Here is a 72,089-nt window from a genome sequence, read left to right as displayed (position 1 = left end):
TGATACATGAAGAGGGTATGACAAATTTTTTTTCATTGCTCCAATCTTATGAGTGGAGCCACCTGGAAAATATTCCAGACATCAATGAGAAATACTCTGTTTTTATATCTCATTTTATGACCCTGTACGATGAGTGCTTTCCTATAAGGAAACTTGATTAAAAAAAATATGAGAAAAAACAAACTTGGTTTAACAGCCATCTGAAGAAGTTGTGTAAAAAGAAATACATTTTGTACCGTAAATACATCAAGAATCCTACAATGTACAGAAAAGAGATTTACGTCAAATATAGAAATTTTGTGAATAATGAAATACGACGTGTTAAGCGGGAATATTATCATGGTATTTTTGATAGAGTAAAAAACGACCAAAAAGGTACATGGAAGGCGATTAATGAAGTCTTGAATACATCGAAGTCTAAAACTACATGTGCAAGTATTATGAAAGAAGGTGTTCTGATTGAGGATAAAGAAAACATTGTGAATTTATTCAATGATTATTTTAGTAATATTGGTTCTGAGTTGGTTAGAAATATGCCCCGTGTTCTATGAATAATGATTTTTCAGAGTATTTAAGACCGAGAGTATTACATACTATGTTTTTTAACCCCATTTCTGAATCTGATTTGATTACAGCTGTATTAAGTATAAAGGATAATAAGAGTTCAGGGCATGATGGCATAGAAGCATTTATTGTCAAAAAATGCATTCATTTGATTGCATCCCCATTATGCCATATTTTCAATACTTCAATTGAAAAAGGTGTTTTCCCAAGTGATATGAAGATCGCAAAAGTTATCCCAATCTTTAAATCTGGGGATAATCGTCTTTGTTCTAATTATAGACCAATTTCTATTTTGTCCATTTTTTCAAAGGTTTTCGAAAAGTTGGTACACAAACAATTGATCTCATTCTTGGAAAAAAATGCAATCCTGTATCAAGGGCAATTTGGTTTCAGACAAGGATATAGCACATTTATGGCCCTTTTAGAATTTGTTAATAATGCTACTTTGGCTTTTGAAGAAAAAAACATTGTTATTGGATTATTCTTAGACTTATCAAAAGCCTTTGATACTATTGATCACAAAATTCTGATAAGTAAAATGTATCATTATGGAATTAGAGGCAATGTGTTAAACTGGTTTGAAAGTTATTTGTTAAACAGAAAACAATATGTGTCTATTGATAATTATACTTCACAATTTCAACATATCAATGTTGGTGTCCCGCAAGGATCAGTGTTAGGTCCATTACTCTTTTTGCTTTATGTTAATGACCTGGCTTTTGTAAGTGATGTTTTAAAGCCCATTATATTTGCTGATGACACAAACATCTTTCTGTCAGGCAAGGATATCCATGATATGAATGTTGTATTCAATGCAGAATTTGAAAAGGTGTATTCCTGGTTTTTATCCAACAAACTCACTATTAATTTTGAAAAAACAAATTTTATGATATATATATATTTTTTTTTTTTTAATGATAGAATATTATATGCTCAAACCATATATATATTTCTTAAATTGCATTCAATGATAATTTTTGCCCATTTTTGTCCCACCCTTCTTATGGTTGTTTTTTGGTATGTCGTGGTTCCTTCCTTTTGGATGTGTTTTTTTTTTTTCTTCTTCTTCTTGCCCCTATTTATTGCAAATCCAGTTCTTTTTTATGCGACTCATGATTTATGTAACAGTGTATAACGACATACAGTTTTAATATTGTATATTTGCTCAGGGGATCAGCCTCGAAAGGCCAATGGCCTACTGCTGATCTCCTCCACCATTTATTTTAATTGTTATGTCAATCTGGAACACATACTTTTTAACTTTTAACTGTGATTATGTATTTATCCAAAATAATTTTTGGTTTGTATATGTATGTGTCAGAACTGATTGATTGTGTATTTATATGTTTTTACCTGAACTGTGGAAAATAAACTGAAACTGAACTGAAAAACTGAACTTTTGTCTTTGACCCGATGTGAGAATGCGTTCCCGTGAAGGGGGGGATGTTTCAGTCATCGAAACAGCTTCTAAAGATTGTTTTCTGAACTGTACAATCTACGGTCTATCAATTATAATAAGTAATTTACAGGTAATTGCTTTGAGAAAAGAATACCCCACAAAACTTTATGAATATCCATACACACAAGGTATAAAAAATCTTAAATAGATATATAAGGTATAATCTAGACAACACTTCATTAATAAAGAAAATTTGTTCCACCCAAGACCTACATCAACGCTTTGTAACACGACTGCGCGTGCGTCTCGTTGTTGGAAAACAGTGCAACTTTGGAATATATTACTGAGTATTATTATTATGGTGTAAGCTATTCTTTATCTATTCATCTATAGATATTTTTAACAATGTTTTTTACAGGGGACAAATAACTTTTCGATCCCCGAAATAACACCCCCTTCTCTGTTCTTTCCCTCTGTGTTGTTGTTGTTGCTGTGTTTACTCTGGCGCATGACTGAATAGAATACACGAACCATGAACCATGACCGACAACCTCTTTTGGGGAAAAAAAATCTACAAGAGCCACAAGAAAATAAATTAATGCGGTAGTGAAGGAAACAAGACATCGTCAAGCATGCCCTGGGAACATGGTTTGGTTCCCACAAGGCATAATACATGCTTCTGTCGCTTTTCGCTGCCAAATAATCTATAAAAACGTGCGAAAAAGATCATAATAATGCTGTGAGCAATATCCACAACTAGATACGGCAGCCTCGGTGAGAAACTGTGAAAACGAGATATCAATTATGAATAATATTGTGACCTTGTAGACAGACAATAATGAGAGATATTGCCTACAAACTGAGGAAATTGGCAAGTTTTTGACTCACGCAGCAAAACAACCACTGTGAAATTACACAGATTAAAATATATACAAGAGTTTGATGGATCTTTATGTGTCAGAACCACTAACACCTTGTTTACCAACAAAGCAACAATTTCTCGTTGGAAGCTCATGTATGTTGTTGCTCATGTGTGTGTGTTTGTGTGTGTGTCGTGTGTGTGATAGAGAAAGAGAAAGAGTTTGTATGTCATAGTGTGTGCGTATGCGTATGCGTATGCGTGCGTTTGTCTAAATGTTACAATTAAATGGGGGTAATCACAAAAATCGTTATACAATAATCCTGTAGATTAAAGAAAATATACATAAATACTAACAATGTTATTCAATGTTTTAACAACAAAGATGTTCATGTAGAAGTATTCTGACTTTGTTGCCTTGGTTAAAACATAACTCATTTATCAACTGTTTGCAGTTTGTGGTCATTCTACTAAATACCATATGTATACTATATGAGAACGAAATAGCTCGTCTTTCATTACGACAAATCAAATCAAATATATCTATGTATATATATATATATATATATATATATATATATATATATATATATTCCTAACAAAAAGATATGATGCTTCAAAGTTTGGGTAACAACTATTATACATTCTTTTTAGACATCTTTTAATACCAGTTCATTTTCTTTCTATTTATAAAACTATGTTTTCTGTTCAACATCAGGATGACACACAACAATGACTGCCATAACGTTAAATTGAGCGTAGAGTACAAAACTTAAAAGGTTTGTGTGCCCATCAATTACAACAACAGCACCAAACAACAAACACCTAACTTAAGATATGTTTATTCGTATTGATGCACAGTGATAAAAATGAGTCTTATGAATATCCGTTACTCGCTGGTAAAATGTTTTCTCGGAGAAATATTGAAGTCTTACAATTCTATTGACAGTATTTAGACTTTTGTGTTGCAGTACGTGAGAAAGAAAGAAAGATAGATAGATAGAAAGATAGATAGATAGATAGATAGATAGATAGATAGATAGATAGATAGATAGAGATAGATAGGTAATACATAGATAGATAGATAGGTAGACAGACAGACAGACAGATATATAGATAGATAGATAGATAGATAGATAGATAGATAGATAGGTAATAGATAGATAGATAGATAGACAGACAGACAGACAGACAGACAGACAGACAAATAGATAGATAGATAGATAGATAGGTAATAGATAGATAGATAGATAGATAGATAGACAGACAGACAGACAGACAGACAGACAAATAGATAGATCATAGATATATATAGGTAAATAGGTAGATAGATAGTGTGCGTGTGTGTGTGTGTATGTGTGTGTGTGTGTATGTGTGCGTGTGTGTGTGTGAGAGAGAGAGAGAGAGAGAGGGTGGTGGCGGGGGGGGGGGGGGAGATAACCAACGAAGGAACATCCGGTATAAAATCATTATAATCCATGAAAGATTAAACGACTATACTTTATCACAAAAGCGACTACGTATAAGAGTTTCTTGCAATTTTCATAAGCGGAGTCATGTTCAATCTGTCACACAATATATTTGGCATCAGAAGTATAAGGCAGAAGAACCTACAAATATTTGTACGGCTTCTTTATCATCAAGGTTGTCATGGCAACCACTAAAACTAATCAACTGAGTATGAAGATGCGTAAATCATGCTATCTATTTATCTGTAGTGGGAGGCTAGCATTTGTTACTGTAGAGGTCAGCAAACGCGGCAGCTGTTTTGTATTCTTTAAGTGAAGGAATCAAAAGTACTTATTTCCCTGGGCTATTTCTTTTTCAACAAAAAGTAAATGTTTTTCGAAAACCCAGCATGCGCCGCCGGTTTGTTAATCCGAAAAAAAAAAATCGTTATTTCGAAGATTCGTTAACCCGAAAACGAAACAAGGTTCGTAATTTTCGGAGGTTAATTTGTACACACGTTTTCTTTTGTTTTGCTGTTTCATTTTCTGATCAGAGAACCTTTGTAATTAACATTCTATTTCAAACGAAAATTCGGAATAACGCCGCAAGTATATTCAAATTAACGAGCCACACTTTGGTAGTTCTCTTTCATTTTCGGATTAACGAACGTCTAGGTATTATAATACGGAATTTGCGTGTTCTGGAATAACGAACCTTCGGAATAACTTACACCACCCGAAGAGGGTTTCTATACATACTGCGTGAAAGGGGTGTTATCGTTTCCTACGACACAAGTAAACAATCCGTCTACCATGTTTGTTGTCGAAAGGAGCAAGTGTAATGGAAATGTATTTTTCTGGTATATAAAAAAAAACAATGAATAGGAGAGCATGGTCCTCAGTGTAAACAAAAATAAAAGAAGCGAAACAGTTTAAACTGGCTACGAAGCTTTTATTCATATGAAAGTGTAAAAATTGGAAAATTAGCTGGTTGGTAAAGGAACAATATACCTGCGGTATTTCCATCAACTTAAATTCGTCATCATATCAACAAAATTACTTTTTCTTTAAGAAACAGTTGAATTTCCATTGCAGGTCTGGATATTCAACTCGTTATTCGTAACACTTCATTTGACGAAATCACGTTGTATACTAGTATTACATACTGACTTCTCTGAATTCAAGTTTTGAGTTACTCAGAATGATTTCACATACATGCCTAAGTACATTGTATAGAAATTCAGCTGTATGTTGTGTATGATAACACATTCTCAGACACAAATCTGAGCTATATTCAACATTCTCTTGTTTCATGGTGTGCTACCTCATGCACTCAGGTACTCAGCCTATATTTATCATTTCAACCTATATAGAAAGTCCCCGTTTTATTGTCTATTCTCGAAAACATTTATTCTCATTCATTTGAAAAGGGAGATAATGAAATGACCGAAATAGTGAAATAAAATGCCGGCATACCCTTGCATTTGCCAAGTCCTGCATGGAAATATTCAAGGCCTAAATACGATGGGATCGATAAGGTACCAATGAGAAGTGTGTTTTTAGTGACTTTGAAGTAAAGCCAACAAAATCAAACAAATTGCAGATATCAAACTAACCGGAGGCATCTTACGTTCTGAACCTGGCTCATGTAAACATGGTGAGAACTCAGGTAGAAGCCGTAGTATTGACACCTCTGCAATGGTATTATTCTGATGCTCCCTGTTCGGAGCATCTTGGCTTTTCTTTTGCGCGGTTGCACATACACGGCGGGTAATAACATCGAGGTTTCCTAGCCAGCTTAAGTTATGATGTTGATCTTTCCCATTCTATCTTGTTAATCATTTCTTTTGTTGAAACGACGATGGGGGACCATTTCAATTAGGAGGCTATTGTAGAGCTGCAAGGACACCGTAATGGTATTATGATGCATTATGCGATCATGGCGGAATGACACACGAGACGAGGCATGAAGCGAACTGCATGGTCTCTGGTGCTTTGGTGGTGATGATGTTTTAACTTTAGCCCCCCGTGTACATTAATCTCATGACTCCTTTGTACTCCTAAACAAGCGCAGTGATTATACTCCAATACCAACAAACCATGACATTAATGTCTGCAATCCACTTTGCAAAACATACAAAGTCTTCCGACACAATCATCTTTTTGGGGGGTTCGGGATCATAAACCTATTTACCAGCACCTCGAGTGAGAAGACCCACACTTTGTGAGGGTATACAGAGGCATCCTTGAAACAGATGCACCGACAAAGCCTAAGCCTACTTCTTGTTAGGCCATACTGATTTTCACAAGGTATTCCTCACAATGGGTATATGCACAAACATTATTTCGTTGTTTCGATCTTTCTCTTTGATTGTTATTGTGGCTTTCACCACCTAATAGGTGCAGGTACTCACGTGTATTTCATATGTTCCCGTGGTCGATGAACCAGCTCTAGTTTGAGATGTATAAACATGATAAAAGTATGGCGGGCTCATCAGTTTATCCAGGGAGGTGGTTTTTCATCCTCCCTGATTTATCTGAGAAATAAGACTGATGTGGTAATCTTTTTCAAGCAAAATGAACACGGAGCACAGATCTGCATGTTCTACAAGTGTAAAATTCACACTGGCACCCATTGTTTCTGTCTCTGTTACAACTTGCGATCTAACAATTATTACATTAGATTAAATCTAATTACAAACGTATTTATGAAGGGCAACATTAAAGGGATGGTATAGGTTCGGCTAAGATACATAGGGCTTCAGGTTTCCAACGTTTTTTGGTGAGGACTTTTTTTAAAGATAATCAGAAACCTATTATGAAATATGAAAGAACATAATAATTCTAAAAGGATTTCACAGTTTATTTGATGAAAATGGGTTTTGGAATGGCTGAGATATCTCAAACAAAGAGATCTTTATAAAATGTGGGACCCACCTTTTATTAGAATTGTTTTGCTTTACTTTGTTTTTGTCAAAACCATCTTTTATAAAATAAAATTTGAATTCCTCTTAGAATTGTATGCTCTTTAACATTCCATAGAGTGGTTTTAAGTATCTCGCAAAAAAGAAAAGAAAAGAAGCTGAATCCTCACCTCAACCAATACCATATCGATCCTTTAAGACGACAATGAAGAAGTTCTGGTAGTGAATGAAAATCTTTAAAGCAATTTTCTTCGAATTCACCTTTTGGTTGGCTTATCAAATGATTTATCTGTTCAACTTTACTGCAATACTGCAAGTTAAAGTGCTGGGATTATGTATAAACTGTAAATTGAACAAGTTGAGCGTTGAAGAATGATTTAAGAGGACACCACCACTATAAGCATTCGTTTTATGAGAGTGAAAAAGGAGAGAAATTCCCTTTATGCTTTGGTGGATTTTCCCACGTTTTTGCTTTGCCACCCCCCCCCCCCCCCCCCCCCCCCGCTTATCAAACAACAACAACAACAACTTTGCTACAAACGTGACGACGCGCTTGTCACGATTTCATCGATGCCGATGAACCTGGGAATAACTACAATAACCGATGCACATTGTTTAATAGATTTATTACGCGGCCCTGTGGTTTGCGACACGTTCAGATTGTTCTGGAAACGTTGATTCAGACGCGCACGCGAGCAACTATACAGCAATGACACAGAAGGTTAAATACACGCCATAATCAATCATCTCCTGAATGAAAAATATATGTTTGTAGAAAAAAAAAAAGGACTACAAACACTATTTATATGCGGGTATAGATACTAAAAAAGGGTGTTGATCATAACAAAATATCCGCCAGCCACAGTAAGACTACTAACGTGAAAGGATATCCGAAGATAGATGTCCCTTTGCGTTATGTAGAGGATAATCAACAGGAACAGGGCAACAATAGCAAAACATCTAAGTGCGTGGCAAGGTTCAGGATGAGGAAGGACGTAAACAAAGTGAACAGTTTTATTCAAATGAAGAGGAAAAAAGACCACAAACATAAAAACCAATAGCCATGACGAAGGTTACTCAGATAATCCACAGAGAGAGAGAGAGAGAGAGAGAGAGAGAGAGAGAGAGAGAGATAATAGATAGATAGATAGATAGATAGTAAGATAGATAGATAGATAGATAGATAGATAAATAGATAAATAGATAGATAAATAGATAGATAGATAGATTAGATAGATAGATAGATAGATAAGATAGATAGGTATATAGATAGATAGATAGATAGATATAGATAGATAGATAGATAGATAGATAGATAGATAGATAGATAGATAGATAGATTAGATAGATAGATTAGATAGATAGATAGATAGATAGATAGATAGATAGATAGATAGATGGACCGAGAGACAGACAGACAGACAGACAGAGAGGGAGAGAGAGTGGGGGGGGGGGGGGCAGCGACGTAACAGTGAGGTTCTGTAAAACGAGGAATGTTCGCGTGCATTTTAAGATTCGTGAAATTAAAATGCACGCGAAAGTTCTTGTCTACACTATATGCATTGAATGTTAGAGGTAACTCGCGAAGATTTCATGCCTTGAGAAAGGCCGTCGGCTCCAATTCGCGAAAATTTCATTCCGCGAAAATATTGTGTTTTACAGTACGCTATCAGTGACGAAGTGACGGAAATAAAGCGGCTACGGTGGCTTAAAATGAGACAATCTCCCTCACGTTCAAAGTTAAGTCGAGATAATGTGATCAATAAAAGAGAATCAAACGAATGGAACAAGACGAGTTTCATTAAGATCTGAGATAGCATGAGAGAGTTATAAAACGGGAAAGTTTCACATGTAAAAATGTCAGAGGGAATACGTTTTCATCCTTGATATCATAAACTAGCAAATGTCTGAATCTATAAGTTATGCAAATTAAAAAAAAATGTTGTGATCTTCGCATCACAACTTCTATTGTCCGTATGACCTTAAAGCAAGTAGTCGCAAAATGTTCGCTGTATGAAATGACATCAAAAGGTATACAATATTGTATCCATTGCATCAAATGACTGCAGAGTCGATATGATGGATTTCAAGTGGGAAGGAGTTGCAGTTGTACCAATATCGATCAACAATAAAAAGTTCTTGGAATCATATTTCTGTGTACAAATCAGCATTACAAAAGCATATGAGGTGATAATATTACGATCCCGTCCTTCATTCAATTTGCGCGTGTACTTTGACGTGATTTATTGTATTATTGTTTCTTTACACAATTACAAAGTTTCTTTATACAGGACAGAGAGTAGTAACAATCAAACTTGGAAAAGAATCATCGTTATTTTGCCTAAATGACATAAGATGGCTCCATCTATGTTCAGAATGTGTTTCAGTACAGAACTAAATTTAGTTTGCAGGAAACGCGCGCTGTACCGGACTATGCTTTGATGTAGCTTTTCCTATTATTACATCCTGAAACCTCCATCATTGAGCGACATCATAAACGAAATTATTTGAAATAAGAGGAATGAAACACATAAAAAGAGAAATCATTGTACTGTTTAATTCAAGATTTTAGAATGGTATGATATGGGCACGATATTTTGTTTTGCGCATGGATTTTGCATAGGCTATGAAGAATATTAATCATGGAATCAAAATTTCTGATGACAACGTTCAAATGCACTGGCCACACGTTTTATTCCTGGTAAAACAGGTTAAAGCTGCCATGCAATCAAGATTGAAATAGTTCAACAGGGAAAGTTGACAAAAAAAAAAAAGAAGAAAAAATAGGGTGAACAGTCGAATTCAAAACGATTGCCAAAAAATAAAAGCATTGTAAAAAATATATATATAACTCCATGATTAATATTTGGTAAGAATGAACTGAAATAAGACAAATTTCTGTCCTGTTTCTATATTTTGATTGACGTAAAATTAACGACACCTTTATCCTTTAAAAATAACGTACTTGTGCACTTTAGCAGACTTAGCAGAGGGATTTTTTTTTGGTTCATAAAGGTAGGATTTATGCCTTTTGAGCTAGAAGTAAAAATGGCGGAACACAACAAAGGTAATTTCAGAGTGACAAGACTAAGACACTATCATTTCATAAAAGTTTACAGTTCGATGTTTACGACCGGAAAATGATTTTAACACGCCTCCAACGATCAAGATAAATGAAACTTAGAATGGACGAACATTTTTATATTCTCCGCGCTGTCGGAAGTCCATTCAACTTCAAAGTAGAACAGGTTGTTTTTATGTTGATTGACACCTTCACATGAATATGTGTGGACACTGGAATAGTTTGTGAAAATATAGGTTTATCACCGCTCCAGCGATTTCCGGTCGAGTCTATAAAACTGGATGATAAACCGCACATCGAGTGTCACCTCTATGGGATAACAGTGACTTGGATTTCGTGTTGTAATGGGAGGATTTGCTTTACGTTGTAACTGGCTTCTCTTTCTTTTACTGCTCTTAATACCCTCTTCCTCTCTTTTTCTCTCTCTCATCAATCAAAGTCACGTGATCAGCAAAATAAAGAATAAGAATAAACCGCATAATGGGCTACGCGCCATTCTTAAACATTTTAGAGTAAGTTCGTCATCAGAGAGAAATAAAACCTTTCCAGTGATTTCTCACTTGCAACATAACAAGGAATATTTTCGAAGGTCTAATAAATGATTAAAAATATCAAATTTTTCAGATTTCTTCGTTTTCAACAACTTTAATCGTAAATATGGAGTTAGCTCGTTTTGCAATAAAACTCTTCAAATATTGTTTTGCACACGTGGGTCAAGAGGAACGCCTTTTGTCCTCCGACGAAAGTACCAAGCACGTATAGAACCAAGAAATTCTGGTCTAAGAGTCTAGAGCACTCTCCACTAGGTTGCACTATTCCAACGGTCAATTCATTTTCGGCGCTCATCAGAGAACTGTTGTCACTTGTCTTTCTGAAAGATCGCTGTTTTAACCATAGTTGGTAGAAAGAGGGAGCCCTTCATACACGTAGCTGAGCGCTGTGTCACCGGATATCAAGAAAAGTCTATACCAGTAGATAGACTCCATAGACACATGTGCTAAACATTATACAAATGTAAAATAAAGAATCAACAAAACATTTAAGATACACGAAAGATTCATTGTCTTTTGTGTTTCACGTCTAATTAGACCAACTTATCTATAACTCCAGTCCTGAAGTTTGCAAAAGAGCATTCTCTGCTGAACTTCCGCTCAGAGGTCCCTAAAGAAAAAAAAAAATGCTTTTATGACTTGATATTTCATGCGTTTTGTGAATCTACGCTGAAAGAAATTTAATCATCCTAAATTTAAAAAGAAAGTATGTCCAACCTCCTTATAATGAGGTTTATTTTGCAGGATTTGCCCTCAATAACCAACACCCCATTATTTTTGTAACAGGCTTCTATGGCTTATTTTCATTTTTTTTCTAAGCCCCCACCCCGATTCATTTTAGTATCTTTGGTACCAAAAAGTGATGGGGCTCGGACTAGTCCATTCTCACTTTCATTTACAGGTGTGACGTGTGAGACCTATAGCATGCTAACATGGGAGCAGGTAAAAGACTTTTCCACTTCCCTGGTAAAACAGCTAGAGGACAGTGCACTTGATCCGAGGGCAAGTCTGTACATGAGGGAATTGTTGACATGTTTAGACAGTGACCCTTTTAAAATTAAACAGAGAAATTGGATGACGATAAAAAATATTGCAGCTACTGATTTGAACTCCACGATTTACTGGAGCATTATCATTACCTTTAAGTTTATCCTCACTAAAATTTTGTGCAGTTTTCCTTCAATTGCTCCACTGGATCATAATTGTATTACATGTATCATAAATGGTGGTAAAATTGTACACCTTGCGTAGTTTGTGTGTGTGTGTGTGTGTGTGTGTGTGTGTAGCTGTTTTAGTGTATGTGTGCTGGAATCAAGTTTGTTGTTGATTCCATTGACAAACATTCTAATTGTTTTCACAGCTCCTTTTCAACAATGACGAAGAAAAACTAACATACCGATGCATGCAGATCAGATTAACACATACACAAATTTAAAGGCATGCATTTGAAAACATACACACATGCACACAGATACATATGACTAATATTCATATACCACAAGAGAAAGGCTATTGCTGTGGCTAGTTTTCCACATCAACCAAGGTACTCAGTATAACAGTATATATTAGAGATGAGAACCTAGAATACGGGTTCACACCCATCAGTACCGTGACCCCACCACTAACCACTTCAGGGCCCCATGTCATCAAAAGATAAAATCGATTGTAGATATCCTTACCACACAGGCTGCCATAGACTTATGATAAAAATCAACTATATAATCAATAATAACTCTTCATAAAACAGGGCCCTGATACCCCCATCCCCATACCACTTAACCAAAATGTCTTGGGGCACACTAGCTGTCACTCTCTCTTGATGTGTATGCATCTACGAACCTTTTTCAGGACCACTTTAATAGAATCAAATTGATCCTCAGCGGAAGCTCACAATGTCGATTAGCCGTTGACTAGTCACGTGACACTCAAAAGTTTTGAAAAATTCCGAAACATAAAAAATATGCACATCCCCCTTCCCCCACCATATACACACACATCCACAGGCACACACAAAACACAAAGAAGGAGCAGCAGAAACCAAGACAACCATTCTACAGCACACAATGCAGAGCAAGATTTAAAACATAAAAAAAAAAAAAAAAACATGGTGAGCAGCCATATTTCAATCACCAAATACTGTAAAAGTGGAAATTTTCATCCGTTTCATGTGACCAGAAACTGGCATGAAAATAAAAGCATGCAAATATTTTTGCTTGTTATATGCAACATTGCTCAATGTTTTGATTACGTGGAATGTTAAATTCTCGTTACCCAGCTGAGCACGGATAATCACTTGCGCTAAAATTTCCACTTTTGTTACAGTATCTGAAATGGTAATTGAGACAGGAACGAAGAGACAACAAAATGACTGAATTGACAAAATAGTATCTTTTTTTTTTCTTTCTTCGATAATCTTTAATTCGAGGGAAAAAAAAAGAAGAAGAGTTCCTGACATGCACCTTAATGGTGTACAGTGTACACACCAGAATAGCATGAAGAGCACTTTGTGAATTCCAGTGGAAATTACGTCATATGAATTAACGTGAAAGTAATGTATTTACAGATTAAAACTCATTCCTCACATGGGAGAGGCTTCTCCAGCAACAACAGACATCACATTTTCCCTCTAAATCGGCAACAATCGAGTCCGATCGGAACATGATGTGTGATCCAGGCCAATATGCACTAGTGACCTTTAACCTCTGACGCAACATCAAAATTCATCGACTATGATATGTTTCGTTTGTAATACCATACAGGGTACGAGTACGGCTTGCTCTGTAGTTAGGGCGTTTTGTAAGTTTGTGCACATCAGTTACAAGCACATTGATACTGTCTTATAGAAACTGGGTATAAGAACATAGTTTCACGTAAAATGTGCTATAAGATTACAGCTTACACTTTTTGTAGTGGGTATATTTTACTTTGGTACATGTTTATATTAGACAACATTTTTGGCTGTGCAAAGATCTTGTTACTAATATCCACGTCTTCACCAAAGATTTTGGAATTCGGCTTGAGGCCCTATTAGTCGAAGATTTAGAGAATTTTTTTTTCCCCCCATGGTTACCATGCATTCGTTATCTGAGATTTCTCATCGATGCGGTAGAATGACGCAAAAGCAATTATTTATGTAGCATTATGTTAGATATTATATTGCATTGTGCAGCAACAGCATTTGCCCTCAAACTGAAATCTCACATGCGTAAGGTTACATAGTAACACTGGCATTATGTCTGCATTGCTCCTTTGCAGATAGTAAAGCAGAAGGTCATAAGTGACATATATATTCTGGAATGAATTTTGACAATCATAATTAAAAGACTGTATAAAATATGTCCACAGTGATTTAATTCCCTCATTCAAAATTTGGTACATGTAAAATTTGCAAGATTCAGGAAACACCTTAAAAATGAGTACATTTACAAAATTGAATATGAGAATATGAAAAATTTAATAAGTTAATTTATCCTCAGCTCCTGCTAAAATATGACCACGTCACATGTTACAGATTCCCATACAACACACACATATGTGAGGATTTCTAAAAGTACCATTACATGCAGATGAAGCATGTTCACTATTCATTCTTATCATTTGAATAGGATCTGAATATTTTTCGATAATGATGCATCAGCGAAGTTCAGTTGTAAACAACCACACAATTTGAGCCATTTGCATTCGTATAATCCCAGAGTAGGACACAGAAAAAAAAAAAGAGAAGAAGATATCAGAATAATCTACATGCTCACTGTCTTGATTACTGGGTTTAAAATATGGTTTAAATGTGAACGCCAGTTCATACTATACATACTTTTGCGATACAGCAATGCAGGACAGTCATAAGAGTTAGCAATGGAATAGTAATGGTATTAGGTGCCTCGGAATAATCTATTACCAGTTTATTAGACTTCGAGCTTTCTCCCTCACACTCGAAAAGGATACCATGCCAAGCACAATGTCCTCTCACAATACTCAACACACAAAGTCTTTACTTTAAGTGTACATGTCTGGCACTGCACTAGCAGCATAGCGTTCCACTGATGGAATTATATGCAGCTCAAAGAGAGTTCATTTGCATAAATATTAGTGAAAAACACCGACATGACGCGCCATATTACAGCTGAGGCTGTCAGTATATCATAAAGTATTCCTCGCACGTACCGATTGACTATTCATGTATGATCATAAGGCATATGGAAATACTAGTGAAATTTCTGTCTTGACCATTGTGATATTACAAAGATAAGAGGCTGAAATTGAGAAAAAACGTATCTAGAAATATTGCAGGAGCTTGAATACAGACGCTAACAAATCATTCTTTAAAAACGCTGCAAAACGTAATCACTGTGCGTGTATAAAAAACAAATACAAAATATGTATCAACATCACGTTCACTGGGACTTCTTGACTCTAAGATGTCTGCCCGGCTGACGGCATTTCACCTGTCTGAGCAATCACACTGAATCAATTAACTATCTGAGAACTTTCTTAAAACAAAGCTCAATACAAAACAAAAACACACCTTTGTCATTGCACCACATGGACCTTTTAAGTGATCCCTTAAGATGTTGGAATTACAACACCAGAGGGCAGTATTCCCTACATACACACACAAACATCCAATGCAAAGCAGTTACATGTACAGATGTACCTCCAAACTGTCAGCTTTGTTTTTCTTTCAAAAGCCATGAGGAAGCATACGCTCGTATGTATGCATCTTGGAGGTTTAACAACTGACAGCTAAAATGGACACCTTATCCCTCTCAACGTCACAGCCTGCTATAGAGACTGTTTGGTATACCAAATGAAGATTAAACTAGTCTGAGAGTATACTTGGGCAGGCGTCTATGGGAAATGCGGGCTGTGGCAAAACCAGCTCATCCTCAGTGGGTTTAAAATGACTGATACCAGTCCATGAACTCTTGTGAGTCTTTTGATGCTTTGAACAAATCACAGCATTTGAATAAGGCTCATGTTTTGCCATGTAAAATATGGCTCAAAATAATTTCCACTGTAGAGATATCTGGGGGCTTGAAACCACGAATGACACATTATACATGGTAGCGTTAAATTCAGTCTTGTCGCAACACTGGGTCACGCACTGCCTCAACCACATTTTGCAACACCGTCCTGGTATTGCTACATGCATCGGTATGCATCTCACATACAGAATTACTTGAGAAATGTTTACGTTACAGCCAGAGAAATGAATAGTGTAAGAGCCTAGGTTTCAGTACGCCGTTTCTTTACTGAAGGCATTTCCATAACCGTACCTAAATATCCGCTTTCCATTCAAACTATCTGTGTTCCCTGCCTTGCTCAGAAAGACATCAAAAGAAATGAAAGGCAATGCAATCAGTCATTAATCTTGGGACATCTCACGGACATTGAAACCTGATTGTTATTTGGACAATGGCACCAGTTTATCCTGTAATACAATGACAAAGACTAGTCAGCCAACAATGTATTTAAAGTCTTTGTCCATGTTTCCCTTAAAAAAAAGAAAAAGATTGCTCAATATTTCATTGATACATTGGAACTGTGCAAATAATGCATGGCAGAAAGTGAAAGTGGAATTAACGGTCAGATTTTTTCTTTTTGTTTCTTTTTCAATAAAGTTGTCTGGCACAAGTCTGTGAAAACCACTCTCATTAACGGTAATGAGATATCTGATACAACTCATGTGTCCGCCAGTAATTGAAATGCATCGTTTTGTCCTGCAGTATATTACTTCCTTGTTTTTCTTCAATATCGGTTGTAGGATTCTAAACTCTCTGTGCCAAACAATTTAGAAGTGTCTCAGTTTGTGTGAAAGTGCCCTAGACCAATATTAAAGATGAGATCATTTTGATGTGGATGTAAACAAGGTCATGTAAACCAGCGTTGATTTACATCTTACTTGCACGGTATAAACTGGGCCATGTGGGAAGTAGAGCTTGGAAAAAAGTAAGCAGGCTTATGACTCTGCCTACAGATTCACTTTCATACACGACAGCATCTCCGCACTCGTGATAACGCTAATGTTAATTTTAATCTAATACACTTTTGTAGTTACATTCACACTGCTTTCAATAAGTATTGATAATAACAAACATGTGACATGGCAAGTTTGAAAAGAAGAAATTTTTCTAATCTGGGTGTCAGTCGATACTTCAGGCAGTGTACCCCACAAAGTGCAGTAGTGTAACATGTAGACTCAGTCCATTTCTGTCCTTGATATCACTGTACATGGTTGGAGACTGCTGAATTTGTTCTGACTTGGAAATAACTCCAAAGGCGGATACATAATTTAGAATCGATAGTTGACTGACATGATTGGATTGGTGATAGACTTTTTGAAATACCGCATCACACGACACTTTTCGGCACTGTTAAATTTGGCGTGCTGTGCAATATACCCATTCAGGTTGGTTTTATCCACAGGAAGCCAATCAGATTCCTCGCTCACATATTGATCAATAGCATGTGAATACAGCAAATGATTGTTACAGAGGGGAAAACACATCTAGATATCATTTCATAAAGCATTTCTTTCAATGCTTTTGCATCTCATCACAAGCAGAATTATATTTTGAAGTTTAAATATGCTCAACAACACCATTAGCCCAAGGTTTACATGGAAAGATCTTGTTTGGGTTTTTAAAAAAGAGTGGAATGCAGAACTTAAAGTTTTGTCATAGCTTAAAGTCTTGATAATCATATCCTACAACTGCTCACCTAGCCTACTAAGGGGATGTTGCAGACCTTGACAAAATGGGCATTGATGCTATCCAGGCAGAACTACACTTACACAAGAGGCCTGTCTTTCACAACTACTCTGTCATGAAATTCTGTATTCTGGGTCTTTACATTTGGGGAGGAACAAAGGTGTACTTTGAAGTTTGGAATTTGCTGAAATTCTTGAGGATCTTTAGCTGCTTCTCTTAGGCTTTAACAAGAAGGAGTTCATCAAGGGTATAGCATATAGCAAATAATTCAAGCCATATGTGATGAAGAAAGCCCATGAGTGCAGCTAAATGCGGAAAACAAGACTCATGTCTTCCACTGTCTCACACTTGTGGAGTGATAGAGTGGGATGATGCCTCTCAGAGTAAACTTATTACTGAATACTGGTAATCATCAAACAACATTTATACATCGTACACGATTCATTTCGAGGTTAGATATGATAATAAATATAAAAGGTCTCCAACCCAAAATGTTTATACATTGACAGCTAGGCAATTATTTTCTCTCTCTCCCTCTCGCTCACTCTCTCTCACTGACATGCATGAATGCAATTGTTCCGTTATTGCAGAATCTGACAACAGTTGAGATCATTTCACATTGACCACTTGTCTCGCTGGTAGACAGCCCCAATCCTCGGTGATACAAAAGGTCCCATGGAAGCCAAACACAAGTGCAGAAGCCGCTGTCATCCTCTCCTTACATACGACAAGAAATGTTCAACTACGCGTGTTTCCGACGTAGAACTCTTGCTATTATAAAGGTTGCTTGCTCCAATACATGGCTCTTGAATTATTACGACTGTTGTTGCTCGTTGTTGAAAAGTTCGGCGACATGATCTGTGACTAAAAAAAAAAGGAAAGAATATCACGATGATCACGCGTCTGGAAGGATGACTATTTTGTCATCTTCGTTGGGGGAGGGTGCTACAGTCTGGAGTGGTCCAGTACAGTTTGGCACATGCGCTTGTACTCCCACGTGTCGCCCTTGAGCCGCTTCCGTCGGATGCCGACCATGTCCATCTGGGGCAATCGACACACCTCCATGTCGAAGGAGAGTATGGTCTTTCCCTTGGAGTCTTGCTTCTTGCATCGCAGTGTGTAGCTGTGGAGGACAAAAAATAAAAATATACACGAATTAATGGTCGATGTCATTGATAATGATATGAATGATGATGATGATGATGATGATGATGATAATGATTATGATGATGATGATAATGATAATGATAATAATGCTTATTACTTTTACGCTGTACTGATTCTATTACCTACATGGTATTTATATTGATACTCATTCAATTAAATTAAATTCAAATTTTATTTCATACTAGTGTTAACACTATCGATATCAATAAAAATAAAAATACAAATAATGACAATAACAACAACAACAACAACAGTAATAATGATAATAACACTAACGATGAAATGAACACTAGCTTAAAACAAAGAGTTTGGGCTTTCTTCATATTTTTTTGTTTGTTGTTGTTTCGTTTGCATGTGCCATCTGGCCTGTATATTTTTTTGAATGTTACATATTTTCCCTTGCTTACTTGCGGGGGGCCCATGAAAACCAAACCCTCATGTCCACATCAGGACTGCCTTCTGTGGGGCCAGCTCGGTTCTCTTGGCCAAAACACTCACCCTTTCTGCTTGTAGGAATCTATGTTGCTGTACATGACTCCCTCTTTTAACCGCTCCAGCACGACGTCGGCCGGGAGCGTTGATGTCGTCGCTACGTTGTACAGCGCCTGGAAAGCGAGAGAGAGAGAAAGTTTGAGAGTTTTTTTTTTTCTTTTTTTTTTTTCAAATGTCTTCACGGGATCAGCAACTGAAGAGTTCCTTTCCAAATGAAACATTTCCACAGCTCATCATCAGGCAATAAGTGGGTCATCTGCACAGCTACACAGCAAGGAAAGCTAGCTAACCTGGCCTTACTCTGGGTTCAAAGTGCAGTCAAGCATGCACATGGGTTTCTAACTGCAGCTGGATTTAATATCTTCTGGAACAAAACTCATTTTTCATTGCCTGATTTCACCTTTTTCTCACAAGAAATTCAGCACTCCGAAGAGTTTACTGTTTGGGACTACTGGATATGAATACATATTTTGCAAATAAAAAAGACCAATGTGATGAAAAATGGATCTAGCACCTTGTGGAAAGGAATTCTTTCAATTGTGAGGGGAAAATTGCAGGGCCAGAGGTCAATTTATTTATTGGCATCACAAACACTCAACACACCTACAGCATCAGTCCAATCCTGGTAGTGGATGACAAGAAAGTGGCTGATTTTTCTTGTGTTCTGATGAGAAATATCACATCCAGCAGGCCTTGTTCAAGCAATAGTGTGAAAGGCAATTATACTCTCCCCGCACTGTTTGATTATGATAAAGAATGGGATGAATATACTGGATGGTCGGATTATCATCCCTCCCGATGAAGTAATTGAAAGAAGATTCACATCGAGCAACTCAGGGTTTTCTGCGCTAGGGCGTGCATCTTTTTGTGCACAAACGATACGGGAAAAAAAAGTAAACATACACAAAAAAGTTGCATGTTAAAGCCGGAAGGTAGTCAGAAATCCCAATCGAGCACTTACCTTCACTTTCCTCGGTTCGTCGATGCCCGCGATGGAGCGTTTCCTTGGCGACAGGAGGTCCATCATCTTGTCGATGCCCTTCTCGAAGCTGCCGAAGATCTTCTTGGCCGAGCTGCTCAGGCCGGTCTTCTTCATCTCCCCGTCTTCGATCATGATTCGATCCAGAGAATCCTCCATGGATACGGCTCTGTCACGGACACAGACACGGAAATAAATTGTTTTTCTCATGATTTTTTTCATTTTTTCATTCAGTTTTCATTTTCGCAAATTTTGCGAGTCAGGTGCTATTCACGAATGTAGAGACACATGAAAATATTGACTCTGATCCCGACATGAATGTAGAGTTTACGAATACATTTTCTCCATGCAATACTGTACTCCACGATCGCGAATTTAACCACTCACGAAGTTGTCGGGAAGTTGCAATTTGCCTATAATCAGACTCACTTAATATATGGCCTTTGCAGTAATGTATGTACCACATTATATTCCGCAAGTTTGATACAATGTATTTCACAAGTTGGGACTTGAAAGACAATTTTTGCGAGTGATCAAATTGCACTCGAGATCCACACTGACGGAATTGAGAAAGAACTCTCGTCTCACTTTTGTGAGTAACATTGCTCTGTGGGATGACTTTAACAGATATTGATACATTTGAATTTGTGATTTTGATATTTCAAACTGAGATCTTTACCATGATGTTGCCACTGGAAGTGGAGGATTGGAAAAAACAATAATAAAGGTCTGGAATGTCCACTGACTGTAAAGAGTTACTGACAACTCACTTTTTGATATCAAAGGCACCACTTCCGCCAGCATTGTCTACTGACAGTCGATTGAGTTCGCCATCCATGGACCGCGAGGGAGTTACGACAGGAGGTAGCGATAACGTGGGCACCACTGGCTGCTTGGCGCTGGCCACTGCCCTGTCCTTCTGGGAGAGTTTCTCCTTGGCATCGCTCTTGCTCCGCTTCCGTACCGGCGTCTTGAGCGGGATGCCAACAGGCTTGACGAAGCCGTCACTGTCCAGACGGTTCTCCTTCCCGCTGCCGAGCGGCGTGGACATCATGTACGCGTCCTCGTCACCCAGGCCGCCGCCGCCGCCGTACGTGCCCTCAAAGTGGTGGCTGACGGGCCGGTCGCGCGCCCCGGTTGGCGGAACCCCGCGTCCGCCGCCTGTCTGCCGAGTGCCGCCTCTCCGAGGACACCCGCCGGTGCGGCGAGGAGATGACGTACGACTCTTCATCCTCGAGGCCATCCTCCATGGAGCTGAACATGTACGGGGAGCTGGTGGGCGGTTCCAGGTTGTCGTGGTGATTGTGAAGAGGCTGGTAGTGCTGATTTATCCTTATTGCACCGTCGGTATCATTCTGTAAACCAGAAATGGAATGACAGCGTTATGGGAAATGCTTTTCATTCTTCCTGTCCTTGATTACAAAGGTGTTTTTTTTTTTTTTTTTATATAGCATACCCATGAAACCCTAAAATTCAGTGAATAGAAATAACTGGGAGAAAATAATTAAAAAATAGGAATTTTCACTTATCTCCCATACATCTCTATCTGCTGGTAATGACAAAATCGGATCACAAGCTTGAATGAAGCTTTTTCTTTCCTGAAAAATAGGAATGTTCCTATTACATGGGAATGGTTGGCAGGTATGGTATAATACCTAATACAAATGATCTCGAAAATGCAAATGGATCCAAAACACATATGAAATGGATGGAGTATTCAATAATTAACTTCACAACCTTGCACTAGGTGGAATGGTCGATAGTTTGGGTTGTCATGAAGTAACATCCACGACTTTTACAGACATACATTGTATATGAGAACTTCAACTTTGTGAAGCAAGGGGCAGAGTGCGACCTTTCAAGGACTCAAGAGGGCAGCATGACATTTATATCTTAAACACCTCACCTTTTCTGACAGAGGCTTGGTATGTATGGGCAGCCTCACCGTCTTCCCCCTGTACTTGTTGGCCAAGAGAATGAAGTACGTAGCCGTCAGCTGGTCGTACCGCCACTGGAAGATTGGAAGAAATCCAGGATTTAAATAGACAGAGACTTCTCGTTAATTTCTCGTTGAAAATCATAATTCACAATTTCGATCTACTGGAATGTATCCACTGAATAAAACTTTGGTTGAGGAAAACAAAAAAGAAGAAGAGACATGACTCTACCAGATACCTGTAAGGAATGTTGTGATGATAAATAATGTGCCGCTCTCCCCAGTTAGGGATAGAATATGAATATGCCATCGTCAAGTGTGTTTGAATATTCACCTTCGTTTAGTGTGCTGCAGTTGAACTACGAATGCATCAGCTCTGGTAAAGTGTATTCAGCTGAAAGCAATGTACATTTCTTCTTCTGTGATATTGGAAATTTTTTTACTCGTGATGAATGTTGAGACACCTTTTCAAAACATTTACCACTGTTCTGCATTTGCCGCTGTAAAGGTCGCATCTGCGTATAGGCCGCATCCTAACTACAGCACCCAATTCAGGACAAAAAAAAAAAGAAAAAAAAGAAAAAAGGGAAGAAGAATGGGTGCAACTACGAAGCGGAATATTAATATCAATGGTGCCTTTATTTTGTATCGCTTGGATCACTGAGAAATACAATTAAAAGTGTCCAAAATTAGCTTCCCTTTTGATGTGTTGTTAATACTCATCATCTAAACTGAAGTGTTCATTAGTCTGTTGTTGTAGTTGGGACTATTTCTTCAAGACTTGGTGGGGGGGGGGGAGGGGGAGGAAGGGTGGGGGACAAAATTGGTTACTTGGGCTGCTCTAAGTGCAGTGACAGATGACATACAGAGCGCAATCATGACACAAACCTGTTTCAGTTGTGAGGTCACTTCCTTCTTTGACTTCCCATAATGCATTGCCATTTCGGTGACACAATCGACATTCAGCTGGTTCTTCTGTGGAGAGAGGCAGGCAGAAATGGAGGGAAAAATCAACAAACAAAACTCGACAGGACGTTGCAAATGCCGTAGGAAATCCATCATCATTTGCACATATTTGTACCAGTCTCGCTTATGCAACTTGTACATCACTCTTCATTTCTCTATAAATCGTAATTTTATTGCAAAATGGTAAATTTTATCATTTGACTTTTAAAGGACTTTAGGGAATTACCGCCGAAGAGGCGACATTGATTGCTTTATCATGACATGCATTATTGCATCAAGTTTGATGACATAGCGAAGGACTCAAAGATTACTGGATATTCTGTTAAAATTGAAGCGTATGATCGTTCATGACCCAATAAAGCCTAAATCAAATCTCTCGGCAAGACGCAAAGGTGGGCACACCAGGCTTTATGGGAGAACCTCAGGTCGTAACTTGTTCTTGGGGTTGCAGAAAAGTGATGGAGCATGAGAGAACAGAAAACCTGACAGTAATATTGTGTTTCCAGCACTCTGGTGTGACAAAGGCCTTTAAGAAAAAAATCAAGAAAACAAGATCAACAACAATAATGACAACTATACAAGGACAGAGAGAGTCCCACTTTAATAAAGGGCTACAATTCCACCTCATCAGACTCTTACCTCACACTTGCTCTCCCAGTCGACGGGAGTGTGGAAGCTCTTCATGACCCACGGATGATCGATGAGCTCCTTCATCTTTATCCTCTTCTGTGGGTTCACCTGCAGGTTGGTTGGATTCATGGGTTGAAGGAAAAGAAAAGAAAAAAAAATCAAATCAGAATTCCACATCATATCTACAGACAAGCTACTGGTGATGTTCATTTCTCTTTTCTCATATGGTTTAGCGTTAAGTGCATGACCTTGGTGAACAGATATTTGACAAAAACACACACACACACAAACCTTTGCCACGTAATAAACTTTGTTTTTTTCAAGTTTACTGTCAATTTTGGTTTACAAATGAATTCCAGCCTAAACCAAAAACCAAACAAACAAAGGTCTGACCCATTACAAATCCTGAGGGCGTTCCACCACATTACACACCAGTTGTCCCACAGCACTCTGACCTAATTTCCGTCACCTCCACACAACATGGAAAAAGGCTGGGATAGGTTGTCATGGCTGCTGTTTTCTAGGTCATCCCGTTATAATGGCGGCGCCGGGAGAAGGCTCATGAAAATGTAAAAGAGTGGAAGTTGTTCATGCATGTAGGTCACGACCAGTGTATTGTAGTGTGACGGACTTTAGCGTGGTTTGCTTCCAATGCGTGACTCCGCAAGGATAACTGGGTCAATGACATTCCGCGTCTAGGTAATGTACAAAGCTCAGGGTTGACCTTATTGTTGCTTCAAAAAAAAAAGGAAAATTATTGCACACTACACAACCTTCATGCATCATGTCACATCTTCATCGCAAACGTTCTCTTTCCTCCCCAACCCCCTCCCCCCACTTCCCATCCATAAAGGTGGACTGCTGTATTCCCTAAGCCACCGGAGCGAGTGTTGATGGCTGGCGTTCATTCGCCAGCCCGCTACAACCCTCGTATTTAATTGCTGTAATGACCAACCCACTCACTTGAAATTGATTTGGACCATCAATAATTGACCGTGCACAATTGCCAGGCACGCAGACCTACACACATGCAGGAGCTCCACTCAAATTTAAAAAGTTTTGTCCGCTTTGGTATTGTCGCGTAAGAGGAGGTCAAAATCATACGGCGAACTGGTTCACCCGTGATAATCGTGTAAGATGACAATATTCTGCAGTTTGATGAGCTTCAGGCAGACTGTCTGCGGAAGATGACTTGACTTTTTCTATAAAGTCAGGTTCCTACAAAAAGAGCTGGCGTTCAAAACTTTCCCTGGATTTGGAAGAATCTTTAAACAAAGCAATGCTATCATTCTCTATGTATTCTATCACCCTTGCCCACCTGAAGCATAAGCCTGAGAAGGTCTTTGGTTTCCGACGAGAGCCACGGGGGTTCCTCGTAGTTCCCCGAGAGGATCTTGCGGTAGAGGAGCGAGACGTTGTCGTCATCGAACGGCAGGAAGCCACATAGTAAGGCATAGAGCAGCACGCCCATGCTCCATATATCAGCCTGTCACCGAATAAAAAATTAGCAAAATAAACAAATGTACATGTATACACAAAATAAAGCTGCAGTTCCAAGGGTCATTGACCGATAGGACAAGACCTATTCTTACATGACATCGATGACATCACTGCAGCAGAGAGGCAAAAAGCTACTGTCAAATTAGGCAAAAATTAACCAAACAAAAAAGATAAAGTAATGAAACTTTGACTGTCAGCATGCTATCTCATCTAACATGATGCCACTATAGCTGTCTTAGTCACATACTTAAGTGCAACTCGTATTCCAGTCTTCACTGCTTTGTGCGTGAGAAGAAACCATTATGTGACTTTTCCTGCAGGTTTGTGGGCAGGAATCAACTTTCTTTGAAGGTGTAACTTCATATCTATTAATAATATTTCACGAGCAGGGTAGCCAAAACACAAGAATGAACAACTAGCATAAGGATTTCGCCCACGCGCGGAAATGAGAAGTGTCTGTTAGTCGCATGACCACAAACAAAATCCTGCGTTGGTGTCCAAAACAAATACCATGTTGTGTAATTTGCAGGCTTTTTAACATTTATGACTCTCCACGCATTTGTCTCAAATTTGTTGGTTTTATAATGATATTTCCATCATTTTTCCTCACATTACTTGGATACACCCACACGGAACCTTCTCAAATGAGATTCTACCAGAGACATCTAAACAATCATTGCTAAATTACTGACATAATTAACAACAACAACAACAACAACAACAACGAAAAACAACATCGCAATACTTCTTTCTATAGATTGAGCATAACTTGCATGTTTCCATGTTAATAACATGATTAAAGAAATTGCCGGGAAACATACAGATTTCGCCCACACATGTAAAAATGAGAAGTACTTTACAGAGGTGATGTCAGTAACATGACCAAGAACAAAATCCTGGTTTGGCATCCAAGACAAATACGATGTTGCCTAATTTGCAGACTTTTTAACATTTATGGCTCTCCACACACTTGTCTCAATTTTCTTCAAGTTTTCAGTGATGTATACTGCTTCGGTCTTTTCGGCCGTCACAGAACAGCAGAATTCACCTTGGGGAGCACTTTCCACAGAATCTTTTGACACTGATCGGGACAGCAACCTCCATATTTAAAAGCATGTGAGCAAATAAACATATCATTGTAAAGTGTAGAAGGTGGGAGTGGGATCTACTTGAATACAGTATGCTCTGTCTCTTGAGATTTTTATTGTAAATGCAGCGTTGCTTTCATAACAAGTCATTGACCATAACCACAAAGGTTGACACAAGTTTGCATAAGTTTGTGACCCTCTGTTATATCATTAAGAGCAGCTAGGACATACCAGTGCTCCTACGGATGCCTGCAAAATGGCAACACATTGAAACACCAAGAATTTCATATGCAGCAGTCTCATTAAAAAAAAACCAACAAGAATGTATCCTGTGTCTCACCTCTGATCCCAGGTATTCTTTGCCCGAAACTAGCTCTGGTGCTGCGTAGGCCGGACTTCCGCAGCAGGTCTCCAAGTGATCCTTCATGCCACCCTGGATATATGGAGAACAAAATTAATGAGGAACATCATCATAAATGAAGCATCTCCTCTCTTTCCACAAAGGTGTCAAACTACAACCTAAACTACCCGTTGTACAACATAAACTACATTCACATACTTTGTTTTTGTTTTTTTAAACTCCCTCTCTTTCGCTTAACCCTTACTGCATTTTAGTTGTGAGCTAGCACGTCCCTTGGAATGGTTTCTTTTTCTAATCGGCAGCAATGTCTGGAGAACTAACTGTCAATTGATAGAGATCAGCTAATCCCTCTAATCCCCCTAATCCCCATTGTGTCACCAAGACTTGCCTGCAGGACTGAAGCACTGTGCTTTGCCTGAATGGGCTATCTATGTTTATACAAGAAGGTCACGTTTCTGGGTAGAGCGATCAACCAAAATGCATCTGAAAAAAAGCTTGGCAAAGTCGTGGCGCAGTGCCTCAGCACTTGAAGTGTTAAATGCTCGAGTCTGCTCAGTTTCTGTTTACGGCTGTGGGCCAAATGAAAGGGAAGAAGACAATAAAGCGGTGCTTATGTTTTGCCTTCTTCCCACACAAAACTCCACACCCACACAAATCTGAGATTTGAGATGAAGTATCGAATTGTGTGCTTTCGAACTAACAACGTCGGGCAGAGCCACGATTTGACGGGGTTTCTCTGTGCAGCAAGCAGGTCTTTGGTTTCATGTTGACACCATATCCATGTTATCACATCGTAAGCAGCAACTCTACGCAGGAGAGTTCATGGAGAGTTTCACTTGTTATTTCAAAGTTTTCATGATTGGCTTGCTAATGTCCTTACAGACGAGTTCCAGGCCAGTCAACTGAAGTTAGTCTGAGAAAGAAAGACTTAAATCTTATGGACACAATAGTGAGAATATGTCTGATCAAGATTGGATGAAAATTCGGGAAGTCATGAAATTGTTAAGTTCTGTTATTTTTGCGAAAATTAGCAAAACTTCACAATTTCATCACTTCCTCAAGTTTTATCTAAGTTTGATCAAATTCTTACTATCGTATTTCTAAGATTGTACTCCTTCTCTTTACACTAACTTTTAAATAGTTCAGAATTCCCCTTTAAGCTCAGGTTCCCTATGAAATTATCAAACTCAGATACATGTACACTGTACTGAAAAAACATGATATTTTCACGACATAAAATTTTTGCGAACTGGAGCCGAAGGCCTTTCTCATGGCATGAAATTTTTGCAAATTGCCACTGGCGTTCAATGCATATAGTGCAGACAGGAACTTTTGTGTGCATTCTAATTTCGCGAATCTTTGTGCTCGCGAAATTTGCAAAATTAAAATGCATGCGAACATTCCTCGTTTTACAGTATACAGGACCTACCAGGTTTCATGTACATATTGGGTATTGTGTATAGACATACACCAGACCATGCACTATCACAAAATACTCATTTGTAGCATCTCATTTTCCATATGGCCGCCTTTCTCTTACCTGCAATGCCTCAAATCTCACCTCCCAACACCCTTTCTCTCCTCTTTGATTCCATGGTTACTGAATGTATGATTGTGTGGTAAAATGATTATACAGATTGCGACCTTGCTGTTGTTTTCACTGTTCCCGTAGAGTCATCACGCCCAATTCATTTTAGTTTGTCACGCGTACTGCCCACTCAAGGCTCAAAGAAATACTTGCTTTGATAGTTGGGTACGTTGGAATGCTTGTTAAAATCTTTGACAACAAAGACAACAAAAACAATGACACAGAGGTCAATTACAGCTAGAAGCACCATGTTCATCCATGACCTCTGCTACATTTACTTTTGATACACATGTTCTTGTACACTCTCATAAAATGGGATCATCTCGTGATCATCTCGGGTGTTAGAAGGGCTATATCCCACAGCAACAAAGATTGCTTTCTGTCACTAAACTGACCCTCTAAGAACCATCACTTTAAAACGCTAACGGTTGACATTATACACAAATATGTTAACGTTGGGGCTGAAGTAGTTAAAAGGATGACGCAAATAAAATACAGGCATACACAGTCAATCACTTTCAGAAAAAGACTCTCCAACATTGTTCTAACTGTGTTTCCTTTGTTTTTTACATCTTGGACTGCACTTTGCAGCATGCATGCTGGCTGTATTTGTGCTTTGTAATGACTGCCCTCTTAGAGCTGGCCCAGCCATGCGCTGTACTGATACATATTATTCATACGGGGATTGGGGAAAAAGGGCGATTCCAACAGTACTGGTGTGGGAAGGAAACCTGACTTTTGTGCAAACATGCACAGGACCGCCCACGCATATTTCTCCCGATGATTTCAAAACGGCAGGCAAAAAAAAAAAATAAAAAAAATACTCGCGCACCGCAGAAAGTGGCACTATCTGTTTCGGAGAGTGATATGCGATCCATGTGAACATTCTGTTTCCGTTATCAATCCGCGAAGGCAAAGATGCTCTTCTGTTATCCGAACCTCCTCCCTCTGAGTCCGCATTTTACACTGATCATGACAACGTTTTGGATGCTGGGAATGAGATGATTGCCAGTAACAGAGCATGAACATTAGAGGTAAGTGACTACCGATACACCAACCATTTCCAATTGACAATCACATTGCAGCCCTATTTGAGCTCATTCAAAATGAATGAGTGTGAATGAGCAGCAGGAGGCATGCTGAATAACATTTTACGGCCTTATATCGTTCTGTAATGGTCTTGCGTCATCAGCACAATTTTAGCTCAGCTAAAAAAGATACCGATATTACTTAGATACTCTTCTTGTTTTCTGCATCCCCTGCTTTCTTGTTCTGTGTAAGTTTGGCTTAATCAATTTATGTGTTTTTATCACTATACTCTGAAAGGAAAAGTGAGAGATATGAACATACCAGTGAGAGAGGGTGAGATATAGGGATAGATAGATAGAGAGAGGGAGAAAGGGGTGAGAATCAGCAACACTGCGCTCTGAATGCTACTGTGCAGTCTTCCAATGAACACGGATAGAACAGGAGACAAATGTAAACAATAACAACCGGCTTGATTGGTTGCACAGCTGGGCCTACGCCTGACAGATCGAAGATTCTTATTCCTACATGGGATGGGATGCCTCTATGCCAGGGGGGAAAAATATGTCACGTTTGTCGGGCCTACAGCACCCCCTCGAGCCCCCCCCCCCCCCCCATCACTTACCCGCCCCATTCCCAAAGTTACTAACGCTGGGGTGACAGCGCAAGGGGGATGGAGAGAGGGAATGTGTGTGTGCTGCCCTACTTTTATCTGGGGAAGATATGAAATGTTTATGCCTTCTGAAGGGTGCCAGCTCCAAAACAGTTGATTTAAAAGGAAAAAAAAAACTAGGAAAAGAAATGAATTATTCCTCTCTGCATTTCTACCATGAACACCCTCCTACTTTATTTTCTTTTTTGTTTGCCCTGACATGTACATCCTTAGGCAAGACAGTTTTATTAGCTATTCCCCTCTTGAATCGGGTGTTAAAATGATAGTAAAGCCTTCTACAGAGAACAGCTCTCACACTGAAAAGTCTACCGTGGTTTCATGACTGTCATCAACATCATTGTCGTCATGTAAACCTGAGGTTCGATGCTTACTCCCATGAATATTTTACCATCATTTCCCCTGTTTAATATAGTGATTGTGGGTTCCAAATTGGCAATGCAGACCTGAAGGAGTGCTACCTCCTCAAAGTTCTTCTCCACGTTGGGAGAAGTTTCAGTGTAACATAATGGAAAGATTGGTAGGTAGACAGATTGGTAGACAGATAGATGGACAGATAGATAGAGAGATATATGGATATATAGAGAAACATATAGAGATAAGTATAAAGTGAGATAGATAGAGAGAGAGATGGATGAATATATAGAGAAACATATGGAGATATTAAAGTATTAAGTTAGATAGATAGATAGATAGATAGATAGATAGATATAGATTGATAGATAGATACAAATACATTGTAGACTGATAAAGAAGTGTGTGAGTGAGAGAGAGAGAGAGAGAGAGAGAGAGAGAGGAGAGGGAGAGAGAATGAGAGATAAAAGGGGAGAGAGGGAGAGAAGGGAGTAAATGGAATAGATTTTGTGCAACCACATAGGTGTAAAACTAATTTGGAAAACATCTGCAGTGAGAATTGACTTGCCTCTTCGGATGGCCTGACGTGCAAATAAATCCCCTACATGTCGGCACTCAAATGGCTCGGCCCAAAATCGCTTGTGATGAGGCCAGGAAATCAAATTAAGTGCTTTCTAATCAAATTATCATAAATGGAGGCTTTTCGAAATAAAGAGAAAAAAAATCCCTCCATTGTCACAGTTGGGCAGGGAGTGTGGTGCCAGTGGGCTGATTCTAATTCTTTCGTCTTTTTTGTTCAGTCGGGTTGTGGCAAACGACGATTAATTTGCACTGATACTGGCCACTCGTCGGCCAATGCCTGCTCGGCTTAATACCCTCATCATCCAAATTAAGCAGGCCGACAGCTTCCAAGCTGGCTGGGCTCACGGCAGTTGATCTGCAGACAAGGGTTTAACGGCCACGTACGGTGACCTTTTGAATCTTTTTTTTTTTTTTGTGGGTCACACATAGTTGTGATAAAGTGATGTGTTTTTGTTCTGTAAAAGAACTTTCACATGCCGTGTGAAAGAGAGGGGGAGGGATAGAAAACAACAAAGTTCAAAAGTACAATACAACAGACAAAGGAAGAAGTATAGAATCAATTAATCAGACCTTGGACATATTTACAGGTTTCTGACAGTAGATTAACTATTAACCAATTGACATGAATGCATGTATACATGTGGGGGCGGGGTGGTGGAAAGCAGACAGTACTCCAGGTTTCACATACAGAAAGGTACTTCAGTGTGAATTGCTCCTCACGCACACTCTCACATTTGTCCTGTGACAAAAGATTGCAGGAAAATCTGTTTCCCCCAAAAGTGCACGCAGGGCCCATTGGTAATTGACCGCCTCTTATTCACGGTTGGTTTCTGTACCAATCGCGTGATGTTGGCGAAGATGCTGAAACTTTCGGCAGTGGGGCAGAATCTCAGGGATTTCATGGGTATTGAGTTCAAACCAGTTTACACAGGGTGGAACCTGAGTGAGAAAATGAGGCTTCAGAATCAAAGATTAGCTAAATTTATATTCCACATACTAAGAATCATGCTATAGGATTGGTCAAGAGCTGATCACGTGAAAAAGCGAAGTTTTGCCCATCACATCACCTAAGAAGAAAAGTTCGTTACACTCTATGATGGTAGTCATTTTTGTTTGCTGATATAACTTATAATTTTGAGTAACTTGCGAAATAAAAGTGCGTTGCACTGTGGTCTATCACTTGACCTGGGTCAAGTGATAGACCACAGTGCAACATTCACTGTTAACGCACTTTTAGCGTCAGTGAGACGATGCTGTGTTGTAATCCCCAGCCTACATCTAAAGTTGGCTCGTATGTTACCATACCGTGCGTGCATGTAGTCTAGTTGCCTTGTTCGTGTTTCAGAATGTTCAGCATTTTTAGCAACAACATGATTGGTAAGTGAACGTAATGTAAGCCCTAAAGGCTTGGCCTAGTAAGGATACCTAGATCTATACCTACCTAGGATAGGTCTAGACTCTCTGACTCTCGCTAGACCTAATGTAGGCCCTACAGATCTGCAGTTTAAATAGTGTTTTAGTCTAACTAGATCTAGCTGTGTTGTTCCCCCCCCCCCTTCCTGTCTTTTTCCCGACAGCTAAAATGATTTCAGATGTGGAATATAGATGTGGAATATAAAGCAAATAATCAACTTTTGATTTTAGGCAATGAGGCAAACTATCACTTCCTCGGCAATCCGAATGTGTGCGCTATCTTTCCTCAGCTGCGCTTCGGAAAGATAGTTACATCCAGATCGCCTCGGAAGTGATAGTTTGTCCCATCACCTTCACCAACGTTGATTATTTGCTTAATATTTCACTCTTAAAAATCCCCAACATTGTTATCATTTGCCTCTATATTTGGGATGGAGTGACAAAAGTGCACCAAAATGAGTCTCGCATGAGACAGTTTAGTCTAAAGTGAACACAAACAGTATTACATCTATTAGTAAATACATATTGTATGGCAGTTGGCAGTTCTCCATCATATATATGTGATCTACTAGAGCCATATGTCCCAGCAAGAGAAAATCTACGTTCTGCAGACAAGTACCTGCTGGTGGAACACAGAGCACACAACTCTTGGGGAGCTCGTTCATTCCGCATGGCTGCCGCAAAGATATGGAATGGCCTTCCACAGTCTATCCGCAGAGCTCTTACCACAGAATCTTTTAAAACAGCCCTCAAGACCCATCTCTTCAAATTGAAAAACTAGCCAATGTGTAAGAATGTATGTTTACACATTTGGAGACAATTACTTCCTGGAACTATTTCTTTCTATTTTAACTGTCATATCACAAGCAGTGCACCCATGAAATTTAAGCTGAATTATGTATTTATTTTGGAGCAAGCGCCATGAGCGCCTGACTTGGCGGATACCGGCGCTATACAAGACTTCATCATCATCATCATCATCATATTCAGCAGATAAGAATGACCAGTATCGTTTTGGAAGTAAGAATGTGGTTGCCTGAGCAACAGCAACAATGAAATTGAGGATGTGGAGGCCATTGCTGAGGGATCATCTCTTTCAGTTTATATCATTATTTTCTCTTCTTTTTTTTGTGGTAGATATCCTGCAAATAACAGCTTCATTCTATAACTTCAAAGTGAAACCATGAGGCATATTTTTCTCTTGTTTACATGTCAAGAGATGAAAAACAGATTCAAACGTAAGTACACACACAAAAAAAAACCAACAAGATCCCAGATCAAGAAAATGTCACTTAAGGACCTGTAACCATTAGGGATACTAGCAGTAGATCTACTAAAATGTTCCATGATCATATGAAATAAAAAGTTTTGTATTGGTAAAATGGCAGAGATGAGGTCGAAGACTTCAGATGTTGTCAACACATGAAAACGGTGAATGGGTGGAAGGAGGGGTTTTAGATTAGTGGTCTGACATTTGAAACTCTAAATGGATTTAACTGCATGGGGCTTGTTGTCTGACTCTGAAACTCGTAAACTCATTAATGTTGTGGTATTGTGATGGATGCGCAGCGCCGAATCCGTAGACTTCACAGACACTTTTGATGCATAGAGTGGGGGGTTCATGAGTGGGAGGGTGGGGTTAACGTTGCGGTCTGACATTTGCAATGGCAAACTTGATTAATTCTGAGCCCCTCATGCTTCTAATTCTCCAGACTCTGATTGTCAACATTCACATGTGCATTGCACAAGGGGAGATTAACGTTTGAATAAAAAAGAGAGGAAAATTTGGGGGAAAAAAGCCGAAGATGTGACTGTAATGTCCTAAAGCACTTCACCCATGCTGAAACTCACCCCACTTTGAGCGTAATGGCATTTAGCGCCAGCGACCGAGCGTTCCGCTGACTGCCAATCTCATTTTCCTCCTTTATTTGCTTTGTTTCTTCCCCTCTATCAGACTCTCGAGAGTGTTTTTGGCCGTGTAAAGGTGCGCAGCGAGGAACGGTGCGTGGGCACGACGACGACAGTGGACTGGACTTTTACCCCTAATTTAACGCAGATGCGCGCAAGACAAGGCGAGAGATGGGGCGACGTTCCATTGGACACCCCCGCAATAATTAGCAGCCCCCTGGAGCAAGAGAGGAGAGCACTGAAGTGGGTGGGGGGCAGGTGAAGCGAGGGTAAAGGGGGGAGCAGCATGAGAGATTGAGGAAAAGGCAGCATGAAGTTGAATAACAACATCAACGGATATAGGTGGGTTTATTACAAAATCAGAGGAGTTGTGAGAGGATGACATCATCCACCCACATTCCAGCTGTTATGTTACTGTAACGTCTCATACGGTTTCATGAAACCATGTACAGACATGATTTCTGCAATTCCCAATCTTTTTTGTATGGTTTCAGTGAAGCCATTTGCCATTTGTGTCACGCAACTTCCTCTAGAAATGAAAGTCTACTTCAAGAGAGAGTGGAGTTTTTCACTTTCAAGCGGCAACTGTCATCGATGAGCCTTTAAATAGCCAACTGTACTATCTTATATACAGCCCCCTACCCACGACAGATACGGTACGATGGCTGGAAGCTGCTATTCCAGTCCCCATCCCTCACTCTCAGCACGTCCCCAATGCAAGATGTACAGTGTAAACACGAAAACCCAAGATGTTGCCATCCTGTGACTATGCAGTCGCTGAGAGGAAAAGGAAATGAAGAAGCACCCAACAGAGAAAAGAAAAAAAAAAAGAATTCAACTGAGCAAAGTTTCCACCCCCTCACTTCCTACCACCTCCCCCCCCCCCCACAAAAGAAAAAGAAAAGAAAAAGAAAAAACGGGACTATTTCATCTCCTCTACTCCCTATAGATACTAATCAGAAAATGAAGCAAGCTACAATATAAGATGGAGAACAATCTACAAGGAAAACACCTGTCTACTTTTGGTATGAAACAGAAACTCATTTAAGAAAAAAAGGGGAAAAAAATAATCCATGTAAAATGTTTGTCATCAAGTGCCTCTTGCCAAATTGCCCACAAGCCCGTCGCAAATTACCACTGAAAGAAACCGACACGTAGAGTCAACAAACCATAAATATCAGCGGAGCAGCTACGCCTTGTCCCGAGCGGTTTTGCTTTACAGCTCTGTCAGTGTGACCCACCGATTGTGATAATGATAACAACACGGGCTATTAAAGGAGGGGGCATGGCCGCACCCTACCTCACCGTACTAAAGAACACCCATAAATCTGCTACTTTAATCAAACTTGGTTGGTGAGCATTCAATCTTTAAGGGCATCATCTTTAAATCATAAAACTCCCCCGATGACGTCCACCAGTGCATGCCTTCTCCAATCATGTGATTACTCCCTGCCCCCCCCCCAACTGTTACAAATATGGGGTGCCACGATACCACAATTACTGCATACCCCAATTTTTTTGAACATTTCTAGTAGAAGTATGCCCCTAAAAAAAGCTTTATACCATTATGACTGTGGGCTTTAAAGGAGAGAAAAAAAGGGCACTTTAAATAGCAAGAAATTGTTTTGTATTATCTATTGGTCCTGACATTATGATACGATTTTAGTTTGAATAGTTCGTCCGTTGAGAATGATAAGGGCGTTAAGTGACCACAAAACCCATAGTGTTCGAGAAGACTTAAAGCCCTTCTCATTCTCAACAGACGAGTTCATCACATGCGGTTCATGCCTTCATATTTTATCATCACATACGTCCAAAAATAACTCAAAAACAAAAAATTTACACACACACGTACATGTACATACACATATACACAAACCAGAGCATGCAATTCAAGAGTCACATGAATGTAACTTTGCAAGACTTAAACCGGTCCCGCCATCTGTCGCTGCCCCCCGCCCCCTTGCCCATCAACGTTCCCTATTACGCCTCTGGCATCACACCTCCTCGGGACTATTACCCTAGTTTGATAATCCCTGGTCGATTCCACCTCCTGACAATTGCAATGAAAGGGTAAGCAACAGTCTGAAGAATACCCCCTACATCATACCCTAATTAGAAGAATTCTGTTATAGTATGCACAGAGGATATTGCTTTTGGTTTTTGCCCTTGTATCTGTACAAAGAAAGAATGGGCTCTCCCACACACAGTAAAAAAGATACTGATTCCTTTGATGATCAAACACACCTACCAATAACTGAAATGTGTCAATTAAAAGCATTTTTCATTTCCAAACTTCAAAACTGCAAACTCAAGATGCATTTAGACTTTCCACGCTCTGCTGTTTCCACTCACAGCTTTACTGACTGTGCAGAGATGCAGCAAACTATGGCAGACTTCCTTTCCATTTCATCACAAAACAGGAACCACTTTTTTTTTTTTTTTTTTTTTTTTTTTTTTTTTGGGGGGGGGGGGGGTTCTTCTCCCTTTTCATTTTCAAACCTCATTCTTGTATAACCTTTGACACCCCGGAGAGACGGGAGATTAAAGATTCACAATTTGCCAGTACTTGATTTATTAATGAGCCGAACAAGCGGGAGTGTTCTCATTTTCCACAGCGGTGGTGGTGGTTGTTGCGGCGGCCAGAGCCCCGCTGTGCCATCATCACCCCGAGATTTCTTGTCGCAAGGACAGAGCGGAGCTCGATATCCTACATAATGGTATAATATAACCACATATCCTGTCCAACCGCTGGTCGTTCATACACACAATTTAACCCTCCAAGGACTGCGTACTTGAAACCTACCATCAACAACTTGCACGATTCAAGGTTTCCAGTCATAATGAGAGAGAGATAAAAAGTTATATGATACACCAAGATCACACACCAAGGGGTGTCATTAAAGGTGTTCCAATCATTATAATGGCGGTCAAGAATCGTGCAGTGTGTAAGGTGTGCTGACCGTCCTTTTCCTTCTGTCGCACTCTTAAATATTCCTTGATTACTTCATGCCATCCTTTTCGAGGAAAAACGACTGAGATATCAACACTGTGATACATATTTCGATAGACCTTCACCCTTTTTTATTCTTTCTTTACAGTTTGCAGCACAAAATGGACAGATCACGATTACAGTATTCAGGTCACAAGAAAAAGAAAATCAATGCACAGACAGCTTTAGGGCACAGCTACAGTTGCTACAACTACCCTTTGCCATCTCTGATTTTTTTTTTCTCCTGCTCTTAAAACAACCCACGATATGTATGATATAATTAAAACTTTGTGACTCAATTTTCTTGATTTCATATAAATGGGATTTGATGAAAGGATTAAAATTTGAATGTTCATGACATACCTTGGGCTTGGCTGCTAAACCAAAATCGATCAGTTTCAGGCTCTGGTCTTCATCGAGGAGAAGATTTTCCTGCGTGATAAGAAGAAAAGAGGTGACAAAAATTGACATGAATACAAGAATTTTGAAGCACTGTGAAGTACATACCCACATTAGGGTACACAGTGGGTGGACAATTACTATTGCTGCATCCCAATTATCCCATGCAATAACAATATAATCATGATGAATATAACCATGTACAATGTACATGTACAAATATTCTCATATACATGTACATAAAAAAATATATGAATAGAATATCCATTTTGTGGGCCCTTTATTCTCTACATCAACCATAATGTAATCTCTGTAAAAACAAAACAAAAACAAAACAAAATAAAACTTCATAAAAATTATGGCATGAAGCAAATGTTTATTTTCTTTTTCTCCAAGAAACCCAATGTAAAGTTTTTACGAGATTGCTTTTGCTATGTAACATAGGTGTAATGTGGGGCCCTGTTGACCCGGGATTTCTGACGAATGGGAACTAGTAACATGACAATTTTGCTCCGCGGACCCAGCAATCTCTTTCATCATAAAGCTAGCGGTGGCGCTAGACGTGAGGTACAGGGGTGTGAATCTCTTGCGAAGGATGAGAGATGATGTCGGCGCCGAGAGACAATGAATAAGTCACGCTGGTGGTGTGGTGTTACAATTGTGTAGGTGGACATCGGCAGGGTCAGCGTAGAACCTGAAGAGCATGGAAACATTGGTGTTTTTTTTTTCTCTCTCTCTCTCTTCCTATTAAAGTTTTATTTGCATGACATGGGGGAGTGATTCCAAGGGTTGATCTCATGTTCTCGGGTGTCATATCTGGGGAATTTTCTTCAGAGCTAAAAAAGAAAATGAATAAAAAGTAATGGCTTTCTCTCTCCCCTTCTCTTTTCCTTTATATTCCTCCTTCCATTTTTCTTTCTTTCTCATTTACTATCCATCTGATTCTCTCCATCTCTCTCTCCATCACAACTTTTCTCCTTCTATATCATACTGTATGTCTCTTTTTTTCTCGTTCCTTTTTGTCTTTCTCAAAAGAGGGATTCTGTTTTCAAACTTCAGAGAACATATTGTATCAGCAAAGTACATGACTCCTTCCTTATGCATACCTAGGAATGTTTTTTTAAATAAATTCTTTACTGTAACCTTTTAAAGAAAAAAATAAAACCTTCACAAGATTTGTTAGCCAGACAGACCGTTACACTCAGACAAGCTGACCTAGACTGTACCTGACCTCTCCAGTCGGGGAAATAGGACACCTACGACCCGCCCCCAAAACAGTCGCAGCTGCGACATCCCCTGACTGGACGAGACTGACCCAAATCGGATGACTTCCCTAAAGCGCCGTCCGCTGGGGCAGGGTTTATTCTTCCTGTCCTGTCCGAGGCCTGCCCCTGGCTGAAAACCATACGCGCAAGCGTTCCGCCGGGAAAGGTCAGTGGAGTCACCTTAACAATTACACCATCACTGCCTCCACGAGAGACGAACAATTGGGCACGATTCCATGCCACGACACGCTGACAGGCATCCATGCAAATTTTTACGTGCCATCACACTGTCTTGATGTGTGAGAGAGTGATCTAAATGATAGCTTTGCACCAAAATAGGTGCCTTGTAATTATAATGCGCTAAAAAAATTATCCATCGCTTTAATGCGGTGCAATTAGGAAATTGCAAGTCTTGGCGAAGGAAGCATGCTGCATAATTAATCACTCTACACCACTTAACTTGCCGTTAATTTAACAGAGTGCTTTATGTGGTGCTTGGAAATTACTTGAGGCAGCTTCACACGTAACATTGACCTATCAGGGTTTGTACTTTCCCTTCAGACTAGTTTTAAGACGTAATAAGAGCTTCTACATCACATGTTTATTTCAAGTGTGAAGAAATGTTGTCTGACTTGTTTTGTACTTCTTTTATTAAGTTAAATTTTATGACTGGCAATTTCAAAAAAATAAAGAGGTACAAAATGGAAAGTGAGTTGTTTTTTTTTGTATCTGCCCAACTCCACGTGCAGTCAAGTTCAAGATTTGGCAACTGAATTTTACTTCTGATACCACAAAATGCAAACAAATCAGCATTGGTGGCACAAATGTGTAATGGGGGACTATTTACTCACTCTTCAATAAAATCAAGCTTCAATGAATTTTAATGCTATCGCTGAAGTAGAAAAACAAGCAAATGCTTGTGTGCTTTCTGAGCTATTTGACCCATGCACCACTGATACAAAACATAATTTTATTATGATGAGTAAGTTGGAATGAATCCAATGATGTTGAACAGGGGAGTAGCCACTATCATTATTGCTTTCTAGGACGTCTGCCGACATTTCTGGTCTGCTCCTCGAAATTGCAGTGAAATGGCAGAGAGATCATCGACCGATACTTGCCTGCCTTACCATCGGGGAAGAACAACGAGTCGATGATCTCTGAATCGGACATTGGAGAGAATGCTATCACAACCTGGGGAGACTCGAATGCAATGATTGTTTTGGGCTTTACTTTTCTGTTTATTTTCACTGTCTCTCACCAAGATATGACCAAAACAGTCACGAACATATTTCTCTGCAGTTGGCTGCCCATTGCTAGCGTTCCAGTGTGCGAGCATCCCTCGAGTGTTTGTGCCGCGCGAAGTTCAATGCCCTGGCCTAATGCGCCCGAACGAAATTGATGGAGTGGGTCTCAAGATATGTTCCCATGGAGGGATACAATGGCTCAAGGGTCTCAAATACTGGAGGGATGATTTATTACCATCTATTCAAAAGCCGACTCTATTGGAGAGAGATACATTGCCAGGCAACATGCCTCATCATATTGCTCTGCCGTTGCTTGTTTTGTTCAGCCTTTTACAAGGTAATATAATTCGGATTAGAGTTTGGCATGGAGTCCGCCTCTTCGCCGTAAGATCAATAAACAAGAATCGACGAAGGGGGCTTTTCCAGATAGATCTTTCATGATGGGAGCTTAATTGTTTTTCTCTTGTCCATGCTTCGCAGAACAATCAAAAACTTCACCCATGGAGCAATCAACCGTCTCCGGGTGAAAGGTTTCATCTATCAGTAACATCTTCTCGTTACTTCTTCCTCAATCTTTCAGTGTGTAATCAAGAGACAATTAACAGCGGGGGATCTCCTCCCCCAATGATTCTGGTGTGACACAGGCCTGCTATTTTCTGGGAAAGCCATTCAGCGATTGATCGATCCCCCCCCCCCCCCCCCCCCCCAGGATATCCCTGGCCTTGGAATCCACTCCGGACTGAATTCATCCTGCCCCGCCCCCTCCATCTCTGTGCAAGACCCCCAGACCTTAGGGCTGGATGAAAGTGAGCATGTATCCCCTGTGGTCAAGATTGCATTCTTTGGGTTTCATTATTTTCACCTGTCTCATATCAGCTCCAGTGGTCCATGATGCTTATGATTACACTTTAACTTATGCCTGAGTGGGCGTGGGACGAGTGTATCTTTCTCAGAATTTCCGAGACAGCAGTAGTTTCATATCTCAAGTAGATGTCATGATACAAGCTGTATAATCATAAATCATGGATGTTCTCTTGAAAATGATATTCTCTTTCCTTGGCAATACATTATCAGCTGAAAAACAGATGGCTCTTCGCGATGCCACACAAAGTCAGCAGAGTTGGAGGTATACAACATATGCATGTGTATGTTGTCCCTAATCATTTCATCCTTCTCTATCAACTTGTACCTATCTCTCTCTCTCTCTCTCTATCTCTCAATCTATCTATCTATCTATCTTTTTTACTATCTGTCTACATATATATATACTTATATTTCTGACGATAATATATATCTTTTTGTTGACTTCCTCTACTGTAGTTGTTGATGTATCATGATAAAGTAATATGGCAAGAAGTTTGATGTTTTTCCTTGTTATTCCCTGTCTTTCTATTACCTATCTATCTATCTGTTTGTCTTATCTCGCATTCTTTCTCTGCCCATATTGCTGCCCCTATCGTGTGACTCCCTAGGCAGAAAACAGTCTGATGGTCTACAGCACTGACGATTGCAAAGTGTGAAACATTATCAGCGACTGCCAGTCACGCGCCGGCTTCTACAGAAACATTCATTACTGCTCTGTGGCTAGTTCTCTACCGGAGCATGGATGCAGGACATCGCTAATTAAGATGAGGCCATCTACTCTTCAGGCACTCATAATTTCTTCTCCTTTCTTTTCACTGTAACTCGTCTTTGAAATATAAATGCTTTAGAGCTTGCAAAAATATGGATATTCACAAGGTGCATGGCTGTTTTTTTTTCCTTTATGAAACCGAAAGTGACCTATGCCGCCGTGGGTGCAATATTTCTGACAGCAACCACTCAGAAGGCGTGGTCACACTGGCGAGAGATCGAGAAGTTTGGCGGAGATGGGGGAAATATCCCCAGCTGGCGTGGGAAGCCTCGCGAGAAGTTTCGCGGGAAGTTTGTGGTCACATCGGCAAAACTTCTTAGAGATTGCAATCTTAAACTTCTCAATCTTCTGCCAGTCTGACTGCCCCCTATGAAAGTGTACAACATGCAAAAAGAGGGTTGCTATATTGAATACAGTAAATCTAATGCCGAAGTTAAGGGTGAGGAAGACAAGATTCACAGCATTTCAAAGTGTTATTTTTTCCCCCATGCACTTCATAGAGGCATATGAAAGACATCATACTTGTGCAATGGCTAGTGTTTCTTAATGAAGCCAGTCATTGACAGCTTTGCTATCAATGCACTTTTGATGACTACGACATACAGTTTTGGCAGTCTTTGCTCTTTAAGCGTAACCTTTCCCCCAAAGGATTTTGTTACATCAATGTATTCGTACACAGGGAATCGAGCATCACTGGTCTTGCTTCGAAAGTATGGGCAGTGTTTTTCTGGTGGTCATCAACTGAGCTGGCATTAGTCAGCCAGCCAATGTACGGTGCCACGCGCAGTCAAGGTTGACAATCGACCTCTAGGTATCGGATGATTGGGTGTCCTACTTGAAGGGCAATTAGAAATTCGGAGGAGCAAAGGTCCCCTGGGAAGATCGGTACAGAGACTGGGTCACATCATGTTTTGTCCCCTCCCCCCCCCCCCAAAAAAAAAAGGGGGGGAAAGAAAGAAATGAAAGAAACAACAAGATGTGTATGACAATGTGGGCTAGTTTTAGATGGGGACACTGCCAGCGATGGTTACATATACTGTCTGACTACTATCAGTCCCATCATCTGCAGTCAGGGGGCTCCACTCAGCTATAGCGAGATAAGACAAATGATAAGAATTTGTAATATTGCAAACAAATGTTTGGACACTGCTGCCTGAAAGGTTATACATGAATTTCTGCACCAGAGCCACATCAACAAATTGTCTGTTTTGGAACCTGAGCTCTTGGCTGTTGCTCCAGAAAAAAAAATCCCATAATAGACTCTGTCAACTCTTCAATGTGTCCAAGCATGTAGTGCAACTAGCCATACTTTCTCATTAGCATTAATTCCGTTGAACTTGACCTGGTTAGTTGGCCAGCCAACACATGCACAGCACTGTGCCTCTGTCCAACAAGAAGATAACAGTGACACATGGGAGATTATCAGGGGATTACGTAATATCTATTCATTGCCAATTAGCGTCCAACAATTGGTACCAACTGGCAAAGACAGCATTGAGGCAGACGTGCCAATCAGTGAACACACGGTATAAGGGTTCGTAGTCTAATAATTGGACATAATCAAAGCAAATACATCATCACATTTCATTATGAGGCTTTAACGATTTTTGAATTTAAGCACAAAAGTGGCAATTCTCTTTTATTTTTGCTTTTCATGACATATGTATGAAAGTATGACATGAAAATGCATTCATGCTCATGAAATTGCAACTATAGATACATAATAGAATTCATACAGTGAGAGTACTGTTTGTGCCATGGCACGGTGTTTCACTCCTGTTCATGGGGTTGTTAATAGGCCATAGCTTGAGAAGCTCTGATCAGCAACAGTGACGTTATCAAAGTTCTGCCCAAAGTGGAGGTCGACCAGTTTTCACATACATATAGGAATCAGAAAATGCACTCACTCTTGATATGCCCCTTGGCGCTGACAGCACACATACACACCAGCTCGCTTGTAATTTTTCATACTATTGATTCGGAGACGGCTGCTGAAAAATGCATGAACCATCCCCAAATGTCATTTGCTCCACTTGCCCAAGATGATAAATCATCCCTTTGCTTTCGTGGCGTGGTTCGCAACAGCTCAATACATTTGAATCCATCATTTACGGATGGATATGTCCATGATCCACTCTTTAAACACTAAATTGGCAACACGCACAATCAAAAACACACAATTACGTACACACGACAAAATGCATCTCCCTGGAAGTGTTGTAATATGTCATATCAGGGCAATGAAAGGAATGAGTTCAACTTATCATTAACGCAACAGAAACTTACTGATGTAGCACATCTGATTAATCGGGGTGCCATAGTCCATTTTAATTTTTTTTTCCTTCCTTTTTTCAATCTCTCTCTCTCTTTATAAGAACTGGACACACTGAATTGCTCTTACAACCTTGTTTTTGTTTTTGTTTTTGAGGGGTCTTCATCATTGCAATATAAAGCAACACATGATAAAACTAAAATAGGAGACTGTAAATATAAAGATGACAGTGCTCCTTTAATAGGAATCACCCAGTGACAGAAATTACAAGAATCCACGATAATGAAAGGAGGCTAGTTTCCGGTTTTAATAGTAGCACTGTCGCTCTCATGACTACTGCTGGGACTGTCATCGCCAACATCACCAAAGTGGACACTGTAACTTGAACTGCACCCTCTGCCTACTCTTTACCATAACACAGGGGACAACGAAAACAAGAGGACATGGAAAACAAGAAGACAATGTCTAGATCAGCTACTACAGTAGCTCCTGTGCAGAGAGAAGTACAACTGTTTTGATGTGATGATGGAGATGTGGATTTGAGGGAAGGGGCAGGAGTAGATTTGGGGAGATTTGGGAGGAGGGGAATGACAGGGGTTGAGGACACAACATATGGCCGTAAACTTGCCAGACCTGGTGTACTCACCGGCTTGAGGTCCCGGTGCGCGTACCCTTCGTGGTGGATGAAAGCGACAGCTGCAATAATCTGGCGGAAGAAGCCCCTGGCCTCATCCTCCTTCAGCCGGTCCTTCGCCACGATGTAGTCGAAGAGCTCTCCACCCGGACAGTACTGTTAAATGAAAGGAAAACATGAGGGCCAACACATTAAAAGATGAATTCTTGTACGGGTGGGGGTGGGAATGGGATAAGGCTGTGGTCAAGCTGTAGAAAAGGGAGGGAGGGGGTGGGGGCTGTAGACACCTAAAAAGAGGCTGGGAGAGTTTAATAGATAAAGACTGAAAACTCTGCAACTGTTGTAAGCAGCAGTGCAACAAGGGCATACTGTCAATGCCTGTGACTTACACAGATTTATACTGGCTGCATGCAGATTGGCAAAAAAGAGTCGTGTCAAAAAAAAAACAAACACCCAAAAAACAAGATAACACATGCTGCCATCATTTTGCTACATTTTGCATGAGATTCTTGCATGATATCAGCAAGTGATTTCTTTTTGAATTTTCAAAAATGAACCTGCCTAAGTCAGGAATGAAATCCTCATAATCAAATGCCCCAGGATACTACACATGGGTCACTGCATCATTGCATGCAGTAAACCTCCACAACACTGTCTGCCTTCATTTGCTGTCTTTTTAACTTTACGATTCAATGTCTGATTGACAGGAAAGTATGAAGTACGGCAAGAAATGCATGTATAACCACTAGTAACAGTGGTTTGTACAGGTATGTGTAGAAGTGTAGAATCTCAGAGTCAGAATAAAGCTTCATACATCATCCTTTAAAATAGAAGGTCTGCCTTAGTCATCATCAGCAGTAGTCTGCATGCTGCCAGAATGAAACTACAATCTTCATAATGCAGTAGATCATAGAGTAAAATGCAACAGACAGTTGAGTAAACCCCTTAAAAAAAAAATCATACTGTTTTGAAAGTATTTGATAGATAAACTGCTGCATATGGTGCCTGCAAACGCAAAATATCACATTTACCAATACCAAATATGAATAGACAATAGATTTAAAAAAAAGAAGAAGAATGTAGTCACTTGTCAATGTTTACGACACTGCATGTTTACAGCCAGAGAGAGAAGCGTAAATATACCAAAGACGCAACTTGACCCGTACTGGTGGGGTGCTTTAAGACCAGGGAAGCACCTGGTAAATGAGCAGAGAATTATTGGCGACGGCAAATGGGAGATAAATAGTTAATGGGGCGAGAGTCATAGGGTGAGGCAATATTGGAGTGGAAAGTACATCTGTAATTGGCTTCATCTATCAGTATCTCCCAAAGGCATCTTCTTCTCATTTAAAAAAGAAAAAAAATAGACAAAAAAGAATTATGGATGATTCCTAGGGAATACTTCGAGACACAGGTCAGAGCGCTCATTAATTGGGGGATACGATGGACACCGGGGATCTGCAATTACTATTGCTGTAATCAAGCCCCAGCGACTCGGTGCAGATACGCCCGGCGCACACAGGCATGCAATAATCCAGCGGTGTATCATGCATTGATAACAACTGATGTGAAGTCTCGTACTGTAATTTTAAAGATCAGGGCACTTAAACTGAAGTGTTGACAGCAATTTACCTCCTTTGGGTGAGTTAATTTAAGCAGATTAAAAGAAAATAGGGTACAAAGAGGACAGTCCAGCCAACAAGGTTACTGGCCTTGAGACGAAAACAAATGAATTCCTCCATAGAAAAGCATCAAAAGTAGCCATGTTTTAATTACGAAAACACACTCAGAACGAAATCTCTGAATAGACTGCTGAATGCTATCAAGTCAATGCACAAATTTCTATGCATTATGCTGTTACTGTTTGCTTTGGATGGGGTCACACAATTTAAACATGTATCGCCTGCCTGAATATTGAGCCACTACTGTCTAATTTTTGCTGCTAATTTAAACACAAAGCCTGCCAAAGTAGAATTTGGGCTGGAGTACTTATACTAGTTATGATTATTTAAAAAGCTACACAGCCTGAATTAAAGATCAACTGGAAAAAAAAAGAAGTTGTGAAGGATATGCCGAAATGCAGGTGTATAAACTACTGCATGGTCCTTCTGACGAAGGCAAGGAGCATTTAAGTATTTGTTCTTTCAAGCTTCATTTTCTACCTTTTCCTGTGCAAGCTAATGCACACATCTCAAACTCTCAAATATCTTGGTTCTGACGATGAGACGGTAGCTTTTTTTTCTTTCTTTCCTTCTTTCTTTCTTTTTTTCTTCAAACCAGGTTGAAATTTTGCACGAGCAACGCATTACTACCAGACGATGTCAAGAATTCCTAATGGCCCGGTCCATTTGCGCACGAGTAGCACGCTGCTGGGCCAGGAAATACACAAGTATGCTCAAACAAATGGGGAGAGATGGGTCATCAAGCCCGGCGTTCAATTTCCCGTCCCCGGTTCATGCCGAGCAATATGCAGATGGAGGTTGGAAAATGAATGGAAGAAGACATACCAAGGAACCAGGAGTAGAAAAAAAGTGAGAGAGAAAAAAAAAATGGAGAGAGAGAGAGAAGGGGGTGGGGGGGGGGGGGGGGAGGGGGATTTAGGGCAATCCAGATAATCTGTATCATATTCATCTGAGAGGTTTTCTGTCCATTTTCAAGTTACTATGGCACTATGGAAGCTCTAAGGTAAAAAGAACAAACAAAAAAGAAGAAAATGATGCCTCCAGCAGCCTTCGGGACAGAGGCATAAAGATGTATAATAAATGAATTCAGAATACACATCCCTTCCTTGAACAAAATAAATATCAAGGAATATAAAAAAAAAGAAAAAAAAACTGAGGGGGAGGGGGGATCAATACAAATGGAAATGCCTGGATTTGATCGACAGATGAGTGCAAACCCCAGAAGCTCAATAGATTTTGTTCATTCATAACTCTACATTATAACGCCATTCTAGTCAGCATTTACCCACTCACACATTCTGCGCACTAAGCCCACTCTGGTTTCTCAATAAAAGCAGATTATGCTGCATTTTCGCAGAATGGAACCACTCAAAAAAAAAAAGAAAAAAAGGACGAGTGAAGGAATGACTTGCTGCAACTTGTCAGGGCACCTTGCTATGGGATGAGAAGGCAAGGTACCATACTTATTTAAACAAGGTGCCTTGTTATACTCCTTAGGACAAAAAGACAAGAAGCCAATTTCCTCATACTCTGAAAAAGTACTTTATCATGAACCTTCTCATCTCAAACAAGTTTCCTTTTTGTGCTAAGTAAGTTGCCTTAAACGGTGAGTTGTAACAAGTCAAATTTCTTGCCAAATAATATCTGATCTCTTTATTTATTTATTTATTTTTTTTCTTGCAGGTTATCTGTCATTCATTCTCTTATAGGTGGTAGCTCCACTGTTTTGCTAAATATGGAGGTGCAACCACAATGTCCATTTTATCAATCATTCCTAAAAATGTCAAGTGTGCCAGCCAAGCAGGTTATTTCCACCCCGACAACACCACGTGTCGACAGCAAGAGAGAAAGAGATCGGAATAAAACCCCCAAACAGAACAAAAACAATACTACAAGAGGAACATGCCACAGTTGACAGAGGTAATAGGAAATTGCCAATTGATGTAATCAAGCAAGGCTGCCAAGCCACAAACTACGCAATTTCCTATTATGGCAGTGAGGTGTACGAGGAATGCTGTTAGTGTTAGTCTTTATTGGTAACGTCACAATTTCCTCTCATTGCACTTGCTGTTGTGTATACATACAAATATATACCCGACTATTTAAGGGTAGGATCAATATAGAAACACAGGTCCTTTGCCACTCTAACTATAGAAACTGACATAAAAGTATATCAATTTCATGGAGAATATCTGAAAAGACAACATGGACACACTTTTATATAAAATGTATATGTGTGAATTATACTAATATATGTATATACATGTGCATACATATATATATATATATATATATATATGACACATTATATTATATAATTCATATCACATCATATAATATATCATATATACACAAGACTTTAAGATTTTGATTTAGAAAAAATGAGTTAATAAGAAGAGAAATCCATAAAAATAAAAAGATGATGAAGAGAAAATGAAAATTATCAAGCTTTCTGCTATTAATAAGATTAGATGGAAAACTCAATGAACGGTAGAGGCTCAATGGAGCACAGCATAGAGGGTGAGATACTTATAAGCTTTTATTTTCGCATACAGATATTTTTGCGAATGAGGAGGCCACAGACATTTTTTTTTTTGCGAGATGTAGTTTCGTGAACTGCATTATTACCTTGCCACATGGCAACATTTTCATGTGTTGTGACTGTGATTCAGTGATTTGTGAAGTTTGCAAATATCAAAGGGTTAAGAATACAGGTTCAGAGCAAGCAAAGCTTTTACATCCGCCAGTATTTTGATCTTGAAACAATGGTGCCAAAGAAATCCCATCACGAGCTCTCACTTTATCCAGGCTGCTCTCCCCACCCCCACCCCTCGACAACAGTTGCATATACAATCAAGTGAGGTTCCACACAGGAAATCAGAGAAATATTTATATGGTGAATATGAGCATCTCAACAGGCAAAAATAGATCCCAAATCGGGGAAACTGAATGTAATATTCTCTCGCAAGGATACAGAAGAGGCATCTATATTTTTCAGGGGGCCTTCTGCAGAAATGGGGGAGATCTGGCAGCTCTGCTTCACCACAGGCACAGCAAATATATCACTACCCGGGGTTGTCCAATATCGGGGCATTTCATCCTTTCATTTCCATGTATCAAAAAACAGATATCATGGACCCACATCGATATTGATCAGCCGGTTTCAGTGGAAACCAGTTTTCTTTTTTTCGGCCGGCAAATATCTCATTCCGTGTTCATTGGCCGTTTCCGTCTTCCTGCGTGAGGGTCATGAATATTGATGGGAGAAATTGATTTTTCCACGAAATTTGCCCCAAATACGCAAAGTTGTACGATTTCCAATAGATCTGCAATAAAAACAGATGTCCTGAAATTTAGTGGTCATTTTGGCCTATATCAGAGGATGCTGATGCCAGAAATTAGCAGATATAAACGATTCTGGTGTTGTTGCAGGAAGTGTGAGCAGTACTGATTACTGCATCTCCATGAAAACCTCAAGGAGTGGCACGATTAAAACTAGGGAATCTTTCCGTTCTGTTTAGCATTGTTTTGTTTGTTCCTTAGATTTGTTTATTTGTCTGTGTTTTGCTTTTCCTCTGCCTGCCTGTCACAAGGTTTGAAGTCCTTATTTCACATCTTTATACTCACATGAGTCAAAGCATGCTGGTGGACAAGACTGTCCCTTGGAAACGGAGAAGACCACTTTCCTTGATTTCAAACAAATAAGAAAAGTCCTTGGCCCACATATTGTCTAGCCACACACTAATCACTGCTACTTCCTTGTTTTATTTTCACATCCTCTTGACAGGTCGTATCTCACCTGCCCACTCAACCCTCCAACGATTGCAAAAGACTTGGGAGTGCAGGGTAAAATCAAATGTAACTATGACTTAAAAGCATTATCGGAAAGATCATTAAAACATTAAAGGAGGCTCCACATACAAAAAAAAAAGGAAAAGAAAATAAAGTATTTAAATCTGAATGGTCACTCACTACGAGAATGGCACGGCTTTCAAAATGTAGAAGAAAAGTCTTGTGTACAACAAAGATTTCATGAAGGTCGATAGCTATCCTTTCACATGTCTACCTCTCAACTTTTATGGAAGTAAAATAAGCGTGTCAAGAAAGAATGCTGATAACAGTGAGGATGATGGAAAGAATGGAAGGAGAGAAAAGGGAAGTCATTTAGAGAGGAAAATACCAAGGAATATATAGCCAGGAGAGGGGTTGCACAGGAAAGCAAAAGCTGGAAATCAAAATAACACACATGTAAAGCGGCGAACGAGGAAGGAAGATTGTATGTACACACACACAACACACATACACACGTACCTCGATCACCATGAAGATCTTGTTTTTCGTTTCGATGACTTCGTACAGGGTGCAGATGTGTTGGTGCACCAGCTCTTTCATCGCCTTGATTTCTGTTTTCACTCGTGGGAGATCGTCCTATGGGGGGTGGTAGAGGAGGAGGAGGAGGAGAAGGAGGAGGAGGAGGAAGAGGGGAGGTTGGGGATATGAGAGAAAGAGAGGGTTGGGGAGAAGGATGTTGGGAGTGTGGGAGAGAGAGAAAGGGAGGAAAAAGAGAAGGAGAGATTCTTTTAAAAACATGAGCAACATCAGAGCCCTTATTTCTTCATCTGCCAGGTTCAACTGCGTACGAAAAGCCACAGCACAGGGCATGGAGATTAGGGGATTTTCGACTGGGCACCACTTCCAGCGATGGAAAGTCTAAAAATACCATTGCAAAGGTCTAGGCCTCTTCAACAGTAGACTCTCTCTATATATCCAAGCACTCTTTTCTGGAAACTTTAATGCCATTGGGAGGGAAATTAGTGCTGTGTTTCATCAGGGTGTTGTGAGAGTTTGGCCTGGCTATTCATTGAATGTAAGATACTTCATTTCAATCATTGTTACAGACTTAACAACAGTCTTTATCAAGGTGACAATCAATTCTTTTTACATTGGATTAACTTCTGAAAATCACTGGTCTTACACTCAAGGCCAAAGCAAACAATTCCAGTACATTTATATTTTCATATTTCACTTGACATTGAGATAATACATACATTCAACAAAAATATATACATGTTTATAATAACATGTAAATAATATACAGTGGATTATAACTAGAAAGTGTGTCTGCATACGACAACTACAAAAATTGAAGACTTAATTTTTCACAAGATGTGAAATATGAAGGAACTGCAAGAGCAGAGCATGTAACTGCTGGTTCCAGGAAAGAAACAATGTGAATATGTCAGGCGATGGAGATAGGGCAGAAATGAATACTAGGGGCACGTCTATAAGGTAACTTCCGTGTGCAAAGAAAAGATTATTGATTTTTAGAATGAATCGCATTATTATTGACCAGGGAAGAGGTGTCGGACATCGCTAGAAAGTGATACGGAAACTCAAGGACATCTCCCCATTCCCCCCCCCCCCCCTTGCACACGTAGATTTTCAAGGTAAGTGTAGCCAGAATACCAGCACTTAAGTATCAAAACAGCTTTTGCAGAAGGACAGACGACAGTAACGAGATAGCTGCAACAGAATCCTGGTGCTCTCAACAACGCTGCTTTCGCTTCCACCAAAATGGAAAGTTCCCCCTACCTTTCCCCTCTTCGTTGAATGTTTACTGGAATCATCCTCCGAGAAATCAAAGGACACACTGCACGTAACACGGCAAGAATAAAGGATGGAAAAAATCTTGTGCTAGCTGTGTCCAACATACTGTACAAATTTGCACCTTTTCTTTTGACTTTCTTCCAAAATCAATGATTGGTTCTGCTTCGGGTTGAAAGACCTGCTGGTCTCAGCCTGGGAGCATGGAGCTTAACGATTCAAGAGATGGACCCCCTCCCCTCCCAAATGCAATTCTGCCACCATCCCTTTTTAATGACCCAAACCACTCACATCTCCACAACTTTTAAGTTGTCAGGGAAAGCCAGTCAGTAAACCTAGCGCTGTAGTTTTTGTGTCCGGTGGGGAGACGGAGAAGAGGCTATTTTTATTTTTATGCTGTCAGGCTTGCCAGCCTGGGTGATGCTGGGAAGAAGAGTCCTCAATCCTGGCTTGAGATACCAAAGAGCCATCTTGGGGCGCTCTTGACCTCCGGTTCATCCTCCGCATCAACCCACAGGGAGTATTCCATTCTCGCGTCTTTTCTCCTTGTTTCCCCCCCCCCCCCCCCATTCTTCTTGTTTGCTGTGGGGGGGTTGTTGGTTTTTATTAGCCGATCAGCCCCTGGGAATATTCACTGGAGCCGCTGGCACAGCCCCGCAGCTTAGCTTAGATTGGGCAACTTACGCACTGCATTCTGGATTAACATTCACAACAAAATCTTTTTAGAATGGCGACATAACAATCAGTTTGACTGCCTTCGATCACCCTTTGATGCAATTCATGAACAGTGTGTCTACGTAGATGCTAGCACCAAAGACATTGTATCACCGACCTCACACACTACAGATCTAGACACTGCTGGACAAATTCATGCTAATTGAATCTGCGGACCTAGAAAATGATTAGGAAATATATATATTCACTCTTTTGTTTGCCAACTATGAGGTAAATTAAGCTGTTACAAAATTGATTCATCCACTGAAGAATCTACAGACGATGGAAAAAGCCTTATTCAAACACACACACACAAATAATGGTTTTCAAAGGCAAATTTTTGAATCATACCAGTAATGCAACACCAATCATTCTTGTGTGTGGACACAAAAAAGTTATCAATTATCACAATCAGCCATTGAGACATGATAATCAGACAATCTTGATAGTTGTTTTTTTTTGAACCCCCCATGATGATTTCATCATGAAGTGTGAGAGTATAAACAACACAAGGGGAAAAAAAATCTTTTTAAATCCCATGATCCGACTAGCCATGCTAGGCCCAGAAGAGCCAGGTTGCCTCGGTCATACTCTGGTCGTTATTCAGAGATGCGCAGATTGGAGATTTAAAAAAGCTTTGCTTGCAGCCGAGTCTGGATATTTCGGCCACGTGTGAATGGCACCCAATGAACTCAACATTTGCACTGCAATCTACAAATGTGGTAATTATATAGTGTGTGACTGGGCCTACAGTGGACACAAACTTACCCCCAGTTGGTGTTTGTCCATGATCTTCACGGCAACCTTCTCCCCAGTGAGCAGATGGGTGGCCAACTTGACCTTGGCAAAGCCACCTGGAGTGGAGGTTGGCAAATGGAGAAACATTTCCTGATTAAAAAAGATGTGCTGCAATTTTTATTTTGTTTCGATCACATACTGGAAAACCAGAAATGTTCACATGCGTGAAATTTGCACAATTCACAAAATTAAAATTCACGCACAAGGTCTTGTCTACACTACATGCACTGAATGTCAGTGGTAGTTCGCGAGAAATTTCATGCTGCGAAAAAGGACATCCACTTCAATTGGCAAAAATTTAATGTGGCGAATATCTCCAGTTTTTACATTACACGGTAAGTCTCCTTGAAGAAGTGCAATCCGCCCATTTACAGAGACTGTTTATAGAATACATGACTGGTAAAGCTAAAACTGATGAAATCATAATGATAAAATTGATGAAATGCAGCATCTTAAGGATTAACTTGACTTTTAAGCAGCATATCACACTTTATACAGACTTTGAACTCTAGGTGAGGGATTGATTGAAGGGTTACTGCATGGTTTCCAATTAAAGGTGTCACAGTCAACTTGGATCTCGAGATGCCATAATAGTAAGCATCTTTTGAATGCAGTATGAAATGTACAATGTGAATCGACACACAATCACTTTATAATGGAATCAAACATTTACACAGTCTTCACCTTTCTCACACAGGGAGATATAAGATGCACACTGCGCATGCAACTTAACAACCTACAAACGGTATGCACAACAAGATAATTTGTTTCTAAATGTCTTTACAAAAAACAGAACTGAGAGGAAACCAGCTGGGGGTGTTTACGCGAGGGGGAAATGCTCTTAAAGGAGAGAGCAGAGGAAGACAAGATCGGAATTGTGTCCGAGAAGGTCTCTATCACTTTGGAAAGTATCATCTGGGTTCCCAAGTGAAAGATTCCATCTCATTTGAATTTCATGAGAGACAGAGAGAGAGACAGACATGTAATACGATACATGTGTGTGCTGGGGGCCTGCTGAGTACACCCTTTTTTTTGGTTCTTTTTCTCTCCCTAATTTGTCAACAGAAAACAATGGGAGATCACAAGCTGTGCAAGGGGAGGCGAAGAAGCAATGTTGTGAATATGGATGCATACACATACAACTGTAGATGTCTTTATGCCTGTAAATGACAGTGACATACAGTATCTTCTATAACTTTTATGGTGGTAGAAAACAAGCCATTTGATATCATCATGTCATGTTCTTTTAGAATACACCTTTTTAACACATGAATATGCCATATTATATGCCATGTAAGCAATATCTGCAAGGACATACGCTTTCAATCATTTCCGCACATGTCTATCATTCCAATTTAAAAGCAAAGTACATCAATCTAGATAAACTATTTCCATTTCAGTGCTCGAAACGGCTGAATTCCGATAAGCAATCTTCCAAAAACTATCACTAAATTTGGAAAATGAATTGAAGTGCTCTCTCTCTCTTTCCAAATCTCAAAGGATACTAGTCACGGTTCATATAATATCACATACACACCGTGGCAGGGAATCAAACTTTTGAGAAACCACTATATATATACTGCTGGGAGAAAGGTAAGTATCAAGGTGGATGAGCGTATCCGTAATGTTACCTGAGCCAATGGTTTCCTTGAGATGGTAGCGTCTCCTGAGCTCAGCATAGTCGCTGTCCATGACGGACTGTCGCACGCCGTTCAGCGCGATTTCGGGCGGCTTTAATCTGCAGGATCAGGAAAATGGAAAATGTTTATAAAAGATCGAAAAACAAATCTGCAATGAGTCACTCCTAAATCAAAGCATCAAAAGAAATTGGCAAGTCTCGCCCTGTGTTTAAGTTAATTGTATCTAACAGACAACCTGAAAATGTCATGTTCTTGCCATCTAGATGCAGAAAGATAAAGTTTGCTGGATATGTGTGCCAAAATGAGCTGAAACATGATGACAAGATGGTACAACACTACAGCACAAGTGATTCAATAATAAAATGCTAATATCAATATCATTAACAGTAATAATGATAATAACTGAAAATAATGATGATGATGATGACGACAACAACAACAACAGTAATAATGATAATAACGATAATAATATCATAATAATAACAACAATAATAATATCATACTGGCAACAGAAACAATATTTCCTCGTCTGTCTGCAGACGGGCACTTTACACCAACAGAAAATGTCAATGTGCTTGCCAGACAGCATGACTCATTCAACAATGTAATTATACATATAATTAATATATTAACAAAAGGTCAGTAATATTGGTCTGCCAACCAACATGACATAAACGTTCTGTGTGGAAAAAAAAAAAACCAACACCTCTGCTCAACTCTTCCCTGACACAACAAATGCCATTGGGAAGATACTACAGTGTGTAGTGCTCTTCAAATGGGAATTGGATGAGAGGGAAAAAGGTCATTGAACTTTCACATCACAACAAGAAACCATTTCACTCAACTTCATATGTTGGGGGAGGGGGGGGGGGGGAGGGATAGGAGCCAGTTGTACATGGGTTAAGAGATAGTTATATGTTTTTGAATGGGCATGTGTTGGGGGGTGGGGTGGGGAAAACGGGCAGAATAGCTCAGAAAAGGAACCAAACACAGGCTGCTGGTGGATGATTTTTCTTAATAAGGTTTGATATGGTGAAAAACTATATCAATGACTCTAAAATATCATAACTGTATCAACATGCAATGATATTGTGCTACATTTTGCTCTGACAGAGAAGTTATTACTGATCTAAGTGGTTATCAGATATTGTTTATTTTCTCATTGAAATGACCTTTGCTACCTCTTTTCAAATAGAATTCTTTTCCTGATTCTCAAATTCCCACAGACTTTGGATAGAACCCATGGGTGTCTGAGGGCAATGGGTTGAATCTATCAATAAATACTATTTCCACTATCTCTTTACTTTTTGTCAACTTATGCATGGTTGAATTTGTCCTTTTTGACATAAACCTTTTTTCCTGAAAAAAAAAAAAGAATTATCAATTTCAGTAACCTACAGTTGTACATTGCACGGAAACTTACACAATTACTATCAAATCAGAACAGAATCAAGCTAGTTTCCAAATTCTACAGAGATGAATTCTCCCTGCTCTCCCCCACCCCCCCACCAAAAAAAAACACACACACACACACCACCACCACAACAAAAACAACAACAAACACCTGAGGTCGACAGCAAAATTTGTGGCCTAACGTATTGCCCCTCAAATCGGTAGTCTACAGTTTAAAACTCGCCGGAAGACCAGCAACCCGTGGCGCCTGAGGGCATGTGAACTTGGCACCGTGGGTGGACTGAAATACCAATGCTCTTTATTTTTAAAAGCCACAAGTATTTAAGCCCATCACTCTTGTCCACTTGGAGTCACACTTCACCATTAGGTTTGTTGTTTTTTTTCTGTTTTCCTTCCTCTTTTGGTGTTTATGCTTTATTTACCATGTTTCTCCTCAAGCTGATCCCACCTAGCAATAAAATGTGGAGGAACACAATAGCTTATTATGAGTCTACGACACGATGACGTTCGGCTGGTTGTAAAAAAAATCACATTGCCTTGCCCTTCCACTCTGACTCAACGACGTGCAGCAATGCAGAAATACAGATAGAGAAAATAAAAACCCAAAACAAAGGGGCTGGGAAAGGAGTTATTTTTTCTTCCTTTTCTTCTCGACCAAACCTGGGCGGAAGGAAGTCATTCAAACTGTGCCAAAAGACGTCACCGGAACGAAAAGGGAGTGGCTAAAATTACTACCAATATCAACAACATATGAGCGCTTCACTAATCATCTTAAGAACCCTGCACATTTCAGTGCCATGGTAACCAGAACATCAACACTGATTGCCTGCTAAGGGTGGCTATGGAAACGTTTTACGCAGAAACACAATATGTTTTCATTCCACTTGTCTATTTGTGATAATACGGAACAACACTTCTGCCAGCACAAACAATAGAAGATTCCAACTTTTGTAAGATCATTTCATAACTAGGTCAAAAATTGTTGTATACATCTACTGTAAAACGAGGAATGTTCGCATGCGTTTGAATTTCACAAATATCGCAAGAGCCAAGATTCATGCAATTAAAATGCATGTGAAAGTTCTTGTTTACACTATAAGCGTTGAATGCCAGTGTCAATTCACGAAAATCTTATGCTGCCAAAAAGGCCGTCGGCTCCAATTTGCGAAAATTTCATGCCGCGAATATATCTGTTTTACGGTATATGCAATATATAAATACTGTGTGAATCAGTATTTTACATCTAAACATATCATAGCGGGCAACTGAAAATGCCATTACCGTCAGATTTGTGCCACATTAGCAAATCTCACATAGCAATGGGCTTTTTTTTCCCTTTCTTGAGCTTATTACCCAAAACTTAATCCAAAACAGATTGAAGTGTAATATAGGCCTAACCATTAAGCATAGCAAACAGTTTTCTCTATTTTTTTCTTTCTCCTTACTTTTCTTTCCTTTTTTTTATTGGGGGGGGGGGGGAGCGGAGAAGGGGGTAGGTTGTCATGTGGCTTGACGTGACAGAGTAAACAAATATCCAATGTCAGTCCTTGCAATTTATACAGGCTGTGTAACAATGTATGAATGTTTGTTCCACTGTGGTCTGTGGTTTGGTATCAATGAGTACGAATATATCCTCCAGAATCAACCACCTTGGAAAAATGGAGGGCAGAAAGAGAAAGAGGGAGAGGGAGAGAGAGGGAAAAAACACACCCAAACAAACAAACAACTTGCAGTCATTCTATGTGCAAAAAGTACAAGATGTTCAGCTGCAGAGTTTTTTGCTGCCTAGTCTCGTAAGGCCCAGCGAGCATCTGAGATCGAAGTTTTTAAGGTGGCACAACACCTCTGCATCTAATCACTCTAGTGACATTAAATTAACATGTGAAAATTAGGCGGAGAGCATGTGCATGTTGAAACACTAGGCTAATACAGTAAGCAGTCCTTAACTGGGAGGTAGAATGCACGCAAACTTAAAGGTACTGTTTGCCATTGGGAGCAGTGATTTAAAAGATGTTCATGATATCACATTTGATGCATACACATGTGTAGGTCAGTTGTATCACAAAACATCCTACCGAGTACAAATTTTGCAATAAAGCGTAAAATATAAGGAAATATCACTATTTTTCTCATTTAACCATAACTATAGATGGTTCAGTCTAGAAATGTTTTCATTATAATTATTGTTCACATTTTGTGTATTTAACAATACTTAACATTAATTCTACTAATTCAAATTTGTTCATTGATTGTTTCTTTCCCTAACTCATATTTTAGAACTATTTTGAAGCATTAAAGCTGGATTTTGTTTCATCTGCAAATAAATTATGCCTTTAACCCTGTCCCAAAGACACTCCCGGTGTGCGAACTCATGAGAGGGCTGTATCGTGATATAGGCCTACATGTACCACTCATGGAGGTACTTGTGTACCATCCCACCTATCTCCTTCAGAGACAAATCATGATCATAACCCACTTGCCCGCTTGTGCTAGGCAACCAATACTCATTCTTGGGACAAGTAGTGTCCATTCACAAGTACAGGGGCCTTGCTTGCAAGCAGCAGTTGAGCAAGTGAGAGATTATATCTTTTGTAATCTGAAATCTCATACAATCTCCTAGGGTTATAAACAGATTTTGACATTCCTGAGGTTTCTAAAAGCAAACACTGAAAATGTTACAAATGATAAGACAGCAGATATATCAATCTACCCATCTTCGTTCCTTTCTACACTTTTCTTTCTATCCTTCTATCTATCTATCTATCTATCGATAGTTATATTTATATAGGCCTATCAAACACACACTGTGATGAGCATTCATATGAACTGATGAATATATACAGCATAGGAATATAATCCCCGGAAAGCACATTTCTCCTTTGTTCATTGTGCCTGCTCAATCAGCACACTGCTACAGTAAATGGCCTGCCATGAGGCAGTCAGATAGGAGCTGAGATCAAGTCAATGGCTCCCTGTCACTCCCCACTGCTTTTCCCAAGCCCCATTCCACAAATATGTACACAGTAATGGCTCAGTAGCTTTCACAGGCAAGGACATTATTATAACTGCTAACCTCAAAGAGAGTAAAAAGAACATTTGCAGCACTTGCCACCAATACCAAAACATTTGCATTAAAAACATTCTTTTTTTGTAAAAAATTGCCAAGAAGCAGGATCGCAAAGCAGCAAGAGTCTTGATAACAAAATCTCCACCATAACGAAAATCGCAATCTACAATAATCTGATTTCCAACTTACAGTATCTGTCCACGCATGATTGCAGCGGTGTTGTGGAATCCAATCTAAAGAATTGGCGAGTTAAGCTAATCAAATTGGAGCTCTTGGGTTACAACTTCCACAGCATAGTTAGGCATGTGCTGTTGATTGGGTTTCAGGTGGGTGGGGGGTACAGACACTGCTGAAAACAAACTTCCTCGGCTTTAAGTCTCTTCGGGATTTGCTAAGTCACGCGCAGTGCATTCAGTTTCGTGGCTTTTTCCCCCTCAATGATGTAAAATCTGATATCCCCGAGTCCCGGCTGCAGCAAATACGAATACAAGAGACTTTAGTTCGACTGGGAAGTGTGGTGCAAAAATTGACTTCGATATATATTGCTGTTGGAGAATCCAAAGCACGCTACTGATCCAATGCTAGGCGCAGGGTCCGCTGGCTTGAAGCTGTGAGGTGACAGTGCTGCCTATACCACCTTCCACTTCTGTTTACGTTACAACCTCTCACTGTAACACGGTTGGGGTCAATGGGTGCTGATAGTGGAAACAAGCTTGCGGGACTCACTACAGCTTTCGGTCTCCAGAGCCAAGGGTCGATTGCACAACTTGTGACGTGTGCCACGGCCACAGACCTGACGCAAGTCAACTTTTGTTCAAGAATGACTGTGCCAGAGATATAAATATATATAAGTTTCCCCACTCTGACTGTCAGAGGCAGGAAGCTCCACTCTAGCTAGCAGACTTCCAATGACTCAGGAACTAATCCCGCAGAATAAAACGAGGTCATGCAAGTGCAGCCACGAAGCCTTCCTCCAAATGTGATGATTCGAAGCAAAAATGTAATGAGAGTAGAAAGGGTAAAGTGCAAAACTGTCCCTCTATACAGTAGGTAGTTTCTCAATGCAATTTCACTTTCAGAAAAAAAAAGAAAGCACAAATCCTAAATTCCAAATCTGTTGTCTCCTGTCGAACAAATCCACAAATCCTCTTCCTTCGAGATTCGAGATTAGCGAGCTGATAGATATGAAATCCAAGAATTTGTCCACGAACCACAAGACTGACAGCTACTAAGCTCTGAAACTCTTACTTCCAAGTAGATTCTGTCACTAGTGTCAGGGGAACGGAGAGTGACCTTCCCTCAAGATTGTGTCCTGTAAAAACCTAAATATGCCTGCGAGGAAAAGCTGCTCGGACGCACAGTGTGATGAGATGGCGGCACTACTCGTGGGATACCCCTGGCTGACCGCCTGCCAGTATCTGTCGTCTGTGCAGCAGTGAGTAAATCAAGCTTTCTGACTGGGAATTCCTAGCAGACCGCTTTTTAAGCACGAACCCTCGCAGCACTCGCTCTCTCTCCCTCTCTTTCTGTGCGCCCCGGCTTGATTTGCCGCTAGTCTCCCACGCAAACCTCACCCACCCCTCTGTGACCACATCAATGAACAGCTGCCTTGAAAGAATGGTAATAAAAGCCAGTATACTCCCCGAAGGGAACAACGTATGATTGTATACTATCACACACTATGTTCCAGTTGCAATCCGGCTGCTCTATTTCTGGCAATAGGGGTGTTCTAGAAGAACTATCCACATGGACACACACAAAAAAGGGGACATTTTAAGACATTGTGTCAGTGCACTGATTTTGTTACAGGTAGAAAATCAGTTCTGTATACACACAAAGGTATATCACAAGAAAATGTTGGTTGAAGAAAAGAAACTAAAATGATGAAGTAAATACATAGGCCTACCTGACTACTGAATTCACAGCCACTACATTATCATATTGCATTTTTCTCCTAGGTTCCATGGAAATCTTGAGAAAAGAAATCACAATGATCATCACACAATCAAGTTTCTCATGACACCGTTTCATGACAACGTCCATAACATGGTTGAGTCTCCATGCAACATATTCACACTCATACATGCCAATGTTTTGGTTTGCACAATGTGCACAGGCAAATTTGGTTTTCATCCCTGGGTACAAAGTTTTATTAAACACCAGTACCCATACAGATTGCGTGAGATATTGGTAGTGAGGGCTCAACTAATACACAAAAGCACTCATAAAACACATAATGGAATAACTATAAATACCAGCTTACTATCTGAAAAAAAGCAGTAATCTAAAAACAACTGCACAACAACAACAACAAAACAACCATATAAATGCATTATACACATCTGGAAGCCTTTTGCACCTCCTGTGAATTCTGAAAAATTGATGTCCGACAATTGTGCATGGGAATAGCATCTTTGCTTTGCTATTTTTGTCTTGTCTTTTTGTTTTGCTATGTATCTTCATAGTTTTGTTGTGATTTCCCTCTGTGTGAAAAGTTACAAGAGGAAGTTGAAAAAAGGGTCTGGAATCACAACTATCACTGTCTCTACAGTTCACTGACGGGAGAGCGCTGTGACGATACAGTGGAGCTGTCGCCCACAAATGCTCAGGGACAGTCTCTGTATTGAAAAAGATGTCTCTTTGCTCAGTCCTGATTCCCTTGCTCATCTACAATTAGTATTCTGACCAGCTGACGAGAATTGTCATCCCCATGTTGCTCCAAACCCAATAATTTCTGTTCACTTCTGTTCTTTTTGTAGGTTTCTTACTTGAAAAAAAAAAAAAAACTTTAATGATTCCTCTAATTCCGGCATCCTGTTCCGATAGTTAATTGCTGAAGCAAAGCAAGCAATGTCCTGGATGTAAGAAACAAAGTAAAAGAAGAATGATTGACTTCTCATGCTCCGCAAGAGCATTTATTTGATACAAACGTACCACCACCCGGTACAACTACAGGTAGCAGACTAAAATGTGAATCAACTTTAACAATGCAGAGATTACTGTTCTCAGCAAACTTACACAGATCATGACTTACTAATGCAGTATTAAGAGGATTGTATAAATTGTAGTTGGCCTTTCTGGTCTTCAGAACCAGACAAACATTCTTTCATTCATGCACATCACCTTGAGTTATCAGTTCTGGCTGAAGTTGTTTTTCTGCTAAATACAAATATTTATGGCTGGAGTTGTTTTAATTAATATTGAAGTGGGAAAGCATTCATGCCTCTCTTCTTTTTGCAGAATAATTAACAAAACCAAAAAATAATGGAGATTTGAATTGACAGATTTAACAAGAATTCCCCAAAATTTTGCTCAAAGATTACATCGATATGTGTGTCATTGCATGTATTTGCTCATGAATCCTACTCAGATTTGGTCTACTCGGCGCTTTTGTCGTAGTGCATGGTTCGACCACTTTAGTGTTTAGCAATGGCTGGAAACAGAAGACACACTAAGTAGCTCAAATGAAAGACATCAGCTCTTTTCTTGGGGGGGGGGGGGGGGGCAGGGGAGGTAAAAGAGAGTCACTACATTCACTGACGCTGAGGAATCCAGGTACGCATTTCATTTCGGGGTGTTCAAAGACAGTGCCATCACATCAACTTGTCTGTTTGTTTTTGTCTTAATTAATTTAAAAGGGCCAGAATCAATAAATCAACAGCAAAAGAATTTGCAATATGAGCCCCGGTGTGACATTTACACCACGACGTTCTAATTGAACCATAAATTTTGAAGCAGTGCGGCCAAAGCAAACAGGCGAGGAAGAAAAAAACAACAAACAAAACCCAAACAGAATACGCACGAACGCAACGTCCTCGTCCCTCCGCAAGACTAGACATTACTCAAGTCCCGATCTCCCATGACGTAAAGAGGAGCGAGACGGTGGCGCCACGCCGAGACGGGTTCCCGTCCAGCCAGTGAATGAGAGGAAGCCGCTTGAAGCGAGAGAGGGGCAGCGATAGTTGCACGTAGGCCAGCATACCGCCTGGATATACGTTGGAGGTCAAGATTATCGCACCTATCCCAAAGGAGGGATGGAAATATTTCCTTTCTCCCTGTCCAGCATCGTTTGATTTGTCACTGGGCTTTTTTTTTTTGGGGGGGGGGATTCTTCTTCCCCCTCCCCCTCCCCCACCCCCCCCCCCCCCCCGACGTGGAACTGACTGCATTTGAGGGGCCGACATGATTCTGAGGTTAGTTAAGTCACGTGCAAAGAATCTGAAAAGTAATGTCAAGATGATAGCATTACAGTATAGTGGAGAAACTCCAGTGAATATGTTAGCATCTTAACATGAAAAGCTGAAGAATGACAGAGAAATTTGATCGGTAGCAAAATGCCCTCTGGGTCCATATTTTACCCGCCTCTCCAACAACAACAATAAAAATCCCACATATCATTTCAGGTGCAGTATTGATAAATCTGAAAACTTCAGTCTATATCAGAGTTATGAACGTTGCCAATTTTTAACTTTTAAGGCATGATGAAAAAAATGATATTGGGAAATGGACTAAGTACGCTAGGAGAAGAACATCACTTGGATTCAATGGCACATAAAATTGTTATTGAGTCTGAAGAGGGTAGCCATGTATGTAGAAAAAGACAACAACTAGATTGAGAATTCCAATCACCACTGGAAATACAATGCAATCTCTCAAATATGACATTTGATCACGTACAGATATACACATACATTGTAAAGCATAGAAAAGCATTTCTCTGACTAAATACCCTGCCTGAACCTTGGAGACGCATAGGCCTATGTGCCATGACAATACAGTTCGACCTCGATTATCCGGTCATGTCGGGACCGGCGCTCATCCGGATAAGCGAATTGGCCGGATATGGGAGACACAATGTTAATGTATAGCTGCCGTCCAAGCTGCCGTCCCAGTGCACTGTCAGCTATAGGCAGGTGGCGTACCCCGCAACGGTGGTGTAATCTATGCTAGCCTGCGTAAAATTGTAGTCCCTTACTTTTATGATGATAATGTGGTGTGAATTTATGTTAGTTCTGTCGGGAATATTGTAGGTAAATCGAGTGAGTTTTGTAGAAATTTCAATTGAGTTTAAAGTCACTGTTTTTTCTCAATTTTTGGATGAAAAAAAAAAAGTCCTTCACCAGGTGCGTGAACGCGTCCGGATAATAGAGATTTCCGGATAAAAGGAGGGCCGGATAATCGAGGTCGAACCGTAATACAAATTTTCGTGAAAGTTGGAGTTTCAAAGGTAAGACAAAACAATTGCTGGGATAATGCGTGCACAAAAAAGGAGATAACTGCATCTTAGCTGCTAATTGATTGTTTTCCATATTTCTATAATTATTACTTACATTTTAATCCCAAAATCATTGATGACTTTGATGAATTAAAGCATATAAAACACAGTTCTATTCTGTCAATTCCATACAACCCAGTATTTGATAAGCAATATTAATATTGTACACCCATTATCTTCATTGTCATTTTAGTCTTTAGATAAAACAACACTTTGAGGATGCACAAAGACAATACAGCTGTGGCTAGTTTTGTTTTGTTTAGTTTTTGTTTTGTGATAGAACAAGAGATTTACAAGATGGCTATTTCAGGAATACTATCAGTTACAAGAATCTTCCATCGCACTCACATTTGTGTGCAGATCATGGAGGAGGAAGTTTGCGGTACATTACGGTTTCTCGTGACCGCTCGGGTTGCTGCGTGCTAAAAATACCCTCAAACACAGACACTTATCAGTGCCATCGAATGAATGGGTAGTTTTTTGAGGCCAAGCATGAAGCAAAGTAGAGAAGCAAATTGCGCACCATACCAAATGGGAGAAGAAGAATCACTCAAACGAAGGAAAAGCTAGGGCTTTCGAATACAAGTAGAGCACAGGGCACGCTCCTAATCTGGTATATTTATCAATGCAACAATCTTATTAATACGTAAAGCATCTGAGTAAGGTAATCTCGGGCCACCATCGTAATGAAATAATTATGCTTCTACAGCATTAATGCATGCTGGAATCCATCTAGACAACAATCTGGATGGCATGATATATCAGTGAGAGGTTTAACTAGATTGGGGGCCCATGCTCATCAAAAAAAGAAATAAAAAAAAATATGGCAACATTTAATACTTGCTGTTTGACCTTTCCATTTCATACACTGCACCAACAAATTGTGATGTTGTCGCGCTTGTTGGCACCACACTGTCCAAACACAACTGGCTTGGTTGCCTGCCTGCTGTACGTAACTATGTACAATCATGACGAAAACAGCAGCCTTGCTGGCCTACCGCACATTGTGTGCGTGGTCGCAGAACGTAAGTTAAACATCGAATTGGCCTAGATGAGAGAAATTGTGAATCAGACACCAGAAATTGTGAGTTTTCAGCATTTATCACATATAAACCATGAGGGGTGGGGGGGGGGGGGACAACAAACACTGAGATGCTATAAATGATTGAAAATGTCAGTTCCCCACTCCTTGCTTTGAAAAAACAAAATCAAGAACAAAAACAAAGCTGGCGTTTTTTAATCAGAGCTCTGGCACTAGCTGTAACTCTCTGGACACATCAAGGGTGAAAATCAAAATGTTGGCAGGTACCTGTGTACCACCCAACAATGTCTCCATGGCAAAATTGCCTGGACGCCAAAGAGCTTCAAAACTAGAACAGAGTGACACAATGAGACCAAAAAAACAAAACAAAAACAAAAACAAAAACAACAAACAAACAAACAAACAAAACAAACCAAAACAAACAGAACAATACTTCAATCCAGGAAATTTTTGTTATAGTAGACTGGAATATACAGTAGATGGAAAATATACTTTGATCTCGTTTTTTGTTTTTTGTTTTTTTGTTTTTTACCAGGCGCACACAGCAACATTAACAAGGGACACTGGCAACTCAATGGGCCATTTTCTCTGATTCCCTGACATTACTCTGCCCAGCAGAGTGGTAGAGGGGCTCGGCGCCATCAATCTGACATATATTCTGCCCGCGGTAATTCGCTCCTCTGAGCCTTCCAGTAAAGAATACACGTATATATGTCTACACTGATCTTTCTATCAATAACTCTTTCCTTTCTATGTCTTCATCGCTGTAAGTACATCTATCTACGGTGCCTAAGATATCACATTTACATACTAATACAAGCTGTATGTTATTCTTTATTATACTCACAGACATGTTTATATCTACTTTATATTCACATTGTTATATTTGTATCAATATATACATGTACTAAAGCACATTCATACATGAATGTACTATCTATCTTCTGCTAATCAACTTCTCATATCAAGGAAATAACAAGAGGAGGAGGCATGATAAAAATGTTTTATTCATGACAATATTCTTTGATTCACATCCTACTTGTTCCGAGAGAGGGAGCCTGTATACATGTAACTAAAAATGTACAACAAACCATTTTTGACAAGTTGATGTATGTACATAGAACACAGAATTTTGTTGGAAAAAAAAAAATCACAAAAGAAAGTCCTTGAGAGAAAGCCACTGCGAAACAAATTTTGGTGAATTCCTGCTTTCAAATGGATGCCATCATACTGGGTATAACATTGTTTACACTATGCATGTTATTTGCACAGATGAGGCCAATGCCTAATAAATGTCGAAATCTATCTCCAACTCTTGTGTACTGGTTGATACAAAAAAGAAGAAAAAAAAAAAAAGACGAAAACCAGGCTCTGGGGAAAACATCATAAAATCTAAGAATTGAAAGCATTTTTATGATCAACTTCATATCCCAAACGTTACATAAAAGTTACTATCAGAATAAAGCTCTCTCTCTGTGCTAGGAAAAGCATCATAGGATATTTTTAATTATTATTGTGAGCTTTTATCGAGAACTGAATCAACTTTCATGAAGATTTTCCTGTGTGTGTGTGTGTGTGTGTGTCTGTGTGTGTGTGTGTGTTCATATGTGTGTGTGAGTGTGTGTGTGGAAAGAGAGACACAGAAAGAGAGAGGGAGAGAGGAAGAAAGAGAGAGAGAGCAATTCTTGACAATTTTCTTGGGTCATCTGATATCATGAGATTTATTGATGCAGGCAAAATTGTTGGCACACGTCATGATCATGAAGTGAGTTGTATCTTCTTACCACCAAAATCACCATAAGTGCAGGTAGGGCACACGTTTGAACGTGCTCACGGAAAAAGCTCATGGGTGATAACTCACTTATAATACGAAGGAACAAATAATGCAAACAACAGCAAAGTGTTAAACTGCTTTTATCATTGTTCACTTTTATTCCGGTGGAATTGACACTTGTTGGAAGAGCTGTAATGTTGATATTTGTGGGGGCAAATACAACTTCCTCCTCATGTTGCTGTTGATATCTCGGTAGCTACAACAACATAGTGAATCAGGAAGTTATTCCACTCGCGCGCGCGCGTGTGTGTGTGTGTGTATATATGTGTGTGTGTGTGTATATATATGTGTGTGTGTGTGTGTGTGTGTGTGAGCGTGTGTTTCTTTCGTCATTGTAACCATAACAGATTGTTGTTGTTTTTTTTGACACGCCAAGGAATCGAGAGGAGTTGATGTTTTGATTTACCAAATATGGCCATTTCATATTTTGGGGGAGCCATTTTCACGACCTAGAATTCATCACAACAGTTGCATCATCATGAAAACATAAACAAACAAACCCACCCCAAACCATTGAAGACAACACAAGATCTAATTTCCTGCCAGATAACATGGAATGACGTCTCTTCCAGTTTTACTGTCTAACTGTCACTTTTTGGTGAGATCATACAAATGCTTCATGGATTACCATATCACCTTCTTGCATTAAAACAGAAATATGAGCTGTATCAACAATTATGGGTTTCCCTGTTCTCTTGTCTTCATGGATATCTTAGTACCACCAGGGAGGTGCTAGAGAAGGAGAGACAACTACTACTCTCCTTTGAAGTCATGCGCGGCACCGCCGAGAAGTTATACGTTCAACTACAGGTGTTACCCATGTGCTTTGACAAAAGAGAGCATCAATATATAATCGGGACTAGCGCTCTCACATCTAGAAATACTTGCCCCTACTGCAATTCGCTCTCTCTTTCAATGTGATGGCGACAATGAATTTGTGTACATTGAATTGGAGCAGTGAATCAAAATGCCGTGTAAAACTGACAATTTTAACAGCAAATAGTTTAAAAGCACGCTGGAACACGCTTTAGCGAAGTACTTTATTTGAAAGATCAAAATATCCCAGATTGAAAGATAGAACACTAACAGGCGGAAATATGCGCATTATAAAAAAATATTAGGTTTTTAAGAGGGCCTAATTTTCATTTCATTTCGATTTGCACATTTCGAAGAAACTAGAAATACAAGTTTATAATATTGAATTCTTTCCTCAACTATTCTAAATCAATTCGAGAATTTCATTTAAAATTTTACGGTGAAATAAAGCTTGTAATTCAACGAAAGGTGAAATGCGTTCTTCGTCTTCGAACTTCATCTTGCAACTAGAGCGGTGCTGAGCATGACATAAAAGCGTAGTGGAATGCTAGACATCCCATTGTAACGCCTTGAACCCAAACATGTGTTTGCATAAATTACGAAGAGTTGTCACTCCATCTCTGTAACACCTCCCTGGTACCACTATAATGACAAATTCTCTACATAAGTATATCATTTTTTTTGGGGGGGGGGGGAGGATACATTTTTCAGTTTGACTTGACATACTGCACTACATGCAATGCACATTGTGCAGATACAAAACCTGTAGTAATTTCTGTGGCACATGAAGAAAATCTTTATGGTAAAATGCTGGTTTCCTTCATTGTTGTTTCCATATTTCTTAATACAAACTGGGTTCAAAATCAGTTCAGTCCCTGGGTCAATGAAATATATTTAAATTTCAATTAGCACCCTACTTGCAAAATTCACGAAAATAAAAACCCTGTGATATATAGGCCCTATTGTGTACAGTACTGGCATGTTTGTAGGCATACTCAAATCAAGCTAGAAATAAATACACACACATGTAAACACCCTATACACAAATACCGGACGGTTGAGTATAAAAGAAAAGAAAAAATGAAATAGGTAGTTCTCAATTGCGTCATGTCAAGCAGAAAAATGTGCATTACAAAGATAAAGATGTACTGTGCATATGTATGAACCATGTTGGGAGTGACCAATATTGGCAACTTGGCTCAAACACTGCACCTTCATTTCATTACCTTTTGCGTAGCCATGTACCAAGGCGAAGGGGAACTCCACAGGGCATCGTGGGCGACAGGACGTTATCCAAATGGTGACTGAGATCTCCTCGTATTTCTGTATTCTGCGGCCGATGAAATCATGGATTATTGTATCCTACTGTACCCGATATCCACACCCAGAACAGCGGAGGGAGTCCTATAGTAGATGACTTAATTTACAGAGCGCTTAATACATGTACTTGCTTGCAGCGAATATGTTCTGTACGGCATCAATCAATGTCCAGTGTACGTTTTCTGTGGCGTCAATCAATGTCCAGTCTTCGTGCCAGCTGGTACTGAGTCGTCATCATCAATCTCTCACTATGACACACATGAGCAGCTCATGACCTCACTCCCCACATTGTGAGGGAAGGTTACGTTTGAATGTGTATTACATAACACAATGTCACTTATTCAAGGGCGGCTACAGAATCAATAATGCCTGGAAGGCCGAATTCTGCTGGCAGGAGCGCATGGTGGCTTCTTTCAGGGTCTGTACACTATCTAGTCCTGGACTTATTAAACTCGATTTACTTGTTAGTCATCTCTTCTTCTTCTTCTTCTTTTTTTATCAGAGGGGGGGGGGGGGGGGCGAGTGAAGGGAAGGGGTTGGATCTTTAAAGCATTAAGGAGTCCCTGTCTTAACTTTTTGATGACTGCTGGCGGTGTTTCATGATTATTGTGTGTATACTGTCCATTCAGAGTGTATAGATTTATGTTAAGTCTTTCGCATTGAGGAGATAGATGTACAATGTAAAGAATTTGTGTTACTGCATGACTGCTTGCGGGCATTCCTTTTTCTTGTGGGAGGGGGGGGGAGATGGAGGACATGTCACAAGGGGGTTGTTCACATTCTTGCTTATCATCACGAATGGCTGACTTCTTCATGGCATCTGTTTTGTTTTGTTTTTTCTTGAGTACTCTGAATTATGTCAGTTTAATTTGTTCTTGAATGCATGGCTCATTATGCTACCTCATTTAATACAATGTCCCTTATTTCCATTGTATCTCCAATATAAGTTTACCAACTGGTATGTACGCTGTATTGGATATTTTCCTGCAATTCTGAGACTTCTCTCATATACTCCTTCCCATCGCTCCAGGGCAGCAACTGCAGTTTTGCAAATATTTGCTTCATCAAACACATTTATGTGGCAATGATCATCACACAACTGCCTTCATCATCATCGTGGAGTATCACTTCTTGTTTCGTATGGCGCAACACATCTGGTGGGTACCATTTATTTTATAGCTATTAATGCTAAGTCACCTGAGGCAAAAGAAATAAAAACATCACATGCCTGTTTCACAGTGTCTGTAGGGCGATATGGATGTCAACTTCAGAATCTGACATTCATTACAAGAAGTCCATGCTTTGCAAATAGAAACTCCAAAGACCTGATGGTACTGCAGAGAGATGGATAGTCCAGTGTGGTACAGGTAAAAGATTATCACTTCCCTCTATTTTTCAACAGTTTGAGACTAAACACTGAGCAGCGACCAGGTTAATATTGCTAAAATCTAACCTATGGTCTATTCTTATAAAGCGACTACTGAGAATATAAAGCTAATCGGCACTCTGCAGATAATGATAAGAAATCACTTGATGGGAAAGAAATGGAGACAGAACAAAATGTTTTTCATGTCAACAAATTGGCATTGAAAATATCTCGTTTGAAATATGCAAAATTATGTAGGCTTATATGAAATCTGCGCATTCAAATTCATAGGTCTACATGTTTAACCAACTCTCCTTATGTTGCAAAAAATGTTGGTCAGTGCCATTTATACATCATGGCCCTGCCCTCCCAACTACCAAGCTCATTTTGGTGGGGGAAAAAATGATGCACAGAGAATCATGCTTAAAAATAGAAACGAAATTGATACGAAAATAAAAGCTCCCAGTCTTGCGGAAACCTAATGCTGCCCTAAATGAATGAAAGCTAAAAATAGAGATGCAAGCATTTTCGCAAGCGGATTCTCATACGCATAATTGAGGTTGCCGAGTGCAGAACAGCGAGAAAGGGCACTTTCTTTCTCGCTCTCAGTTCGAGAACCGTAATTTGATTTTTTTTCCCACCTCCCCTCTTTTCTCTTTCTTCCCCATCTCGAAAATAGGATGACGTATGCTTTCTATAGTCTAGAGGGATGTTCGGTAGAACTGATTTTTTCCATGTGTGTCTGCATTTTTTTTTTCTTCATCTCCTTTCTCTTCAACCCAAGTTAAAGGTATCGCAGGTTTCTGGCAGAAAAATCCCTCCCCATCTCTCTATTCTCCCCCTGTCTCTTTTTGTCTGTCTCTTCTCCCCTGCTGCTTT

The 72,089-nt window shown here is 39.7% G+C and overlaps 1 protein-coding gene across 1 annotated transcript; it reads right to left on the bottom strand.

Annotated features, from left to right (window-relative positions):
* Positions 1 to 18,022: 18,022 nt before the first annotated feature.
* LOC139727710 (maternal embryonic leucine zipper kinase-like) lies at positions 18,023 to 59,799 on the bottom strand. The gene is given in 16 exon segments (XM_071638689.1): positions 18,023 to 18,660; positions 19,203 to 19,309; positions 20,158 to 20,344; positions 20,946 to 21,310; positions 21,312 to 21,530; positions 22,082 to 22,186; positions 23,000 to 23,086; positions 23,717 to 23,815; positions 25,026 to 25,193; positions 26,636 to 26,728; positions 37,553 to 37,621; positions 44,652 to 44,795; positions 50,633 to 50,749; positions 53,408 to 53,493; positions 55,069 to 55,175; positions 59,747 to 59,799. Coding segments are annotated over 16 exon segments (2,148 nt in total). The 5' UTR covers positions 59,764 to 59,799; the 3' UTR covers positions 18,023 to 18,482.
* Between the last annotated feature and the right edge of the window lie 12,290 nt (positions 59,800 to 72,089).

Source organism: Diadema antillarum, unplaced genomic scaffold (genome assembly GCF_040938485.1).
Source record: "Diadema antillarum isolate AM-2024a unplaced genomic scaffold, OU_Dant_1.0 seq00000145_RagTag, whole genome shotgun sequence".
NCBI classification, from domain to species: domain Eukaryota; kingdom Metazoa; phylum Echinodermata; class Echinoidea; order Diadematoida; family Diadematidae; genus Diadema; species Diadema antillarum.
The sequence above is the reverse complement of the archived record's forward strand: the minus strand, read 5'-3'. Positions and strand labels throughout refer to the sequence as shown.